Below are 72,089 nucleotides of genomic sequence, written 5' to 3'. Positions count from 1 at the left end.
AGTTTTCAGCTCTGCCTTGCTGGAAGGCAGCATGAAAGCCTAACACTTAATAAAGCACATCCTTGTCTGCTTCTAGCAAAATACATCTCTGCTACAACAATTTTTTTTTTTAGGCCCTTTCTACCACAGGTTGGGCCTGCTTCAAGCTGAAGCTGAGTTCCAAGGGAGCTGGTAAGCAACTTCAAAGCTAGGCAGATAGTAACTTGAAAGCAAGATGGAAGACAAGAAAGTGAAACAGGTGAAGGGTGGGAAATGTACATTACAATTAAATAACAACTAGCATCAGCCAAAGCAAATATGTGGCTGTCTTTATGTTGATTGGTTTTTAAGCATTCAGTGTCAGCTACCAAGTTCAATACATGTTGCTGTGGATTCGCTTGCTTTGACAGAAGCTGCAAGAACTTTGATAACTGGCTGAAAAATAATGTTTCCAGTACAAGTTGTGCTTTGCCTTATCATGAATTGTCAACACAACAATTTTCTTCAGACCTGCTGTATGTCAGATAGGAGGCTGAACATAAAGGCCAAATCCAAATCCTGCTACATGTTAAAAGAAGCAGAAGCCTACATTATGTCTTGACTATTATATTTGGCCTAAACTAGGACTTCTGGATTCCCATTTTGCAATTTTCTTAAGAACAGATTATTCCCCATAACCTCTGTGTTCTTTTCCTAGGTGAGCTCAAAGATTTACCTCCTGCTGAAAAATGTAAAATCTAACTTCAGAACGAAATACAAGCTTTACACAAAGACACAAAAACTCTTAAGGGAAACTACCACATGACAGGGCAATCAAATCCAAGTGCTTAATCTTAGCTTCATCCATATCAGAGTCAGAACACTGCTTCCTTCATCTCAGTTATTTTTCTAGGCAGCCCATAAAACAACTCTCTCTCTCCTCTTTTATTCACGGAAGTGATGTTTTCAGCAAAGCTTTTGCCAGTGTAGATGAAAGCACTGGGCTGGTTTTGCACTGCTACCAAGGATTTTCATCCCAAGGATGGCAGCAGGCTGTTAGTATTAGCAAATCCAAAGTTCAAACAACAGTCTCCATAGCATTATAGTTCTCCACAGATTCCTTGTTGTTCTTGAAATCAAACAAGCTAACCAAAACAAAGTCTCTAGCCACTCAATACATTGAAGAACTCTCAATTTTCTCCGCATTTTACTTATTGTAAGGATTGTCATCTAAGGAAAATACTTTAGTATTTAATCTCTCTTATTGGCCATGGCTCCATAAAACGAGTTTGCTTTGTTTTAAAAATTTTAAGTTTACCCACTGCTTTCCATAAAAAAAACATTATCTTGCATAAAAAGCAAACAATGCAAGAATCATTTGCCAAGAATAAATAAACCACTGAAAGAAAGTGAAATACTCAATGCTCATGAACAAAAAACCCAAGCAATAACACAATGTCTTGGGATTCAAGCTTTCTGACTTTCCATCCATCTGCTACTTGACATTTTCTCTCTCCCTGCTTGTGTTACAGAGGTAACCAGAGGCTACTGAACTTCAGCCAAGCTAGCCTCTTCGTTGTCACGTGTTCTGTCAATTCTGTCACTTAGAAATGACTACAGACTATAAAGGTTCAGGATTCTCAGCAGAGGTAGAACTTGCAGAGAAAAACTGCCCTATACAAAAGCGATGCAGAGCAGACAGCACATAACAAATGTGCTGTGATGTCATGGCAGTGACTGTGTGCAGCTAGGAGAGGGGAAACTGGCATGAGTAGAGAAAAAAAAAACCTGGAAGAACAAATCAATCATTTATCAATCTTATGCTGAAAAACCTACCAAATCTGGTACCTTCTGCTCTGAATTAATACAGGGCTAAACTGTAACTACTCTGCCTGTCCAGCAGAACAGCACAGCCATTGTCCCCATGTTGCTGTGCACTCTTCCTCCGAAGCGAGGAAGTAACTGACAAGCGTGGGGACAGTCTCCAACCACACACCCATCCTCTGCTCCCTTCCAGCTCAAAGGCTGCCCATGGAGAATGGCTGGTGAGTCATAGGATGGCCCCACTCAGCACCCAAGTGAGAGAACAGAAAGGGAGGGGAAATGTCTTAGCTCATCTGTCTTATCATCTGGGAAATGCATGTTGTGTCCCTGTGTTTAACAGGATTAAAACATTTCTTAGGAAATCAGAACCTTTTAGCTGTACCTAAGACTTCTGGATTTTGCTGACAACAGAAGTAGTTTTTCACATTCTTAATTCTTCAAAGTACATCTCAACTAATGATACAGGACAAATCCTCCTCTCCCTTGGCATTCATATCCATTAGAGACTTCTTGGCAGTGTATTTACATTTATTTACATTCAGTGCTACACTACAACTTACTTAGCTTTTCACTATTCCTTACTATCATGTAAGAATTATAAAAAGAATATCTGCTTTTAGATTTAAATTTCCAAATATCAGACTGGCAATTTTAATAGCACAATTGCAGGCTTTGTTCCGCTAGGTTTATATATATGATATATATTAAAAAAATATGACAAATTCAAGCATATTGCATGCAAATGCATGCCTGCAAAAACAAGTTTATCACAATCTAGTTTAAAAGCTAGTCTTGGATATTTTTATGAAAGGTTGAGAACATACCTTTAATGTTGATCAATGTACATGTCTGTGCCCATAGTATGTCTCATTCAAAATGCATATTTTACAGCAGTTCATGAAAAGGGTATCAAGTGATAGAAAGAAACATAGAAAGTGGCTGCCTTTGCTCTGAACCTTCAGGAATAACTCACCAAGCCTTCCTCAAAAGCATCTATGCAGTTATGGCTTTGGAGTCAACAGCTGTGTTTGAATCACTTTCTTAAACCTTGCTAATAAGAAAAAGTTTACCAATAGGAACATTTTAAAAAGGAAAATGGGAAAAATATCCTATGAACTGAGCTGTACTCTTCCAATACAACCACGCATTTGCAATATACAAGTATCTACATCCATTACAGACAATAATTTAAGTAAATTAATATTACAATAAAAACAAAAGTTCATGCAGTTATTGAAAAGTAACAGTAGGGAGCAGCCACTTCACAGTTTCACTGCAGTTTCCTCCACAGTCTGGACTGTGACTAGCATAGAGTTAAAACAAGGAGTGTAGACAGAGCTCCAAGCACTAGAAAGCCAGCCTGCACTGTTAATTCATTTGGGGACTCTGCAGGAACAGTTCCATCTTTTGCTATAATATGTTAACAGAAATGGATGTGTCAGACATTAAACATAATCTGCGTACTTGCTGTAGGCAGTTCCACTAGCCAGGCTCTAACAGAAATGTTATTACAATGCAACTCCATTTGCTCCAGACCTTGCCACTGTCACTGACTAGACACAGGACCAAGAAACTCTTGCTTTGCATACTTGGTGTGAGTTTGGAGGAACGGACAGACAGGAAGAGAAGAAACATCTGTGCAGAGATAGGAAGGCTTTTATTGGCTTAGCACTTACATAAACGCAGCCTGTTGCTTTGCTCCTGCCAGGAGGCTGGAACAAGAGCTTTTCCCAGCCTCTCTACAATCAGCAAGTTTCCACAGTCAAGCAGAATGAAAATGCTTTTCTTCCTCCAGGAGGAATGTGAGAGCACCATGAGAACAGGAGTGGTGCAGAGTCCAAAGGGCTCCAGCAGACAAATAGCCACTGGTACTGATGAGAGCAACATACCTAGATAAGCTGAAAACGACATTGAAAGGAATAGGATTTTGCTTATCAAGGCAAATATGAGAAAGGGAACTGTTGTCAATTTATAACTGCTCCAGTTCCAGGTCACGGAAGCACTCAGCACTGAACCACTTTTTTGAATCCAGCTGGTTTTATCTGAGAGTAAATGCCAAGGAAGGAGGACAGGCAGTGTCAGACCTGCGCTTAGTTAGCTGTCCCACTTCTCCCTGAATTTTCTGTAAATTTAGAACCTCCTAAAATCTGTCCTTCTCCTCTTGTATACGGTTTAGTAACTTCTTTGCTCTTCTGTATGGCAAAACTGAAAGTCAGCTGGTTTGACTCCCTGCATAACATACAATCCTCAGTACCATGGTCTCATTTTTTTTGTTACAGCTTCTGAATGGTATGAAATGGTTGTGGCAGCCACTGCAGTCTGTCTTGAACCAGCTATAGCTTTTTAATTTCCTGTATTGTAGTTCCTGTAGGAGCAAGAAGCTTTCAGCAACACCAGACACATAGCCTCATCCAGCAGAGCTGGTCATGTGTTGGATGGCTTAGCTGACCTGCACTATGGCATGAGGAGTATTTCACATACTTTGTCAAATGTGTATTTCATATACAAATATCAAATGCTTTTTTTGTTGATAATTTAATTGTAGCCAAGGTTACCACTCATTTTCTTCTGAAGTTCATCTTAAATATTTGACAGCATTAGCAGTATCATTCCAACCTGTTAGTCCAAAGCACTGCTAGTGAAAAGCAAACTTTACCTCTGTAGGCATTCCCTGATGCCCACAATGAACTGCTACCAAAGTATTGTAAAAAGGCTGTTTTGCCCTTGTTTCTTGAACACACACACTCCCCCCAGTAACTGAAGACTAATAACTGGGCATTCTGGTGGTGATTTGAAAGCCTCTCATCAGCCCTGAATACTTCACCCCTAATGGTGTTACTGACTTGTCTAATCATGGTGAATGCCATCACACTTAACTGATGACACTCCTGCTTTTAAAGATCCTGGGGTTAAGCTGCTGAGCAAGATTTTTGTGGCAATGCCAACATCAGATGGTTTAGCATCTGATCAACATGCGTTAGGACAGGCAGCAAGGTGGCTGAAGTTCAGCTCAGTCAAGATGAAGGCACATTGTTCGGTATAGTGAAAGCTCTAACATGAGTCACAGTGGTGTTCCCTCAGCTACTACTAAATGGTAGTAACTATCCGCAGTGCCTGTTTTCCCCATATGTAACACAAAGACTGCAAGGGCTTGTTTCTGTTCTGGGCCTTGCTCTAGTTATCTGCGATAAAACACTGAAGAGCTGCTTCACATTGTATGTGGATTCATAGTGCATATATTGGAAAGTGTGGGTGGCAACAAACTAAGCAGCCAGTCTACGGAGAGGTGTTATGCAATAGCATGCTGTATGGCATTACTGTCATCCTCCACTGCCAGTGTCTGCACACTCGCAAAAGGACAGAGTAATTTCCCAAGGAAAGAGCTAGTTGCTCCCACGGCCCCTATGAAGTTTGATCACTTAGTTGGCCTTCAGAGTATAGTTCTGTCAAACATACTTTTGATGAAGCATTCAAAGAGTACTGCAGATGACATAACTGCTGACTGCAAATCTCCAAGTTTCTTGAATTAAACTATTTGCTTAAGCACAATTAAAAGCTCCCATGACATTATGGCAAATCTATTGCAATACATTTAGGCTGAAATATATTTCTTGGTATTTTGAAGATGTTTCTTACTCTCCATGTAGTAGCTCTGGTTACTCTGTCTTTCCCATTCTCCTGGGCAGGTTCCAAGCACGGGGACTTGCTACTGGTGTAACAGCTACTCACCTTGGCTACCAAAAAGGCCAAGTGGGAACAAATATGACAGGTCTTCTAGCACTTCCTATCACCACAGGACCACACCAGTGACAAAATGGAAGCCCAAAGGGTAGAAAGCAAGAACAGAGTCAGGTACCAAAATATCAGGTGTTCAGCCCCCTATTTTTCTGTTACAGGTTGGAGTAAAGGCAATCATGTCTTTTGGGTAAGTAGCTTTCTACCACCTCTTCCTCACGTAGTCAGAAATTCTTCTATCTGTAGAACTTGTAGTAAAGTGTCTATCTAATGTCAGACAATTTAAACAGTGCTTGATGTATGATGACCAGAAATCAAGTGAGCTAATCTACCAGAGGGTTATGCAGCATTATATCTGGTCTTTTATTCTCAGAAGTAGTTAATAAATCATGTTACAGGATAGAGTGAAAAAAAACAAACCCACTGGCTGGTTCTCTAGGACCATACTGCAGGAGAAAGGACCCCTACACCTCCTAAATTATTTACTAGACCCAGTGTGTAATATCATGTAGCAGTTCCTAGCTGTACGCACTCTGGCAGCTCAGCTCTCCACCGCACTGTTCTAATTTTATGCTAGCATAATAGGCTGTTAACAAGGCTGAAACATGGCCAAACCTTTTTTCATCCCATTGTCTCCAAAAAGGCAAAAGATTAAAGGAGGATGTTATGTCAGAGAATAAAAAAACTGAACACTTAAAAAAAAGTCTGCTTTTCTATCTAACTCGCGCTGAAGACAGCACTTTTACACACGCTGGGTACGAGATGGCATGCAGTCAAGCTGTCCTGGGTTATACCGGCACTCCCTGATCTGCCCGCTTATAGCCCTGCCAGTGCCAAAGGGTACTGCTGACTGGAGTCAGAGTACTGTTGAAAAAACTTTCTTCCCTGTACTTGAGGCTACAGCAAGCAAGAAGGAGCCTGGCTGCTGGCTGTTCTGTTTTCCAGCCTCTGCAGCTCTCCTGTGCTCTGATTGATCTAGGGGAGTAAAGCGGGCCCCACAAACAAACAATGAATTCATCCTCACATTCAGCAGCTCCTGAAGGCTCAGCACAGCAGCAGCTCAAATCTCATTTTGCAGAGCTTTTCAGTACTGCAGCAAGAGAGAAAAAGAACATGACCTCTCTTTTCAGACTTTTCTAGGTGGTGGTGGTGGCAAGGTGCCATTGGTTTTGGGGAGAAGGACTGTGGAACAGCCACCAGCAGTTTGGGAAAGAGACCACATACACAAGTCATAAAATTCTTGAACTCAAACTGTTAAGTGGAATAACGTCCAAGTACTTTGTTGCTATTTATTGCTTTATAGACATCAATGCAACAAAAAATCCTATTATAGTAAAAAAGTTAACACAAAAACAACCAATCACTCATAAAATTCAAGTGAATTTATCTACAAATCCAGACATCTCTGTGTGAATAACCTTTGGTATCATTCACTCAGCTTTATTCCTGACTGTAGCTCTGTACACAAAGCTCCCCTTGGGTATCGAAACATGTGTTGCTCCATCTGTCTCACAGCTGGCTATGCCTTCTTGCATAATAATTGTGCAGTATCTAAAACAATGTAAGAAATCACCATCAACTACCAAAGAGTGTTGCATTTTGGCTCAATTTTCTAATAAGGTGCCTGTAAATTTTCTGAGATATAGCCATATGACCACATCTGTTGTGGAGCAGAACACAACCCCATAAAGCCCCTCATGTACTTCTCTCTTCACAAGCCCTTAGAATCAGAGCAGCTAACCTATTTTTTAGTGTCGAGGACAAACTCCCTGCCAAACCAATTCTCAGCAGATGTTCTGATTCAGCACATACCTTACCTGTTAAACAACAGACTCAGCGATGGGACCTCTGACTACTGGAGAATATCATTGTTTGGGGCCTATAAAACAAGGCTGGGAATAAAAATATCCCCTTTGCCCTGAAAAAGGATACACACAACAAAACCACTTGTGAGGAAGATGAATCCATGTTATCTACCAAGTTTACTAGATTACAAGGCAGTGGTGGAAAGCAGGATATTTACATGAAACAGCCTGGATAATAAAGGTCAGTGGATAAATAGTCATTTCACCCCACAAGAAATTATCATTGTTGACAAAGACCATTAGGAGACAGCGCACTTAGGTTCCATTTAGAGCTGGACGAACTAGAAGTAGCACATTGTTTGAGGTTTGCTCAATTTTATTCAAATTGAAGTATTTCCTTCACACATACGTGCATCACAACCAGTTTTCATTATGAATGTTGAAGTCACACTGATATGATTAGAACAAACACTGGAAAGTGAATGAGGTTTAAAAAACCACTGCTTCCTGTAAAGCAGGTTTGAATATTGATGTTTTCACTCGACATCCACACTCTGTTTTCTATAAAGCAAGCTTGAATACTGAAGTTTTCACTGGTGATGTCTGCGATACATTGGATATAAACATAACGAATGATTTGGCAGCATGTGCTAAAGCTAAATTCATATTCCCATTTAAGAAAGGAAAAGGCTATCGCACTGGAAGAAAAGCCTGATGTTTATCCTGCTTTTAATTGATGTCTCTATTATGTGGCCTCTCAAAGACTACTAAAGCAAACATCACAGTACATGTTTCTGACTTGCCTAATCTCTCCCTGTCCAGGCTGATTTATTAATTTCAGTTGAAGATTAGCCAACACTGAACTGTAACAGATTACGTTCAGCGTGAATTAGGTTCCATGTAGAGTCTGACGTACTGGAAGCATCATATTGTTTAAGGATCGCTCAGTTTTATTAGGATGAAGTATTTCCTGCACACACACATGCATCACCTCCAATTCAGTGCGAGAAGTCACTTGGTATATCCAGAATCTGTGGTGTTCAGTGCCTGGCCAAAGATCATGAAAGTCAATTACTTCAAGCCTCTATTGAGATTGCAACCCAAATTTCAACTATTGAAGTTCTTGGAAACTGTAGTCAAAATAGTGGATATGCTTATCTGACCTGGGGAAACATAAGCCTGTCTTCTGATCACCTAATAGGCTGGGGGGGTTGTTTGGTTTTTTTGTTGATTTGGTGTTTTTATTTTTACAGACTGCTGCCTAATTACATGTTGTTGACATCATGGTGTGTACTCCTTTACAGCATTATACACCAATGTTTTTTAAATGTATATGAGCAACATACTGCTTAAGCAATAATTCTGTTTACTCTAAGCAGCAACAAAAATAAGAAATATAGAACCCTTTTTTTTTCCCCAAGTGATTCTTCTATCTATTTCTTTCCAGAACTAGGCTGAGATTGAAAATTAACTTCCACAATAATCCATTCTGATATCACAAGCAAAACTAAGTATGTTTCTGAAATTATATTGGCAGCTGGCAGTGCTGGAAAATTCTTCATATAGAAAGGTTTCAGGATATATTTGTAATCTGATTTTGAAAACACAGTTCCTTCTTTTAGAAAATCTCGCTAATAGCTGCAAGCAGGAGAATGCAAAAAGTGCAGAAGAGAACAGTTTTCCATAAGTATATGTTAATGTTTGCCACAATGTATCAACAACACTTGTTAGTTCCTCTATATGCTGTCTTTTAAAAGAAACAGAAATAGTCTATCATCTTCATTCACTGGCAATTCAGCAGTTTTCATGATTTATTATCTATAGTTTTTCTCTGTGTTTATAGAAGAAAGCTGTACATGTATAGCACAATTTATTTGCTGTTCTATTAAATTCTTGAAGAGAAAATTATCAGCATATCCTCAGATATCCAGTCCTTTCTAGTATGTGATGAAGTCACAGAAAAAAAAAAAAGTGACTCGCTCTAGGATAGAATTCTTAAAGGCAACTCACAGAATTTGGAAACAAAAATCCCATCTGTTCACACTAAATATGAGTTAGATGAGATTGAAAGTCTCACTTCTAACATTTAACGTATGTTCAGATCTCAAGATTCCCATCCTCCACCCCCCTAAACAATTTATATCACTGCAACTGGTTTCAGTAACTCTCTTGCATAATATGGAATGACTGTTTCCTGTAAATGCTGCATACCCTTTTTTTTTCATGTAATGCTCACCAGTGTATTTTTAACTGCTTTTCATACATATATTTCAAAGGTAGTTTGGACATATTCTTTATAAGGGTTAAATCAATAGCTCTTTTGTAGTGTCTCAGCCTGATGACTGGAGAGCAGTTGGATTATAAACAAGAGACTTTGTTTCATTGTTTGTTTTTTTTTTTAAATGACAGGCAATCAGTGTTCTTACTGTGATAAATCCTTGTTACTTGCCAAGCTCTGAGAATAATATATTCTTAAACCGAGAGAATGTTTACCTTAAGGAAGCAGCAGATATCGTAATTTCAGATCCAACTCACCATCATTGTACTGTTGTGGAAATAATTGTTGCAGAATGGACAGTAGCTTTTCCTTTAAACACTATGAACTCAGTTTTGTAATGAGAAAGCCAACTACTCGAGTACTGTCGTTCAGTGCTTGTTACTTCAAAAAAATCGTAAAGCCATTCAAACAAGATCTTTACACATTGCTAAAATACAAACTGCCATTTTATTACGACCATTTATCTCAGAACAAAGTCAAAATGAGAATCCACTGTTAATGTCTCCACCACCATCCAACAGATGCGTGGTCTACATATAGACGCTACAGTTACTTGAACAAAGTTGTATACTTCCCTCCTCCATTCTCCTTTACATATCAGAATGGACCATATCCATTTCTGAGGGTGAATCGAACATCTGGAATGATGACTTCCATCATTTAAGTATTATTATTGACACCATAAAAAAAAAATCAGTAAAAGACTATGAAGAACAGTGGGATGGAGCAGTAAGAGCTGAGCTGCTCCCTAAGGGAAGGCTATGGGGGAGCTGAGGATGGCCACAATACTGGCTGGGCAGTGAGCTCACCCACAGGGCACAGTCCCACAGCGCCCAAGGTGGGTGATGACAACAGGTCCTGCCAATGGTCCAATGACCATCAGGCAAAAGCAAGGTAACAAGTCAGATACAAGACCAAACTGGGAAATACAAACAATAATTTGTGAACAGGACTTGGAACAGCTACAACAACTGTGATATAGCTCAACCCAGGACTGAAGGCCCAGGTCTACTGTTAAATAAGGCTTTTGGACCCATGGGTAGGTGGTGGATGTGCCCTATAGCTGGATCCATACCATCTCTTCTAGGACGTACTGCTGAAAACTCAAACTCATTCTGCGTTCTCCAAACTTCAGCCTTTTCTCTCTGACATTCTTTCCCACCTCTCAAGAAAATGAAGTGGCAATATAGAGGCTCCTCTCATCCACTTTCTTTATTAAGTCTGTACCATTATTACATTATTACCACTATTACTTTCTTTGCAGTGACAGGTGGTGGTTAGTAACTAGAGTTTGATTTACAGTAACTGTTAGTAACTTCTAAAAAAAGTAATTCAAAATTTTTACTCTAACAGTAGAAAGACATAAGCCTCAAGTTACACAGCAAACCTCCCATCAGACTCCTTTTCATGTAAAAATGTGGCCAACTATGTCAGAACTTCAATCTTGTGCTCTAGTCTGGAAAAAACACAGTAACAGACAAGGAACAAAACTTCTACTGATCTATCCTCAGAACCTGAGTGACAATGTGAAACAAATTCAGTACTGTACTACACAGCCAGATTTAGGAACATTGGAATTCTGTTTGGAGATACTTCAAGCACACTTGTATTGCATAAGCACACACAGACTTGGCTTTGTGAACATGTAATAGACGGCTGCTTTGCTCACATGGCAAACTAAGATAAGATTCAGATATAACTGAAAGAACATTGTGGGAAAGTATATTCTTAGCCAGAAAGTCATGTCTTTTGAGAGATGGAAATTGAAAAGATTTTTTTGTTTTATGCTTCAGTTTGTGCCCATTGCCCCTTGTCCTGTCACTGGGCACCACTGAAAAGACTCTGGCCCCATCCTCCTGACACCGACTCTTCAGATATTTATAAGTATTTATTAGGTCCCCTCGCAGCATTCTCTTCTTCAGGCTGAACAAGCCCAGCTCCCTCAGCCTTTCCTCGTAGGAGAGATGCTCCAGTCCCCTCATCATCCTTGTAGCCCTCCGCTGGACTCTCTCCACTAGCTCATCATCTTTCTTGAACTGGGGAGCCCAGAACTGGACACAGTACTCCAGATGGGGCCTCACCAGGGCAGAGTAGAGGGGAAGGAGAACCTCCCTCAACCTGCTGGTCACACTCCTCCTAATGCATCCCTGGATCCCATTAGCTTTCTTGGCTGCCCGGGCACACTGCTGGCTCATGGTCCACCTGTTGTCCACCAGCACTTCCAGGTCCCTCTCCACAGAGCTGCAATCCAGCAGGTCAGACCCAAGCCTGTACTGGTGCATGAGGTTGTTCCTCCCCAGGGTCAGGACCCTGCAATTGCCCTTGTTGAACTTCATCAGGATCCTCTCTACCCAACTTTCCAGCCTGTCCAGGTCATGCTGAATGGCAGCGCAGACTTCCGGTGTATCCACCACTCCTCCCAGTTTTGTGTCAACAGCAAACTTGCTGAGGGTACACTCTAACTCTTCATCCAGGTTGTTGATGAAGAAGTTAAACAAGACTGGGCCCAGTACTGACCCCTGGGGGACACCACTAGTTACAGGCCTCCAACTAGACTCAGCGCCACTGGTGACAACCCTCTGAGTTCTGCTATTCAGCCAGTTCTCTATCCACCTCACTGAACACTCATCCAGCCCGTACTTCCTGAGCTTCCCTAGGAGGATGTTATGGGAGACAGTGTTGAAAGCCTTGCTGAAGTCGAGGTAGACAACATCCACGGCTCTCCCTTCATCTACCCAGCCGGTCATGCCACCATAGAAAGCTATCACATTGGTCAGGCATGATTTCCCCTTGGTGAATCCATGCTGACTACTCCCGATAACCTTCTTTTCCTCCACTTGCTTGATGATGACCTCCAGGATAAGCTGCTCCATCACCTTTCCTGGGATGGAGGTGAGGCTGACCAGCCTGTAGCTTCCTGGGTCCTCCTTCTTGCCCTTTTTGAAGATTGGTGTGACATCATTGGCCTTTCTCCAGTCCTCGGGCACCTCTCCTGTCCTCCAGGACCTTTCAAAGATGATGGAGAGTAGCTCAGTAATGACATCTGCCAGCTCCCTTAGCACTTGTGGGTGCATTTCATCAGGGCCCATGGATTTGTGGGCATCCAGTTTGCTCAAGCGATCACTCATGCAGTCCTCCTCGACCAAGGGAAAGTCATCCTCTCTGTAGGCTTCTTCTCTTACCTCTGGGTCAATTGCATAATATCCAGGGTACAATCCCAGAAACAAAAACTATACTGTACAGCTACATACCAAAACTTCAAATGCATTATCTTTTGAAAAAAGCAAAGCCTCCTTGCAATACTTCCTTAATTGGTTCATTCACAGTAATGAAGCTTACCTCCCTAATGTACACCTAAGTCAGCAAATTCCTTGCCCAGGCTTAGACAAGCTAGAGAAGTAAAATCTCCTCCAGCTGGAAATTAATTATTAGGCTACAGTTATCAAGTGAGAGCAGCAAGGTGGCTGACTCCCTAGACAACTGCTAGTGGCCTGGAAACACTTCCGTAGTCTTCATGCACATCAAAGATGGTTAGATATGCATAGTTGTCGAAATCAGGCTGCTTACTTTAAACCTTAAAGGCCAACACACCACAGAGACTAACATCTGCTGCTATGATCCCTTCTCTCCACTTATACCGAGCCTCTTCCAACAAACACAACAGTGAGGTGCAGTTACTAACCATGCTATTACTAAGTTCCCTGGTTTTGCTTACTCCAGCTGTGCAAAACCTATGCAGTCACACATTCACCTTTTTTAAATGAGCTGCTCTTCTTCTTTCTGCCTTTTGATGACAAACTGCAGAGGTTCTGCTTCATTCTATTTAGTGAGTAGATTTCTTAAATCTTTGAAAATTTTCACATCAGGAAACTCCTTTACAATCCATGGGACATCATTTATGTACCACTTTCAAAGTAAGCTGAGGACAGAAGCCTGCGCTTTAAAGATAGGCTGAAACAGAATTGCATGATGGATTTCCATCTTTCAAAAGAGAAGATGCCTTAACAGGGTAACCTACCCATCTTCTCACAGTCTGAGACTCATCTCAGCTTAGGGTGCATACAGTACTTTAAATCTTCCATTCTAGTCTCCAGGTGCTATGGAAAGCCACATCATGGACTCTCACTTCTCTTTCTCAGCCTGAATTTGTTCATAACCACTGGTAACTCTGCTAGTATTGACCTTTACCTTATATACTGTTTTACTTTTCTGGTCCCTGTAGTTTATTCCCTTGACATATTCATAGGCAGCAATCATATCTTGCAGCAGCCTTTACTTACCCAATCTAAACAAATCAAATCTTTTAAGTGTTCTCTGATATGATAAGCTACCCATTTTCCAGATAACTGGAATGACTCTTCAGTACACCTGATTCAGTTTGAATGTACATGTCTTGAATATTGACAGCCTAAGTCACGCAAAGTATTCTCCACAGCTCTCACAAGGGCCAAGTACAAGAAAATCATCTACTTCCTTGTCTGTTTGGTAAGTATGTGGATGTTTCCAATTCTAAAATCCAGTTTTCAACACATGGGGCTTACACCCTCCCTAACAAGCACCTCCAGGTATTGATATGACCTATCCTGTCTTCACTCTTTCTTTGCAAATCATCCTGCCTGCTGTTCTTTCTCAGTCTTACATATACCAGTCTCCCAGTCCTCATTTCCATGGTATTGAAAACCTCACCCATTTTTTGAAGATCAGCTGCTCCTCTCTTCTTCTTTCCCTACTTTTTCTCCTTTTTCCCTGTCGTCTTCTGCTTTATCTTCTGGATATTTCCGAAGAAATTCTGTAAGCTACAAACTTCAGATAAGCCATGAGCAATAGGCATACAAACGTACAAGTCCTCAAGGAACAGAGGCGGTTCTATTCTCAACAAAAAGAAGGCTTACACAAAGTAGAGAGGAAGTTTACCACAGTCTCACTACTGCCTTTCTTGGTTGAAAGGTTATTTCTACATCCATCAGTGATCTGTCCAATGGTTTCCATTAAACATCTGACTTCTCACATTCTGCTTCATTATTTGTGAAATGGAGTTAAAAATATATTCGTGTAAAGACTGATAGAAGAGTATTAATAAAAATCACAGCATTTTTTAAATTTCTTAGAGTTAAGTGGTCAGCTTTTGCTAGGATGGCATAGAGGTTCTCCAGCTATTGTACTTCACACCATTACAGCAATTCATTTCTATCCTTTCAAAAGAGAAGTACAAACACACTCATTTTATTTACTTTCAGAATCAGTACACTGTATGAGCTAAAACCATTCCTTGTAATGTCTTGCTACGATACCAGACCTGCAACTTAAAAATATGCCCAACTCCTGGCAACAAAAAACCTAATCCCATTATTCATGCTGATGGTATTTAACACTCAAGTCTGAGTAGCACAAGTCAGAAAATGAGTTATTAATAGGACAGTCTTAAGAGTTTTGGGTTCATGTCTAAAGATCTTTTCATTAAAAGGCTCTCTGGACATATTAGCAGAGAGAAAAGGAATACTGTATGTGAAAGCACAACCATCATCTCCCTCAATTTTGAACAGTTTATGGAAGCAAACTAGATAAACCATCAGGAAAATGGTATTTAAAAGAAAAAAACAACTGTCTTGATCTTATATACCACATCCTAAAGAAACTCATCCAGTTTTGTCCCAGAGGTTTAGTTTACATCTAAATTTAACCCTTCTGCCAGGTCTCCATTAGCAGTAATGAAGCAGTTCAATTTCTCAGTGTCATTAATAAACACTAGGTCAAGGCTCATTTCTCAGCCAGACTTGTAGGGAAATTAATGCTGGCTGTTTAACAAGCAGTACTTCATCCCCTCACAAACGTTGAATCAAATGAGTTTTAAAAATGGACTTCATAGAACACAGAAAGGAATACGAAAACAGGAAGCCTTAGTCACCCACTATTCCTTTTCCAAAGCACAAAGGTTGTAATTAAAAGTCTACCTTCTGACTTCCTTGTGAGAGCAGCTCACTGTTTTGCCCCTTGGAGTAACATCCCACTTCCACCTTGTTGCTGCCAAGTCCCAAGGCAGCGTACTTGTAATAAGTACGTTGTCACTTAGCGTACTTGTAACAAGGTCTCACCTGAGCTGCAGCTGACCCTGCAGTACCAGCTACCTTTAGCCATTTTTGTTCCTCCTACCAGTTCCCTCATTTTGTTCTCAAGTAACTTCTACTGTTCAGCATTTTACCACACAGAACCCTCTACAGTCTCTGCCACCTTACTGGCTTAACTGTCTCCTGCACCTCCCTTTTCTCTTTGATCTAGGACTTTTGCACTCTAAGGCTCCAAGTTTACACTTAGCTTAGGGTACACCCTTCCTCCACAAAGGAGCTACTCAATTTTTAAGCTCTGACACAAAGCTGATAAATCCTTTGCAAAAGTTGATCAAACCATGCTCAAACAGACCTCAATGGAAAACTCTTGAACATAATTCCTGTCTTTCATCTTCTCCTTATAATTAATCTATTTTGTAATCCTTACCACATGCTTTGCAATTCTTCACCTTACAGCTGACTACTACAGACTTTAAATGAATTGACACTAAAGCAGGAAGGCAGCTGTCAAACATGCAGGTGATAAACATGAAGGGACCCTATCAGCTCCAGGGACAACTGGAAACTGACTGGATAGAAAAATCCATCCCTAACTTGCACAAAGACTGTGCAAGGAAACAAGTTTTCTGTTATTTTCACCAAAAAGATAGTGAAAATGGACTTGAATGTGTATAAACCTTCGAGCCCATCTTAATTCTCAACACTACATGCTTTCATCCTACAAGACAGAGGCATTTTGCTTTGCCTAGCAGATTTAAGAGGTAGTTAGAGGAGGCAAGTAGCCAAGTAAGGCGCTGAGGAATGCCTTTTAGACATACCTGCTCTGTGCTATGTCTGTTACAGCGAAAGGAAGGAGAGTAACTCTGGGCCCAGAAATGCTATACATGATTGACTGAAATTAAAATCTGTTGCATTCAGATGAAGAATAAATACATCATAAGTAACATTCCTAGTAATATTACTGCTGAAAGCAGTGAAAATTCAGTCATAGCCTCCTTCTGTAATGATATTCATGAGAGGGGAACATTACAAAAGCTCTAATCTGAGGATTCTGTCATGGAATATCTTCCCAATACTTGATCCGCTGGAAACTCAAACCCAACATCTGTGAAAACTCTTCAGGCATAGACACCTTGTAACTCTGTACTAACTCTGGCCCTGCAACAGAGTAACTCCATGTGCAAGCCCTGGAAAACTCTGTTTTTCAGCAGGTGTATACCTCCTCTACTCCCACCTCACTCCATGTGCCGTGCAGGATATACTCAATCCTTCTGAAAGAAATAAAGGAGAACCTCATACCTCCTCAGGACAGCCCACACCAAATGCAATTACACAAAATATTAGTTTGTGAAATTTAAATAAAATATGTTGTATTCTACCAAATGAAAAGTGCTCTGACAATTTCTCAAAACACATGGATTGAGCTTCTAGAAATGAAAAATACTTAAAAAGGAGAACATTAAGTTAGTGACCACAATTTTGTGAATAGTCTATATTCATTCATTCTTCTGCACACTCTTGAAATACTAGGAAGACTAAAGGAAGTGAATAAAAACTTAACTTCATAGGCTTGAATTCTGTGTATTCATTATTTTTAATTCTACACATCTAATCATTCCTGATTACATGCATTTAAATGGAATACCTTAAGATATCTTCTCTAGCTTTTCATGATGATTGGAGAGAAACAGAACACAGTCGATGGGATCGTCATTTGAAGAAGGCATAAAAGATTAGGAAACGGTAGTTCCTGGGAAGAAGAAACACAGCATACCACAACTGTGCCTCTTACTGTGTTTTGAGCAACTTCTGTAGATTGCCTTGATCAAGGGAAGTTGGTTTCTTCCATCCCACTACTCTGCATCTCAGGGCTGGCCAGTTGATAACACACATCATGCTTCATGAGGGCTTGAAAGTGTGGCTGGCCTCTGCCTCCAGCTCCCAGGAGCAGCACAGGCCGTACACAGCACGACTTAGTCACTTGAGATTCCCTCAGTCAGGGCCTCAGGTGAGCTCTGTGTCATTGTCTTCTGCTCCTCAACCTCAGTTCTCTATTCATCAACATGCAAGATGTTTGGGGTTTTGATTGGGTTTTTTGTGTTTTTTTGTTGTCATTGTTCACACCAACTTGAGGAATTTCTCAGAGATTGAAGGATCCTACCCCTCTGAGTCCCCTGGGGATATGCATTTCCCTCTCTCGACACGAGGATGTAATACATACATCCATTATAGCATGAAATCAATAAATAATTATATCCAACAGCAGAAAAATTTCATAGAAGGAGAAAGAAGTGGATTGAAAAGGTTCAGAATCAAGATTCCCAACTGAATAAACCTTGTTTTCATATTTCTTGAACGGAAAAAATATATTTCTGTGAGCTTGGTCAGGAAAGGGAATAATGTATCAGTTACATACATAGAGCATCTAAGAAGGTTAAATGCTTTAAAGTAGGTTGTTTAGTACAAATATTATTTCACAGGGGAATTGTTTTCTATTGTTTTATGAGGGTTAACCTTAGCACTGGCAAAAGATTGCAAGTGCTTGTTTATAGAACACTAAAGGGCAGACAAAGCCATAAGTACACTAAATCTACATTTCAAATACAGAGTTGTGATCTCATTTCCTGTATATTTTAAACTTGTATAGTATGGTCATGTAAATATTAGAAAAATATAGGGTCATTGCAACCCTAATAAGAGCAAGAACCCAACACAGTAGTACAGAATAGAAGGACACGTGCAATTTTTAGAAACCTAACTGAAAAATAGCAGCAGAAATTCTGCTGCATGGGAAAAATGTATTATCCCACCTTAAGCTGGCATAAAAGAGCAGGAAAAAATAGTTGTAGTAGGAAAGGTAGGGAATTTTTTCTATTGCTCTTTTTTACACAGAAACCCATTGATGAAATTTAAGAAAAGGTATTTTCTGTTCAAAGACTATAGAGGAAAAGTGCAGCACATGCTATGTGGACGGTATTCTGAGAAAACTTCAGAGCTACAAAACACAGAAACAATGACTTGACCTTTTTGTCACACATTTTTCTGCTGATTACAACTCTATTGATTCCTATTATACACCTTAGTTACACCAAGCAGATAGGAAAAGTAGTCCAAAACCCAACAGAACGTATTTATTTATTATTATTTCTGAAGAATCAGAGATAAAAATGACAGAGTGTTCAGCAGGAGAGTTACTCAGGTTTTGTAATAAAATGATAGGGAAAAAAAAAATCTACAAAGACTCAGGTGGATAAGATCTTTTGAAAATGGGACATTATGCAATTTGGATGCTTTTATTTATGTTCTGGGCTCTCAAGTGTGATCCCATGTGGCACTTCCTCTCCACACTTACCTCTCCCTGACAGATGAAAGTGGAAATGCACTGTAAGAATCCACCTTACGGGATATGCAGTCCAGCCAGGAAGTCCAGCCTAGCAAGGAGAATAGAAGAAAAAGTAGTGTTAAAGACACCTCTCAAGAAATCCTGCAAAATCGTTTTGAATCGGAGTGCTTTGGATTCCTAATAAAATTGAAAATATTTCAGTTTGGGCCTTTTAAATGTGTCAATGGAATATCTAAAGTTTCTATAAAAGGCAGATTTTTTTTTTTAAATACAAAGCATCTAATAATGCAAATAAAATGTTTCAATAGCTCTACTTATTCTTACTATTTAATACTCTTTCATAAAAATCATTAAATTATAGTTTTTCATTTGTCACAGTGCAAGCCATAAGTGCCATATGAAGTTAATAGCTCCCAGATTAGGAGTTCACTCACACAGAGACAAAATAAAGCAGAGTCTTTGTCAGGTATTTAATCTTTTCAGTTTACTGGGACATGAGCACACTGAAAGGCATCACACGGCCTGCAGAAAACCCATCTTCTATTCCTGCTTAAACTACCGAGGAAACTGGAAAAAATTTGGACTTATGACCTCAAGCTAAGTATTTGGCATATGACCCTTCATGCAGCATTTAATAAAATCAGTGGTTGAGTTTTCTACTACTCCAAATAATTTCTCTGTTTTAATTAACCTGAACATATTTACTCTTTTGTGTGCAACATCTTGTGCCAAACTGCACATGATCCTTTCTCACTTTTTGAATGTTAAGTTTAATATGTCTCACTTATGCATACCACGGGCTTCTGAAAGTTTTGCCTGTCTTTCCATTTTGAAACAATTCTCACTCATTTGTTCCAATTTGAAACAATTCTCACTCCTTTGTTCACTGTATGGAACAGCAACACAGAATACCAACTGCAAAATCATTGTCCTACTTGTCTCATTTCAACGTAACTAGTTTTTCCCCCAGCATCTCCACATTTCCCATTTCTTGAAGCCTTCCACCACCCAACCTCCTCCTCCTCAACTCCCACGACTCTTGCAAAACTTCACATTACATTTCTAGCTTATTTGCATCTTCCACATCAGCTCACCTTCTCAGAGGAGGTTTTAAGAAATTACGTCTTCAAAATGGATGCTTGTTTTACTAATACAAACATTAAAATTCATTGTGTTATATTATGAAATAGCTCTTTACACTTTGGGAAAAATCTGTACTTATTATGTGAAGATTCATGAAGATTTAAGCTAGTCATTTATTTGTTGTTAAGGTGCTTGGATTGTCAAAGGGTTGAGCTGGACAATGATTTTACACGTAATGTTAAGAATTTTCCTGTGTAGCATTATTTATTTTCCCTTACCTATTTATTTTACCTTACCTTTTTGAAGAAAAGCAAAAGTCATCCGATGAGCCATGATACCCACTTCAGAACCCCTCCCAAGAAGCCAGTGTTTAGGTACCTCTGTGAGGAGGTACATTGCTTCAGCAGCTGAAGCAACCTACAATGCAAAAACAAGCAAAAAGAAAAGCTAAGGTCACTGCACGCCTTGCTAATTCCTCTGCTTTTGGCTGCTGAGGCCACAGGGGCCGTTTTCGTGTCCCTCTTCCCCACGTTGCTACACCCTACGGTTGATACACCAGAAGGACGGGATGCCATCCAGAGGGACCTGGACAAGCTGGAGAGGTGGGCCTGTGCGAACCTCATGAGGTTCAACAAGGCCAAGTGCAAGGTCCTACACCTGGGTCAGGGTAATCCCCAGTATCAATACAGGCTGGGGGATGAAAGGATCAAGAGCAGCTCTGCTGGGAGGGACTTGGGGGTACTGATAGACGAAAGGCTGGACATGAGCCGGCAATGTGCGCTGGCAGCCCAGAGGGCCAACTGTGTCCTGGGCTGCTTCAAGAGAAGCATGGCCAGCAGGTCGAGAGAGATGATTCTGCCCCTCTACTCTGCTCTGGTGAGACCTCACCTGGAGTCCTGCGTTCAGCTCTGGAGCCCTCAGCACAAGGACATGGAACTGTTGGAGCGGGTCCAAAGGAGGGCTACAAAAATGATCCGAGGGCTGGAGCACCTCTCCTATGAGGACAGGCTGAGAGAGTTGGGCTTGTTCAGCCTGGAGAAGAGAAGGCTGCGGGGAGACCTGATTGCAGCCTTTCAGTACTTAAAGGGAGCCTATAGGAAAGATGGGGACAATCTTTTTAGCAGAGACAGCAGTGACAGGACGAGGGGTAATGGTTTTAAACTAAAAGAGGGTAGGTTTAGGCTGGATTTAAGGAAGAAATTCTTTACAATGAGGGTGGTGAAACACTGGAACGGGTTGCCCAGAGAGGTAGTGGAGGCCCCATCCCTGGAAACATTCAAGACCAGGTTGGACAGGGCTCTGAGCAACCTGATCTAGTTAGCGGTGTCCCTGCTCGCTGCGGGGGGGTTGGACTAGATGACCTCTAGGGGTCCCTTCTGACCCAAAACTTTCTATGATTCTAAGTTTTCCACCGCTGCTGCGGGGGACCTTCCCCCCTCAGGGGCAGCGCGCGCCCCGGGAGCGGAGCCAGCAGCCGCGGCAGGCCGCGGGCACCGCAGAGCTGCACGAAGAGCCCCCGGGAAGGCAGCGGGAAAGGAAAGGCGGCTCTCAGGAGGAGCGCTCACAGCGGGGACCCCGGAGAAGCACCGCAGGCCCGAGCCCGCTGGAGGCGAGGCGCAGCACCTCACCAACACAACTCGCACCTCAGAACCATCAGCGACAGCCCCCTCGCCCAACTTATGAGGCGGAGGGCAGCGGTGACGTCGAACACCTCCAGCCAATGCTGGCCTCTGTTTACTACGGGGATGGGTCATTGCATATTCATGAGGAAGGCCTCCGCGCCCGGCAGCTGCCGCAGCGGCTTCGAGGCGAGAGGCGGAGCGAGGCCGCCCGCCCGCGCCTCGCCCATCCCCGCCGCCGCCGCCGCAGCCGGAGGAAGGCGCGCGGCCGCGGTGCGTATTTATGCTGAGCGCAGCGAGGAGCGGCTCGGCCGGGCGCGGGGCGGAAGCGCTCGGCACCGCTCTTTGCTGCCCGGGTGCAGGCGACGAGAATGAGCCAGAGAGACACCCTGGTGCATCTCTTCGCTGGCGGGTAGGTGAGGCCGCCGCCCGGCGGGGGAGCGGGCGCGGTGCCACCCCTAGCCCTTCTGCGCGGGCTGCAGCTCTTCTTTCCCCTCGGGCTCCGCCGCAGCAGTGGAGTGGGGCGCGCGGTGGGTGCCGCCCTGCAGCTCCCCTCTGTCCTTGTCGCTGTACCCCCGCAAATGGCTCCTGCGGGGTTTTCCCGTCCCCTCTTTCCGGGGCCGCGGGGGTCCTGCCCCGCCGCTGAGCCCGCCCGCTGCGGCCTGGTTTAGGTGGCGCGGGAGCCGGGGGTTCGGCCGCGGCCTGGAGCAGCTGCCCGGTGGCGTCGCGGGGGCCCCGCCGAGGCGGGAGGGCTGCCCGGGCGCCCCTGGAGCGTTGCGAGGGGCTGCTGCCCTCTCCTTCTGCCCGTGCCCGAGCGAGCATGGAGGGGGAGAGGGGGGTCCCGCGGGGCGGCGGGTGGCAGGCCGTGCTGAGGCGCTCCCGGCCCGCCGCTTCCCGCCCGGTGCCCTGAGGCCCTTCCGGCCCTGCCTCGGGCCGGGTGCGCGCGTTTGGGCCCAGCCCTGCCAGGAGCCCTGGCCAGGCCCGGCCCCGGGTGTTGCGTTTTGTCACGGGCACCGTGCGCTTGGTTCGTGGACCCTTGAGAGAAGCGGGGGTGAAGGCTACCCTTAAAAATAGGCCGTTCCCTTTAGCCGCCTTTCCAGGCGTTTGTCCCTCGGCCGGCGGTTCCGTGGAGAAACACGCTGAGCCCTCTGTGCCTGGGCTCCCCCACCGCGTCGGAGAGGCGGCCCAAGCACGCCTGGCTGCTCGGTGGGCTAGAAACAGCTCCTCGGTAATTCCTGGCGTCAAAGGGCCGCTGTGGTACTCGAATGCATTTCAGCACTCTGCTGTGTACCGCTTTTAGGTGTGGGGCTTGGCACAGTCATGCAGCTTTCTGCCCGCGAAGACATCGGAGGAAAGACTATAGCTAGAAGTAAAGATGTGGCCCCTTGTAGCCTTGGTTAGGTTTGAGGTAACTCTTATGCCTTTGGAGGTATTAGTCTGTCTTCATCTTTTTAAGCTTTGTAGTGCTCGGAATGTCTGCAATTACATAGCCTGTGGTCCCTCCAGGGATAAAGTGGGAAGAGCATCTAGCTTAAAAGAGAAAGCTGGGCATCCTGTTTGGCTTAATGATAAAGGATTATTTGGGCAGTGACCATGGCTGTGTGGAAGCATGAGAAGTGACAGACTGAGAATGTACTTTGCATCCCAAGAGAGAGTTTGAAGCTTGGGTTTCCATTTGTACTCACTGACTGCAGACTGGAGTGTCCAGGATGGGAGAATACAGTGTTTACTTGGAGCAGGTCTGGGTGAGTTGGATACACATGAGCACATTCTTTGCTTCTGGCATACTTCACAGGTTTTCACTGTTACACACCTGTTTTAGTGCTTATGTGGGTGCTTTTTCACCCCCCTCCCCCCACCCCCGATTTCTAGCACTCTGTTTGAGAGGGATTATACACCAGGAGGCCCAAGATGTGGTAGCGTGTACTTTTTTTCTTCAGAATTCATATCCTTGTAAACATTCAGAAAAGCAGTAGGAGTGCTGTCTTATTGTAGCACTTTAACTTGATAGCCCTGCAAACAGGAGATTACTAGGCAGAATTGTACATGATGGTAGAGACAGGTTATAAACCTGAAACCACATGAAGATTGCTGAGCTCAACTCATTCATTCCTATTCTTTGCAGAGAAGTCTGGTCGATGGTTAGCTGCTGGCCAGTTGGGTCAAGGGTTGTACTGTGAGGACAAGGCTGAATGCCATTTCCTCATGTGCCAGCCACATGTTTTCTGTAACGTTAATTCAGCAAAGCTAAGTGTGTATTTGGTCACATTTAGGAGTAGGAAAGTTATTCAGGGTCATCTCATTACTTCTTTGCAAGCGTGGTGGACTACAGATCACCTGAGTGATCTTTAATGTTCAGTGAAACTTGAAGAAAGCTTTGCCTTCCTTTAGGTTTCACTGGAGACTATATAGAAACAATGTGATTATCTCGATCTACTGGCCTTTTTTTGTAATGTCTTAAGTTCAGTCTTCAATTCCTGCTTTCTGTAATGAAACTATAATTGATCACACTGCTGTTTTAGTAATGTAGGTGGGGCCATCCTGGGATTTTTCTGTAGCTGCCTAGCTTGTTTCATGGCCAATTCAATAACAGCTGTCAAACTGCAATCCCTCTGGGCCATTACAAGTTTATGTTGGGAGTTAGTTTCATATTTCTAATATTCCCCCCCCCCCCATTCATTTTTTCCTGTCCCTTTCCAATAGGTTTGATAGGCTCTTAGCAGTGCTGGCCACTGAGGCAGTGATAGTGAAGGAATTACGCAGCAATTACTTGCTTTGTTTTTCTAAAATAATTTTTACTCAAGTAGTTTCATTTTTAAGAATGCCATTTCTGTTTCATAACTGCATGTTAATTGTAAATACAGCCAATATTTTGTGATAGAAATATTAATTCTAAATCTAAAAGGAAATAATTTAGTACTTTTTTTGGAATGGTTTTAATGTATTTTCTAGCACCATCATTGAATAGAAATGGTGCATTTTTTTTCTAGAAAAGAAAGTTCACCTAAATGATTTTGCTGGACTAGTTCATGCATTAGCTAATACATCAATGAAGTACTACTTCATTTACATGCAAACCCCCTCTGCAATATACTACTTGGACCTTCTTGATTTTTTTAAATAGGATATTGTCTGATGTTCAGTATGTAAAAATAACAGCAGTCCCATTCAGCAGTAGAAAATACATAGCATGAGAAGAGCATCACAGTTACAGGAAATAAGATGAGGTAGAAAAATAAAGAATTCCTTTTTCATAAAAAAAGTTACTAACTTTTAAGAACATGTTCCTTAAAGAAAAGCAGTTTTAACTAATAGAATTATAAGCAATTGGTTCCATGCAGTAACTTTGCTATTCCCTAAAGATACTTGTGCATGGTTTTCTAGGCTATATTCGAAACTGCCATTGTGCACACTATACTGAAGAGTAATTGCAGGGAGCATATCTGAATGGATTGATAGTGTACTTGGAGTTCGGTTTCATGCTGTGACACATTTGAAATCACTTAGCTCATATTTTGTTATGATGCCCCTATTTGTCAGGTTCTGTTTCTGCAAACCATGTAGTTCCACAGCTGCATTTGCTAATAGTATCTTGTCCTTGTGGGAGCAGGAACTAACTGGATGTCTGTAGTGTTGGATCATGATATGGAACTGTGCTTCAGGTGAAACTCTTTGATTTTTTTTTTTTTTTCTTTTTATTTCTTTTTGCTTCTGAGCTACTCAGTTGCATTGCTCAGAACTCTTCTGTTTCAGGAATCAAACTAGATTTTTTTGCATATCTTCTGTTTTTCCGTCTCCTAGTCCAATTGCAACTGTTGTCACTGTAGACAGCATGCTGGTGGTATAAACTCAGGTGCTTTTATTCCAAACCAAGAATTAAATTAATTTTCAAAGTCTTATGATTGAATGTAGGCTTTAGGTGAACACTTTAATTCAGTTATGTAAATTACACAGTTACATGCTTTCCTAGTTATTGGACTACTTAAAACAACAAAATAGCAGAAAGACCTTAATGTTTTGCTTTATAGGGAAGATTAATGTGTTTTGGACATACCTGCTTGCAATTATAATTGGTACATCAAATGAATATTCAGGTATTGATACAAAAATAATTTCCAGGTTTTTATGATTTTTCTTCATTTCCAGAAAGCTTCTGAGAATTCTGTATCATACAGACTTCCATCAGGGCATGGGAACTTGCCTGGGCTTTGTTTCCTCAGCAAAAGGCGGGACCACTTTTGGTTAGGAGGTGGACTGCTGCTTTTGAGTTCAGGGTTGCACACTGTCAGGTTTACTTCTTAATTCTTTCCTACCTCTTGATGTTTCTTGGAGAAAGTTGGTTGTTTTCAAATTTAATATGTGAGGGAGTATAGGGAGGAGCCTTTGTTTATTTGTCCTGATTATAGAACTGTCAAATGGATGTGTAATTAAATTACTCTTTGTCTGACAGAGGTTCTTAGCAAATCCTTGCAGTGGCTGAAATAGTTAAGATTCAGAAAATTTAAGATAAATGTTTGAATTTTTCAGAAAGATCAGACACTGTTGAAATTCGTGAAGTAAAGGTGAAAGACTGTTGAGTTTGTTTGACTTAAGAAGATGTTAGTAAATAAAGTAGCCGGTAGAGTGATGATAGGGACTTCTTTACTCCTTTTCAGAAAATAACTTGAGCCATAACTGAGTTGCCAAGCACTTGGACTCCCTTTTACCCTAAAATATGTTCCTGGTATAACCCTGGACATCTTTCAGAGCGAGTTCTTCCTGTTGTAAGGTATAGGAGAAGGTTAGTACCTTCCTGTCCAAACTTCAGGTTATTTTTGTGTTCAGATATTCTTCTGTGGGGAATAAGGCAGTGTTTGTTTAAAGCACTGAGTAGCTTGGGGTTTGCTCCATGAGGTTACCAAATTGCGTGAAAATTGCTGTCAGTACTTGAGAAACTGTGAAGCTGGTGTTTTGCATATTCCCTTCTAGATGACTGTTTTCAGCTGTTTTTACTTAATACAAATGTTGTTATAAATATTTATTTACCCTGGTTCCTAACAGAAGCTACACTGTACATGTTGATGTTTGTTTTGGATAATGGAACCCAGTGATGCTTGTTCCCCTTGTGGTGTTTTTCCTGTTTTCACTTGTAAGTTTCTAAATGTCAGCACATCAGGGGAATTTTGTTTTTATACTGTTTGTTAGAAATAGCAAATTTGATTAGTATTTTTAGTTCAAGGATGTTAGCTTAACTTGCGCTTCCAATGTTTCAGCAAATAAATGTGTTTGAATAAGGGGTTTAAGTGTTTCTGGCTGCCGGTACTCCTAGTGATCATATTAATACTGAAGATGGAAGGTGTGTAGTATACAGGTTTAGCAGTGTAATAACACGAAAAATCTGAAAATTGAGGATTAGTGAGCTATATTCTTACTGTTTTTGAAAGTTGTACTTGCTAAAGCCCTAAAATACCCTAAAAGAGGGATACTGTAAACTTAGTATCCAAACCTGCAACTGTATCTGTTGATGTGGAAGTTACTGATGTGGATGTGAAAGTTACTCATGTGTTGTAAGACAGATCTATGAAATTGCTAGTAGATTTGGTACCTGCATTTGCAGTAAGTGGTGAAGAGATTAGAAGGAGTTCTGTTGCAAGTGACTTGGGTTTTGTTTCTTTTGACAGAGTTTTGAGCTCCATTTTCTTGCTGTTTCTTTTGGCAGCCAGTATTTGCGTGGAACTTTTATTTTCGTACAGGAAAGAGAAACAGCTGGTAAAATACGTGAATGAATGTAGACCCAAGATAAGAGTCAAGGATTATCTTTGTGTCTTTGAGGCTGTGGCTACAAATACTGTGAAAGGTGAATCTGAGACTAGTACTATGCAGCCTTGTCTTTTATTTGTATAAAATACGTAATTATCTGAAGGAATAAAAGTCTTGCACTGACAGTTTCAATTTTAGGTCACGTAACACACTGGCATTGGAAATATTAACCTGCTTTGGAGCATTAATAAGACCCTCACCCACTTTGGAGCTGTCTCTTCTTTTACTTGCAGGGATGTAAGGTAACAGTAGGAGATACTACTCTGGACAAATGCAGTGATTCCTTAGCAGATACCTTCAGCTTGCAACAATAAAATAAGGTTTTCTTGTGCAGCCATCTCTGGAAGTAGAACTTGGGATTTGAATGCCAAACACGATTAGGTTTTTGAAGCATGTGCGAATTTCTTTCCTTGCAGTGTCTCCCCCAGATAAACCTGTATGATTTGTGAAATGGTTGTCAATACTGTATCTGTGTTGAATTGCTAGCAGAGTTTAAAGCCCAGGTTTGTTTCTGTTGAGCCAATGAGGTGATGGGCTTCTAACTGCACATTAGAGTTCAAATTAAATGTTTTGGGTTTTTTTTATGGGTGCTCACTGGCATAAGCTGCAGTTTAGGAGAGCATTGCCATCTTCGTAGATTCTTCTGTCCGACAGATGTCAAGTAGACAACTGTTCTCAGTTTTACTGTTGGAAAGTTTGTCCCAATCCTGCAGATTAAATAATAACTACACACTTCTGTATCTGTTTCACGGAGTGCAATGTCTGTTGTGCCTTCTTGTACAGTTTAAGCTGCAGATTAATTCTCTAACTTGACTGTGTTAATAGTAGTGGGATTTTAATCTTCTTTTTTTACCTGTGTGCTTATTTTTGTGGATTTACCTACTGATCTTTGCTCTTCTCTTCAAATTGTGACCTACAGGTGGATTCTCATACCCTTGTATGATCAGGTGTTTCTGATAAGTCAGCTTTGCAAATTTTTCTTCTGCTCACTTGGCAAAGCTGAAAAAGGCTTGTAGTAAACATTGATTAGAGGCAAATGTCAAGTTTAGGATAGGTAAGATGAGCAAGTGGTCTTCTGAACAGCATTCATTAGAAACTGCTGTAAAGATTCAGACAGAGGAGTGTCTTGGGTTTTGCCCTTCTCTTGAAGTTTATCCTCTGTCAGCAGGAGTGTATCTGCTTACCCACTCACTCTACCAGGTGAAACTCATCTAATCCTGGTGAAGAAGTTACAGGTCAGTAAGTATTCCCACAAGTCACAATTGTTGGGGCCTAGTACATGACTGCAGATGCTGAAACCCAGAGTGCTTTTAGGTAGGAGAAATTTCTTAAGTAGTTTACAAAATCTCACCTGTGTTATTGAGGAGAAGAAATTTAATAATTTTGTAACTCTTAAAAAATGTTTTCCAGACTGTACCACTCCCTAATTTGTGTTAAGCCACAAACTAAAAAAAACTCCTCTTAGTTTGAGCTGGTGAGGATGGTAGCAGGAATGATGGTGGCAGTCTGCTGGCAATTTATAGAACACTTGCAAAGCTGGAGCTGATGGCTGGCTGTTAATGGCCTGCCAGAACTTGGAGCACAAAGTAGCTGTCTCTTTCACAGTGTTTCTGGTAATGTGTTAAATAAGCAAGGCTGGAAATATATTTGTAAGTAAAATACACTGTCATTGATGCTGGTACATTCATGACAGAACAGCTGGCATGATTCTTCAAGTTGCTTATTTGTACAGAGTGCATAGTTATTGAATTGTCTCTTTGTTTACCTACAAGATGTTTACTGACAGTTTCTCAGAAACAGATTTTTGTCAAGCCTTGAAATGTTTATCTTAAAGTTCAAGTGAACTAAATAAATCAGTGTAGTTCCTGGTTATGCTTTCGTTTAGTGGTCCAGTTCAAACTCGGTAGGTCTTGTGACTATTCAGCAAGGTCTCACTCCTTGACATGTGGGGACATTTTTTCAATCCTTCAGTTTCAGATGCTTTCTCTATTATATGGGGCTTTTTGAGGGCTGGGAGAGTGAGGTATTATATTTTGACAGAAGTAGACATTGGGGATTTTGCAAAGACTTGTTTGTGAGCAATGCAGAACTGCATAGCGCTATAAAACTTCTCTGCTTTCTTTATTTGTAAGTAGCAATTTGAGATCTTGAAGGTGGGAGACAGAGGAGAATTTTAATCCAAACTATCAATAGTTAGTGGAAAACATACACAATATTCTCAGGTTTAGCTGAGACACTTTAAACTGTTTAAAGGAAAAAAAAAGAACCAAACAAACCACCTAACACCACCACAGTAAGGAACTGCCAAGTGTGCTCATTATTTGAAATGACTTGAATGGTAGAATGTGGTGCAGGTAAAGGTTGCCCAGCTCTTAAAGGCAGGCGGTTGGTCTGATGCTTCTTTATGATGTGTGTAAAAATAGTGCTGGCTGCTGTTACACCAGCTGGTTATCACTGAACCATGCTTGCTGTAGGCAGACTTAAAAAGAACAAGCATTGAGTAGCTGTATGTCTACCCTCTTCCCTAGTAATCTAGTAATCCATTGCTGAATGGTGTATTTCTAACCCATTCACAGTGAATGTCTGACAGAAGTGCTGTTGAAGTCAGGCATCCCTTGTGGGGATTTGGATGTGGTGCAGGGGAGCATGCAGGACACAAGTGTTAATCTTCAACTTGGGAAATTTTTTCCAGTGCAATGTAGCTACAGAGCTAATAGCATTAAAGGCTCCAAATTCTAAGCCCTGTTGAAGAATGCAGGCCAGGTTTTTTCCTCTTCCTTTCTTCTCCCTTCCATAGTATTTCTTGTTAATATAAAACATACCACATGCTTTCTCTTGCTATTACTGTGCTTGAAAACAAATCCTCATGTAACCTGTCCAGAATCAATGCAGAAAGATCTCAAAGGGAGTAGACTCAAGGAGATCAGAGAGAGAGGGGTTGCAAGAAAGGAAATAAACTCTAAAGCCAACTTCCTACATTGCCTGAACTGCACTCTCTTTCATCTTCCTGTGAGAACACTTTTTTCCACATTGATTTCTCAATTAAAATTAGGAAGAGAGTAGACTTCAGTCTAATGTTGAAGTTGGGGGTAGGACAAGATGCCTTTAGGCTTAGTAATAGGATACCTCTTAGTCACTAGGTTTAAATGGAGCATTAGGTGTACATCATCAAACATTATCCTACTTTGCAGCTGTTTGGTATTGTCAGTTCAATTCCTACAGATTAGTTTTTTAGGATGCAGTGCTGTGCTAACTACTACTCTTATTTCTGGTCTTCTCTGCAGTAGAAGAGAGTCAACAGACTAAAAAGTGTCTTGCTGTGAAAGTTTATAGGAGCTTTTGAGTCTTAGCTATCACTCTGAATTTGTACTGAACTCTCCTTTACATTTTGGAAGACATTATACTATTGAACAAGTATTTTTAAAGGTTTTGGGAGTGTTTGAGCCTTTCCTGTTACAACAGAATAGCTGGTAACTGTCTTGTCAGAATCAAACACCAGCTCTAGTTACTGTATCAGAAGTGAATGCTGGGCCCTTTGAATTTATTTAGTATGAATTGTATTTGTGTATTAGAGGATTTCCGACTAAGTTGTTAGTAGCATGAATTAATACCCTAATTTAATTCTGGGTTTGTTTTTTTGGGTGTGGGGGTTTGTTTTTGTTTTTTAAAGGGTGCATATAGTGCCCTGGTCATATTTTTAAGAAGGGTATTTGGCAAAGTTAAGAATACTGATCTCAGAAAAGGTTCAAGGGAAGTGCTTTTTTTGTAATGGTAATGTCAAGGAATTTGGGATTGTCTTTGGAATCAGAATTTGTGGATTTGATATTTTTCCCTGAGAGGCTGTATGTGATCATAGTTAAACAGATAGGAGTCTAGATATTAATAAATCAGTTATGAACAAGCACCAAAAGAGTCCTCTGAGCAGAGCTGATAGAAGGCAGCGTGTTCTTGGCTGTGTTCAGGTCTAGCGGAATGGGAGTAGCATCACTGTCAGCACAAGTCGTGCATGGCTTGCCTTGGCTTGCTCACAGAAATGAGGGGCAGACTGAAGCAAAATCTGCAAGTCTTTACCTGGTTTGCCACTTAAAACTCTTTTGTCTTCTCAGGTTCTACTCTACAATATTCTGTACTCGGAACCTAGTCTGTCTTGCTGTAATGGGCAGAACTCAGGGAAACAACCAGAATTGTTGCTTTCATGGTACAATACCCAGAATACAAATGGAGTTTTGAAGATGTGTTCATAAGTATTTTAATTTTATTAAATTGCCACACCAGTTTTTACATGTAGCCTTGTGTGCATAGTGCATACACCTTTTCTACCCTTGAAGATTTTTGGCACCTTGTTTGTGGTCAGGAGTGCACTAAACATTCAAAAAAAAGTTAAAATTTACCATACAAAGTTAAACATTTTGGATACTGAACTACTTTCCAGAACTGATTTGAACAGCATGTACTGAAGACTGCACCTTCACTACTTTGGGAAGCTTTATTTTTGTCTGTTTAAATTTTCACTCCATGTTGTGGGGTTAACAAACTGACTTAACAGTTTGCTTGCCTTCAAGGGCAAATAATTGCAGCATTGTCATGCGTGTTCCAGTTTTTTCTTCACCTTGTGCAATGTGATTGTGTGGAGTATAATGTTAATTACACAAGAAGGTATCCTTCAGTTTCTTTCCAATTAAGAATGTGATGATCCTATTTCTTTTTGCAGATGTGGAGGTACTGTTGGTGCAATTCTGACATGTCCACTGGAAGTTGTGAAAACACGATTGCAGTCCTCGTCTGTGACTCTCTACATCTCTGAAGTCCATCTCAACACTGTGAATGGTGCTAGCATCAATCGAGTAACAAGAGTTTCTCCTGGACCTCTCCATTGTTTGAAGTGAGTGTATATGTTACTAGACTTTTGGTTGATTTTGGGGAGCAAGGAGGAGAGGTGTGTTGGACAAATTGCTATGAAACGTTCAGACTCTTATGTCTGTCATGGTGCTACCATGAGATGGCTTTCCATATTTTGCCATTTAACTGTAATTGTTTCACACTCCACTTTTCTGAATGTCCTTTGTGCTTGAGTTTGTACCTTGAATTAGCCGGAGCATATATACCCTGTACAATACACAGCTTCAAACTATGTCCCCAAGACTCACTGCAAGTGCTGTAGTGCTTAAGTGCCAGACTGTATTTTCATCCTGAAAAAGTGTTAGTATAAGACTTTTTAAACTGTTTTGTGTCCAAATCCTAGGTGTTGCTGAATATATGGGGGCAAGAAGCCCTATGAAAATTAACTCAGCTCCTTAGTAATACTGTAAGTTGGCAAAACAAAGACTAAAACTTGTTTGGGAGTTTTAGAAAGCAAGCATTCTTTATTACAGCACCGAATGCAAAGGGGATATTTCCTCCTAGTGTGCATGCCACGCATTAAAGCAGACATTCCTTTATTCAATTTCTTATCAATAAGTTTCAGCCCATGGGGCAGTCCCATGCTGCTGATTGGTTACATCATATGCATAACACTCAGTCAGCATTTTTCACACTGTGCATGGTTAGTGAGGAAGGGTCTGGGGGTCTTTCCCACAGGGGGTGTGATTTTTAGTATTATAATGTATTATAATAAAGGACAGGTTACTTTCAGACACTATTTTTCAGCCAGAACCAGCCAAAACTAGCCAAGCACTAACAAGCAGTCTTCTTAGGGTGTTCTTGCCTACTTCAAGGACAGTTCCCTTGATTTAAAGGCTCCTTTTGTCCATCTACTTGGCAGCTTGAAGGCAAAGGTTTTGAACACATTGCTAAATAAGTAACCAAGTCCTGCTATTCTGACTATACTAAGGCCTTAATGATAACATTAGTCTCTCTGTGTTCACCACCCCATACTCTTCCTTGCCTACTCAGTGTTTTCTGGTGGATGTGTGACTAGTAACACTTTTAGAGCTAGTGAGAGATAGTTAAGGCTGGATTTTGCCATGATCTGGGACATTTTGATTGCATAGCAGCTCACTGAATGGGGACTACCTTTCCTCTTCTTGCCACCAATGCTTGTGAATTTCAGTAGCCAGCAGGAAAGTTGAAATGGCCACAGTTAAACTGTACAGACCACAGGCAGGGTTCAGTTCACTCTGGGGAACTCAAGCTAGCCAGTTATGGTGAGGTACCTTCAGTGTTTGGGTATGAGGGGAGTTTTCCTCCAGAAAGGATCTGCTACTACTTCTTGCATTAAAAAGAATTTGATAAGACTCGGACCAGTTATCTTCTATCCCCAATTAATCAGTGAGAAGTAGTTTGTAGAGAGCCCCTTCTGGCAGTTGCAATGCAGGATATGGGCTTAGTCTCATTAGAGAATAGGAGTGCCTTTAATGGAGGTTGTACCCAGATAGCTTCTTGGAAGGAAGATTGTTCTAATTGTGGAAGTTTTGATCCAGAGCCTTTTTACATATAAGAGTCTGATGGGTGAACATGTTGGGAACAGGTATGTGGGAAGCAAGGGCTCAGATTTTGACAAGGAACGAGAGCTCCATCTGAAATGCTTGCTTTATTGGCTTCCCTTGATGGAAGTTGAGCCCTTCAGCTTCTTCCTCGAATGTTTGGTTGTGAATTTATTTTTTGTTCAAAAATTTATCTGAATTAATAGCGGGATGAACAGATGTGTTTTATGTGCCCCCCTGCTAGAAGCCTGATGTGCTTTAAACCCATCCCTAAAACCTAAAATAACCTGGTCTTCCCAGGAAGCAAATTCAGGCTGAGATAGAGGTAGTCCATGATGAACTTCATTGGTAGGGCTTGTTTTTTTTTTAAATCTACTTCTTAGACATGTGGGTTTTTTATCTGTGACACAAGAATGTGTATCTTCTGCTGCTTTTGTTATTTGCTTAGATGTGTTTTCTTCCAGGTCAGTATCAAACAACTGAGATGCCAAGTAACTTTTGTGGGTTTCAAGTTCTTTAAATACAGTAAATATGAAAACATCCTGAATGACATGGCAATGGACTGTGACAATAAAAATATGTAGGCGCGGGACATAACTATTGTTGGTGTCTGCTTGTTAAGGGCTGTTTAGTGGGGAGATCAAACTGGATTCCTCTGTCATGCCTTTACTGTCACTTGGTATTTTATGACCCATAGGTGTCAGGGTTTGGTTGTCTCTTCTCATACCAAATTCAGTGCAGTACTCCTCGGCTTACAATACTCAGCCTGAAAGCAGGGGTGGATCAGGCAAATGATGTTAGAATTTCAGTTAAGTGACTGCTGTAGAATCACTTTTGCATCTTAACCATCAGCAGAGGTGACTTCAAAGGCATCTGTGTCAGGAAACAAACTCAGAACTAGTACAGGTGACTGCATTTTCTGGCAACAAAAGCAAATTCCCTTATTCTTAAATATGTGGTGTATAGCATGTTGCGGATGCCTCTCAATAATCAACCTTGTTGAGTTTAAACCTGAGGTCTTGATAATGGAAATCTGACCAGCCTCCCAGTGCAGACTTCCCCATGTGACATAAGCAGGTCAGCTGAGGCCATATGGAGCATTTGTGCTGATCTTCCAACCATGGATTTGCCATTTACTGCTTTCAATAAACAGTGCAGTCTTTGGAATCTGCTCTTTAATGCAAAAAGTTTGTGTCTTGTTTTCAGTGTAGGCTCTGGAACTCCTCCAGCTGGTGTCTGTGAATGCAGAAGAGTGTCAGTGTCAGTAATCACTACCATTATAAATCCTGTTGCAGCCTCTCTTTAACTCTTTGTTGCTCTGTGAAGTCCTGGGGCACTGTTGGTCTGGAAGAAGCAAATAGACCTGGTACACTTAACTTTGAAGTTTCTTTTAAGACATTGAGGTTCCTGCTGCTCTACATAAATGCATATGTTATATGTGCATATATACATGTGTAACACATGAAGTGATGGTGATAGTGATTTTTAAGGAGTGTTTTAAGTAGACACAGATCATGTTAATTGGGTTCAGCTTTGCTGTAATCTGATGCTGTGCCCATGCTGAGCTCTGGAATACACTAAGATTTTTTGAATAATTCCTCTGAAAGTGTTAGAAATACTTTGAGGATGACAGATGTCCAAATAATCTGTATTTCCAAAGTGCTTTTGAGTATGTGTTCAGTACTCCAATTACTGCTGTGGAGCAACACTACTCACATAGTGAAATCGTATCTAATTGTTATGGGCACAAAGCTGAGATGTTGCTGGACACATTATATGCCAGCATTCCTAAACAATGATGGTAACTATGCAGAACCACCATTTTATCTCTGCTTACTGGAAAAAAAAAAAAAAAATTTCAACTTTCAGTTTGATTTAGCAGCAGAACTGTGGTGAATCAGCTGCTGGAAAAGAGAATAGGTTTGGAATCTCCTTCAGTGCTATAGATGGTTTTCACCTGTATGTTCTGATAATAAATTCCAAATAAAATAGTCATTTATTATGACTGCCTGGTGGGACAACTCGCATGACTGGCATGCTGTCATGGATGGCTACAGACTCTTTAGGAAAGACAGGCCAACAAGGAGAGGTGGTGGAGTTGCTCTATATGTGAGGGAGCAACTGGAATGCATTGAGCTTGGCCTGGGGGCAAATGAGGAATGAGTTGAGAGCTTGTGGTTTATAACCAAGACAGGCTCACATGTGTGACATCACTGTGGGTGTGTACTACAGGCCACCTGACCAGGAGGAGGAAGTTCATGAGGCCTTCTACAGGCAGCTGCAAGCAGCCTCACAGTCACAGGCCCTGCTTCTCATGGGGGACTTCAACCAGCCTGACCCCCAGGGGTCAGTACTGGGCCCAGTCTTGTTTAACTTCTTCATCAATGACCTGGATGAAGAGTTAAAATGTACCCTCAGCAACTTTGCTGATGACACCAAACTGGGAGGAGTGGTGGATACACCAGAAGGCTGTGCTGCCATTGAGTGAGACCTGGACAGGCTGGAAAGTTGGGCAGAGAGGAATCTGATGAGGTTCAACAAAGGCAAGTGCAGGGTCCTGCCCCTGGGGAGGAACAACCCCATGCATCAGTACAGGCTTGGGGTGGACCTGGTGGAGAGCAGCTCTGCGGAGAGGGACCTGGGTGTCCTGGTGGACGACAGGTTGACCATGAGCCAGCAGTGTGCCCTTGTTGCCAAGAAGGCCAGTGGCATCCTGGGATGCATTAGGAAGAGTGTGACCAGTAGGTCAAGGGAGATTCTCCTTCCCCTCTACACTGCCTTAGTGAGGCCTCATCTGGAGTACTCTGTCCAGCTCAAGAAAGATGATGAGCTAGTGGAGAGAGTCCAGCGGAGGGCTACCAGGATGGTGAGGGGACTGGAGCATCTCTCCTACGAGGAGAGGCTGAGGGAGCTGGGCTTGTTTAGGCTGAAGAAGAGAAGGCTGAGAGGGGACCTTATAAATGCTTATAAATATCTCAAGGGTGGGTGTCAGGAGGATGGGGCCAGACTCTTTTCAGTGGTGCCCAGCGACAGGACAAGAGGCAATGGGCACAAACTGAAGCACAGGAAGTTCCGTCTGAACATGAGGAAGAACTTCTAAGGGTGATCGAGCCTTGGAACAGGCTGCCCAGGGAGGTTGTGGAGTCTCCTTCTCTGGAGATATTCAAGACCTGCCTGGACAAGGTTCTTTGCAGCCTGCTGTAGGTGACCCTGCTTTGGCAGGAGGGTTGGACTAGATGACCCACAGAGGTCCCTTCCACCCGTTACCATTCTGTGATTCTATGATCAGATGTGAAGACCATACAGCTAGGCATTCGCAGTCCAGGAGGTTCCTGCAGAGCATCGATGATAACTTTCTGATGCAAGTGGTACAGGAACCAACAAAGAAAGGCGCTCTGCTAGACCTTGTATTAACAAACAAGGAGGGATTGGTTGAGGATGTGAAGGCTGGAGGTAGACTCGTCTACAGGGACCATGAAATGGTGGAGTTCAGGATCCCACATGGAGGAAGCAGGGCGATAAGTAGGATCAAAACCTTGGACCTCAGGAGGGCTAACTTTGGCCTCTTCAAGGCACTACTGGGAGGAATCCCATGGCCCAGTGGTCTCGAAGGCAGGGGGTTCCAAGAGTGCTGGTCGCTGTTTAAACATCACTTCCTCCACGCTCAGGATCAGTGCATCCCCCTGAGAAAGAAATCTAGCAAAGGAGGCAGGAGACCTCCATGGTTGAACAAGGAGCCTTTAGCAGAGCTCAGGTGGAAGAGAAAGGTCTGTGGAAAGAGGGACAGGCTACTTGGGAAGAATATAGGAATGTGGTCAGAGCGTGCAGGGGTGCAACAAGGAAGGCCAAGGCCCACCTGGAATTGAATCTGGCAAGGAATGTCAAAAACAAGGGCTTCTTCAACTACATCAGTAGCAAACGGAAGACTAGGGACAATGTGGGGCCGCTGCTGAATGAGGTGGGTGTCCTGGTGACAGAGGATGCAGAGAAGGCAGAGCTACTGAATGCCTTCTTTGTTTCAGTCTTCAGTGCCAAGGTAGCCCCTCAGGAATCCCAGGCCCTGGAGGTAAGAGAGGAAGCCCACAGAGAGGATGACTTTCCCTGGGTCGAGGAGGACTGCGTGAGGGATCGCTTCAGCAAACTGGACGTCCACAAATCCATGGGCCCCGATGGAATGCACCCACGAGTGCTGAGAGAGCTGGTGGATGTCATTGCTGAGCCACTCTCCATGATCTTTGAGAGGTCCTGGAGGACAGGAGAGGTGCCCAAGGACTGGAGAAAGGCCAATGTCACCCCAATCTTCAAAAAGGGCAAGAAGGAGGACCCAGGAAACTACAGGCCGGTCAGCCTCACCTCCATCCCAGGAAAGGTGATGGAGCAGCTTATCCTGGAGGTCATCATCAAGCAAGTGGAGGAAAAGGAGGTTATCAGGTGTAGTCAGCATGGATTCACCAAGGGGAAATCATGCCTGACCAATGTGATAGCTTTCTATGATGGCATGGCTGGCTGGGTAGATGAAGGGAGAGCCATGGATGTTGTCTACCTCGACTTCAGCAAGGCTTTCAACACTGTCTCCCGTAACATCCTCCTAGGGAGGCTCAGGAAGTGTGGGCTGGATGAGTGGTCGGTGAGGTGGATTGAGAACTGGCTGAATGGCAGAACTCAGAGGGCTGTCGTGAGCGGCGCTGAGTCTGGTTGGAGGCCAGTAACTAGTGGTGTCCCCCAGGGGTCAGTACTGGGCCCAGCCTTGTTTAACTTCTTCATCAGTGACCTGGATGAAGAGTTAGAGTGTACCCTCAGCAAGTTTGCTGATGACCCCAAACTGGGAGGAGTGGTGGATACACCGGAAGGCTGTGCTGCTATTCAACAAGACCTGGACAGGCTGGAGAGTTGGGCAGAGAGGAACCTGATGAGGTTCAACAAGGGCAAGTGCAGGGTCCTGCACCTGGGGAGGAACAACCCCATGCACCAGTACAGGCTTGGGGCGGACCTGCTGGATTGCAGCTCTGTGGAGAGGGACCTGGGAGTGCTGGTGCATGACAGGTGGACCATGAGCCAGCAGTGTGCCCTGGCTGCCAAGAAAGCCAATAGGATTCTGGGATGCATTAGGAGGAGTGTGGCCAGCAGGTTGAGGGAGGTTCTCCTCCCCCTCTACTCTGCCCTGGTGAGGCCCCATCTGGAGTACTACATCCAGTTCCAGGCTCCCCACTTCAACAAAGATGATGAGCTAGTGTAGGGAGTCCAGCGGAGGGCTACGAGGATGATGAGGGGACTGGAGCATCTCTCCTACGAGGAGAGGTTGAGGGAGCTGGGCTTGTTTAGGCTGAAGAAGAGAAGGCTGAGAGGGGACCTTATAAATGCTTATGAATATCTGAAGGGTGGGTGTCAGGAGGATGGGGCCAGAGTCTTTTCAGTGGTGCCCAGTGACAGGACAAGCGGCAATGGGCACAAACTGAAGCACAGGAAGTTCCGGCTGAACATGAGGAAGAACTTCTTCCCTCTGAGGGTGATCGAGCCCTGGAACAGGCTGCCCAGGGAGGTTGTGGAGTCTCCTTCTCTGGAGATATTCAGGATCTGCCTGGGCGGGGTCCTGTGCAGCCTGCTGTAGGTGACCCTGCTTCGGCAGGAGGGTTGGACTAGATGACCCACAGAGGTCCCTTGCAACCCCTGAGAGTCTGTGTAAATCACACAGCCATGGAAGGTGACACCCCCTTGCCACCCAAGCAGTCTTTCTAGAGCCGTGTTTGTAGTGGATGTGGTCCCAAGAGATGTTAGGGCTGTACTGTGGTTCTTTGTGTGGATTACGGTCCTTTTTCAGTTAAGCTCAAACCTAAGTGAGTTACCTTGTATGAGGAGGTAAGGATTGTCTTTTCTGGAATGAGACGAAAAGGAAAAAAAGCTGGCTCCACAGCCCAACAACAGTGCTTAGGTAGGAGCACATAGGCATCAGTTCAGAACTGGTAGGTGGGAATCCCTGCTAACCTCAAGGAAGGGCTGCTTCTCACATTGGAAGTTTCCATTTCCTTTTACTGTGGTTAGAATAATCACAGAATCTTACAGAAAAAATAAAGCTAAGAATGGGTTTCTAGCTGAATGCTTAGTGGATTTAAATCATGGATGGGGATGGGGAAAGGCAGGACTTGGTATCTGAAAGGCTGTTTACCTTCTGACATGTAACTTAGTGTACTGCTAGGAGTCTTGTAGGATCAAACCAGAGTAGCGCATGCAAAACCATGCTGGGGGTTTGTGTCTTTTTGAGAAGAGCAGGTAATAGATTGTAAAAGATGTGCGTGGCTGGGCATGATAAGCACTTGAGCTGACATCTTCCTGAGCTGCTCTCGGAAGGTGTATGACTTGCTGTAACTGAACCTTCATAAGTCTTTCTCCTCTCTTGCCATTCACTCCCTGTCCCTCCCACCCAAAAAACATTGGGAGCTAAAAGGTGATGAAAAGAATGTAGAACAGAATTAAAAAATTTTTGTCTCAAACGCTCTAGAACCTACAGGAATATGAACAATTCCATGCTTAGTATTTTCTCTCTGATAAAAGGACACTTTCTTTAATTTCCTAATAACAGATAACTCCGCCTATGTGTGTGCTCCAGTCTTTGAGGTAAGTTTGTATTGACGTCATAAGGCTCTACTTCTGCACTTAGTTCCTGGATTTCTGACATGTCAAGCAACAATGGAATTAAATTTTATGCTGATTCTAGGAAATGACTAATCTTTTGTGGTCAGCATTGTCAGTTATTATGAAAGTTCTACACAGAGTAAAGCTTAAAATGATGTAGTCACAGTAGTCAGTGTCTTCCTTAATTTTGATGTGTATGTTAGTATTGTCACTTTTTTGTTTTCTAGGATGATCTTGCAAAAGGAAGGTCCTCGTTCTCTGTTTAGAGGGCTTGGTCCTAATTTAGTAGGCGTTGCTCCTTCCAGGTAAATTAAACACTTCTGATGAAATTTGGTTGCTGTATGTTATTTGCAGGATTTAAGATTTATTTAAAGTGAGTTTTTGCATCTGCAGCTGTAAATACTTAATAGCAAATAACCTTTGGTTCCTGGAGTAATTTCATTGTTTGAGAGACTGAGCCATGCTTGTGCTCCACAGCTTCAGTCCCACATCCCTGCACCAACTTTCTCAGTATTTACTATCCTATCTACTGTTAGAATAGTATTTACTGTTGTATACTGTCCCTTATGCAGTTTTGTCCAGTTAAGAAGGAAAAGGAGTTCCACATGTAAACAAGAAGTTTGCACCCAAAGGTAGATTTAGCTTTCAGTTAATCTGTCATCTTCAGGAAGCGATTGTGTGACTGTAGTCTTAAAACACTGGGTTTTTCTTACCAAATTCTGGTGAAGCACAGGCTACTGTCCTGCTGAAGTAGGAAGCCTGTTCTCAAACTTCAAAAAGGGCAAGACTGGCTAGGATGACACACTCACAGCTGTCCCAGAGGAAGCAGATCCAGCAGTGGGCTTGACTGAAGGGTACTGGAGCAGTGTAAGAGTGCAGCAGATGAGGGTGTAAATCTGGTCTAACTGGCAGTGGCTTTGCTGCTGTCAGTTGCTGTACATTGACACAAATGCTCTAGCTACTTGGCTGGTGCTGGCAGTCAGTGAGGTGCAGGTTATGCCTGAGTTTGAACTGATCTTCACATACAAGTGTTAGCCTAAGGTCAGTTCAAAAATAGGAGAATACCTAAGCAAGAGTATGGAAAAAAGCTGTGTAAAACTAATGTAACTACTTAATCATGGAAGAGGCTATAGTTATTTTTTGGCCCATTTTTATTCCATTTTTTCTGTTTCAGAAAAGTGTCTTTATGCAGAGGGAATATATTCACAAAGGTTTTATTCTTCCCCTAACTTAGTGCCCTGCTTTCTTTTTTTTTTTTTTTTTTTCATTTTGGTCTGAGCAGAAGGCATTCCTGTTCCTGTCTCCTCCAGGACACAGGACTCCCCTGCCCATGTGGGGAGTATCCTGACTTTTCTGGTTTAAGGTCTTTGGATGCTTCTGGAAGATTTTATTAAACTGGACTTTCCATTTAGCATTGATTTGTCTTAAATCTGGCAGATGAGGTGTTGCTCTGTATATCCTTGGCATGAATAAGAGAAAAACATAATTCAGGAATTGGAGTACTTTTATTTTAGCAGAATTTTTAAGTAATTAGGAATACTTGAGATTTTCTGATGACTAACTTAGCACTGATTTTTGGAGAAGCTGAAGTAATTCCAGTAGCTTTTTTGTTCTTGACACACGTAGGGTACTTCTTAAACTGAAGAGCCTGTACTTTTGGTAGTCTAGTCTAGATCTGAATGTTCAGTGCTGACTTATTTTTTTAACAGCAATTTTTATGCAGCAGTGAATTTCATTTTATAAGTGACTATCCTCAATGAGAAATATCCTCAAAAAACCTGTATTTCATTTCAGTAAATTCTGTTATATCTTCTAATTCCCTTCCCCCAGGTGAAATACTTAGCTTGTTTCTCCCAACCCTGTGTTCACACTAAAAATGTCAACTTGGTATAATGTGTGAGGTCTTATAAATAAGCATATCCTCATTCCCCTCCAGCTGACTCGATATTCGTCCAGTACTTCATTTCAATTAAGCATTAGCTAAGTGGGTTTAACAGCAGCTCTTTGTTTAAATAAGCATGTTTCATAATATATCCAATATACTTAACTGAGTTCAGATTCCATTTTAGAAATTGCACCCATGAAGCAAGCACTTTACCTTTTTCTAATAAAGAAAAACATGTTTGTACAGCTAATGAGGTTAATGTTCTGTTCATGTAAACTTACATGTTCAACTTTATCTCTTGCAGAGGTTATCTAAGTTTAAAAAAATTAGAATGTTAACTGCGAGTTTTAGATGTGCTTAAAATAAGTTTTTTAAGCTTTAATGATGAAAATATGCCTTTTTTCTAATATATTACATTATATGCTGACTTCTGTCTAGCTTTGTCTTGATACCAGCTCAGACTTGAACATAGTATGCATTTACAAATACTTTTCTTTGTAGTATATTCAGAGAAAAAAGCTATGTCTATTTAAATACAGAACTGAAGAAACAGTTGTTCTAGCATTTAAAATATACATTTGTATAACTGCCAGTTATTAATATTTACATTTGAAATGCTAGAGCAATATTATAAATATTAAGCATACTGTTTGGTTTTAAAAAGCTACATACTGCTAGTTCTCTTGTAGTGCTGTTGAATAGGGCTTATGGCCATTAATACAAATTTGATCCCTTATTAAAGACATACAGAATTTTGCAATTCCGCTTAGTTCAGCAGTGTTTAGCTTTCCTGGCTAAACTTCCTAGTGTCACAAAAATCACTGCCATATTTCTAATTACCTATCCTTCCCCTCACTAATTGTTAATTGGAGCTGTTGTGGAAGGAAAAGTTGTAAAGTATGCTCTCCCCCCGACTCCCACCCTCCCCAAATAGTCCCACTACTTTGCAAGTATTATTCCTTTAGTACTTTTCTAATTAGGAAATAAGGCTTGAACCAAGATTGTCTTGAGCTAGTGAAGTTGGGGGCACTGCTTGTAAGGGTGTCGACACAAAATGTAACTTGGATTTTTGTTCTGATTTTAGAGCGATATATTTTGCTGCTTACTCAAACTGCAAGGAAAAATTGAACAATATTTTCAATCCAGATTCTACCCAGGTACACATGATTTCAGCTGGTGTGGCAGGTAAGGATCTGTAACTTTTTAGCTTTGTTCTAGAGCGCTGTCTACAAATAAGAGGGGGCGATAAATGTGGAAAAAATAAAACAGAAAAAGTTCAGTGATTGATCTCTTTGTAGTGGTTACATTCTTTGGTCTCTCATTAAGCAAGCTATGTGGAGAATGTGTATGAAACATTGCACTTGGTGTTAATGAAGATCTGCGTGTGTGTGAATAGTCTTTGCTTGGAAAACTTGCATGCCTGTTTTCTCAATTGTAAATGTGTGAAATGTAAAATGAAAACCTTCAAAACAGTAATGTTTTGCTCTGCAAGCTATAAACAACATTGTTTGCACTGAACTCTTGCTTAATGCTTCTTAATCTGTTTATCATCTCTTTTTCTGTAACAGCTTTGTATATCTGACTTGCTTTTTTCTTCTGAAATACACCTACAGATATTTGTATAAATTATGTGTAACACCCCCTCTTCCTTTGCTCAAATACCAGTCTGTGTGAGATTTGCTCTACCACTGAAGTGACATAGAAGAACAGATTTCAGTAGTTTTGATGTATTTTCATCTCTGGAAATGAATTCCTGCTTTATATCTGCAGTGTAACTTTGGTATATTTTAGCAGCTACCAATATTTATTGTTTGATTTGTATGTTCTGTGCTTTGGGATCACTAACAAGAGGAGTTAAAGGCCACTGAGCTGAATTATGGTCACAGACTTGAGCTGGGGAAATCAAAACTTGGGCTGGCAGCACTTTGCCTATTGCTGATGTCTTTCCTACACAAAAACAAATTTTCAAAAGCTTTTTTCTGTATAAGCCATAGACACAGATGAGTTCTGACATTCTTGTGGTAGCCTGTTGAAGTTCCTAATTGTCAAATTCTACAACCAGTGTATATAATGTGAGTACTAGCAATCTGGAATGGACTGCCAAAGGTGATGTCAGAATGATGATTAGTTTTCTATTTAATACTTGCTAATAATCTGATACAAAGAAATCTTATATAGTAGAAAGTCACTGGCATTAGCTTTGTACGTTAACACACTAATGCTTGTCTGTAGCACTTGAGAAATGTGATGGCAGTTTTTAGTCTTCTGGCTTAAATATTTAAGGCGAGCAATTTTGTCTAATCTTCTGACTCAAGATACAAGGAGAGCCATTTTGTCTTAAATAGGCAAAATAAGGTGCTCAGATGATGCAATATATTTTTTTTTATCACCTGGAAATGTGTGTTTTGTAGGTGAACAGCATGGGGAATGACATGGGAGGAGATTTCATGAAAAGTTTATTCTAATCAGTTAATTGCTCCAGAAACCCTAATTATATACTAATTTTTCTTGTCTTCAGCTCTTTGTCAAGGGGATAAAACATGTCTTTATATTCGGGGAGGGGGGAAGTATGAGTAATAGAAATAGGTCTATCCTCAATTGAAGGCAACTTGTGTAACTCATGCAGTGCTGTAGACAAAGGTTCAGAATGTTCCTTGTCTTTGAAAATTATGCCCTCATTCCACAATGAAAATAACATTTATGGAGATGTGCTGTAGTGACTTTTCTGCAGCGCTTGCAGACAGACTGCAGTTTGTCAAGTAGTTCTGTATGTGCTTATTGACTTGCTGCCCTTCCAAAAGGCTGGTATAATGCATTTGTACTTACGACTCTAGGAGACTGGGGTAAACCTATCTGAGCCTTAATTGCTGTTTAACTTTTTTTTACATTTCTATACCAGCTTTATTACTGGACACTTCTGTGGCTGTTATCTTTCTTACATTTCCCTAGTTCTGCAGTTGTATTGCTGAACTAAATAGCCAATGAAACTGAATGTCCAGTGCAGGTTCACACTACAGGTCACAGTTTTATTTGTCTTGTAATGGCTTGGCACCGTATACTACAGACATTCTCTGGAAGACCTTTGAGAGAAGGTTTTTTGACAAATAATTTCTTGATACTCATTACTGATGGAATTTTGAATTATATGTAAAGGACTATCTAAAATTAACAGTGCTTTCTTGGGACCATGCTAACCATGTTTTTGTAATTCTAATATATTTCAGAAAATGCACTTAAACCAGCTATTAACAGTTTTACCTGCAAGGTTTGTATTGCTATGTGATGCAGATCAACTTAAGGAAATGGCAAAAGATCAAATGTGACCTCTTAATTGGTTGACTTAAACAGGTTAGTGTAGAAGGTCACCTTAATACTTGCTTTGGAACTCAAGATTTCAAAATTGGCAAGGTGGATAAACACTTCTAATTAGCCAAAAAAATAATCAGTATTGGTTTTTTCTTTTGCAGCTGCCAATGGTTTCAGTAAGGAATTGAGTAACTCAGTCTTAAATGAGGGGTTTTTTGTTTGGATATGACCTTTCTGTTACATAAAAGCTTTTAATATCTAATGAGCATGAAATGGCATTTGCACTTAGAAGGCTTTTCCTGTAGGTTGCAAAATACAATAATGATGCAAAAATACAATTTAAAAAAAAAGGAATTTACTGTTGTATGAAAATACTGTAAGTAGTAAATTTCAGTTGACTTCAAATACTGTTTACTTGTATCGTATGTTAATACATAAGTATCTCAGGCTAGACTGATGTCATTGTTAAACAAGGACTATTTTATGCACATAGCATTTTTGGGAGCAAGAATCTGAGGTATGGTGTTTTAAGCATTTTTGTTTTAGGCCTGATTATTTCTTCTCAAGATAAAACATATATTTTTTGATTTATTAAGGTTCATTTAGTAAGTTTGTTTTATCCCGAGGAGGATGAATTGTGCTGCGTATTAGTAACTGATGCCTTATGCAATTAGAAATTAATGTTTTTCTGTAGCTGTGTGCTAGCTTCCAGCATGTAATTTGCATCACCTTCATACCTAAAATACCTGTGTATTGACATGAAGAAATACTTCGCAATCTCTTTTGCTTACTACTTGGCACATCACATGGTTCTCTTTTTGCAGACTTGGACAGTGAATATATCTGAAGCATACTACAAGAATGAGGAAGCTTGCTTGTGTGAAGATAGGTTCAGTTAGGCAAAATTCTCAGATTTATTATAAACTCTGCCTACTTATTGCACTGACTCAATCTCTTTTGCCACAATGGAGAATAAAAACTTCAGTAGAGAACTGAATTAAAAACTTGATTCCTGTATGGCTTTCTGATTTGCTTTTTGAATTATTCATAGCCTTATTTAGATGACATGGTTGGAAATCTGTTGCAAAACTACTTTGCCTTGTATGCTATTGCCATTCTTTCTGGAACTCTACTGGCAAACCAGCCCAAGTGTAGATTATTTTTTTTATTAACAAAATTTGGGACCACTTTTACTTAAAGATACCATACTTTCGTAAGTTAAGTAGTTTGTACACAGTTACTTAATACCAAATAAAATGCATGTGCAGTCATTGATTACTGATATTAGAAAGTTTGGTTTCATAAGGCATCTATCTTTTTCAGTGCTAGACAAGGCTAGCTTTTCTGAATACTTGGGAGGGAGTGGGGAAGAAGGAGGGTTCACTTGTAAATTTGATATATAGGTAAGTATTGGGAGATAAAAAATTGAACTGCTGCAAATGAGCAGAAATTTCAGTACTCAGTGCATTTTACACAACTATTTTAATTATCTGTGGCCTGTTCTGATTATTTTTCTTTCTTTTTTTCCTAAACTTTTACCTGAAAACAGTTAGATCTCACAATAACTAATTCACAGATCCTTCCAATGGGATTCAATTTGTACACATGTGTCTGATGAGGTCACTGCTTGTTGTTATGATACAGAAAAGCCTGTGTCTATTTTAGGCATTTACTGTACATTTCTCCTGTGAAAAGAGTGAGATCGTGTCATCTCATGCTCCCCATCCGCAGGTCACTTCCTGCAGAAATATGGACTAACTTAAACCTCGTGAGTACTGAACTGAGCGTCTCTTGCAGCCTCTAGTGTAAGAACCACACATTTGGTTTGTAATATCTATTAAATAAACAAAATAAGGGGAACTCACTTTCTTTATCTTGAACTCAAATGGTGGGCATTGTGCAAAGACATCACTTCTTAACTCGATTAAGAGTTGTTTTTTTTTTTCTGTGCAGTTCAGGGAAAGGTGGAAAATACCTTTCACTGGTAGCTGGTACTTTACTTAACTCTGGCTAACTGAATGTCCCTACTGGGTTAAATAAGGCCTTCCCCCGTGCCCCCTGCAGTGTTCCAGAGCTGCCTTTAAAGTGCTGCAGCTGATATTCTGTGTTGTCACATTATTTCAAAGACCTCTTTTCTTTTTTAAATATGTATACGATCTCCTTTCTGTCTCTTTGTTTTCTCTTTTGGTTTCTTTTTATTTTAGTACTTTGGATTTTAATTCATCATTTCATATTCATGTGTCTGTATGAATTACATTGGCTTATAGATTAAAAAAAAAAAACCCTAACCTTTGAAATGTGATGCATAATAGGAATACCTGGGATCTTACCTGTCAGTAGCTGATATAGCTCAGAAAGTAGATTGAGATAATTCTTTCTGTGTGAAACTGGGATACAATTTCATAGATGAAAATAAAACAGAAGTACAGGAGTTTCTGGTATTGCCAAATTGATCTACACTTCTAATGAATCTGGAATCTTAATCTTTCTTGAGGATATATCACAGTGATAAACATGGCAAAGCATTATAAACTTCCCTGAGACTTCTAAAAAGAAAAAAAAAATAAGGAAAAAAAGAAAAAGGAAACAACTGATAGAGCTTCATAGTAGTTGTTGAAAGCACCCCACCTTTATTTTTTAACCAGTACTTTTGGTACAGATTTTCTGTATTTAAGAAGAAAAGCTTATATTATCAAAGAACCTAAAATTCTGGGTGTTTTGTGTTTTGGAGTGCTCTCCTTGGTTCAGCATAACTCAACTGTTAATTTATTTTTCTGCCACTAAGGGTATTTACTATATACTACCCGTAAGAATTGAGCTGTAGTTGTTTCATACTGAAACCTGAATTATTGAAGGCTGTTTGATTTGAAAGCTTTGGTTTGAACTGTCATGCTATTTAGGCTTACAACAGCTCTAGGGGAAAAAAAATTTGCTATACTGCTAAGTGTCTGATCCTACTGTTAGGTGTGCTGTACTTAAATAATGTCTGGAGCAACCCAGGGAGTGCAAGTTCAGACTGAGTAAGCTGTGTCCTTGCTGTGCAAACCACCCTTCACTGGCAATTTCCAGTATATTCTTTGCAGCCTGCCTAGAAGCATTGGGCTGCTGCTGTGGGCAGATACAGTCTACTGCCATTCAGACACTGCCTCTGGTCTCACCTATGTGTTTCCTGTTTCAGGTTTAGGATCTACAGAGGCTGTTTTTTGGGGGTTGAATAGGAAGGAGAAAGGGTTGAGCAGATAACGCTGTAACATGCAGTCTAGCAGTAACAAAATTCCAAAGCATCTAAGTTAGAGTGCAAAAGACTTTTTTGTATTGTTCACTTCTAATTAAGAAATAGGAGGGACTTAGGACTAACTTTGTTTTGGGGTTGGTTTTTTTTTTTCTGAAAGAAGTCTTTCATATGTTGGTATGGGAAGTTATTTTTCCCCACCTTACTGAACAGCCTTTGCAGTCCTGGCATTCCTAGTGCCCCTGACAGCACTATAGATGTGGAAAGATTCTGATTTGAAGTAAGAGAAAATTAAAGCTTTGTTAATGCCAGTATAAAGAAATAAAAAATGCAATAACAATGTTATCTTTCAGTTTAGTTCAACTCTGGGTCAAGTGCTGCTGGAATCAGTGGAGTTTATATGGCATTAAGTGACAGGTCAGAAGGGCTCTGGCTAGTTGAACTGCAAAAGGCTTTTTTGCAGGTGCGACGTGTTCTAAAAACATTCCATGCCTTGTTGTGGCAGAGTAGTCCCCTGATGCTTTGAGTTTTTACATAATTGTTTGCCTACATGAAATGCAGATAAAAAGCACTTTTGGCTTGTTAGCATTTCACTCCATTAGATGAAGGACATGTATGCACATTAAAAAAAGAGTAATATATCAGAAAAAGCCACATCCAAACCTTTATTTATCCAATGAATTCACAGGAAGCTATTTAGTTAAGAGGTTTGAGTCAATCTATTTAATCAAAAATATTTAACTGAAATACCTAATGGGGTTTTACTATCTTCGTACAGAAATACAGCTAATTCTTAGTAGCTGCTAAACCTCATAGTGTGTCTTTAGAACTGTACCTGAAAATCCCAATGACTCACATAAGATTTGGGGTGGGAGTTAGAACAAACTTTAAAACAGTTAAGATCCCCTGGCATTTCTCCGAGTATTGCAGTCATCTGTGTGCAATGTAAACCTAGATTGTGATTGAACAAAAGTAACATGTATGCAAGCAGTTCTGCTAAATATATATATGTAAGCTGTTAATGATCTCCATAAACAAGCTTATTGATAGCCCGTTCATTGTATAAGTATTGTGCACCAGATATGTGCTAACCAAGATAACTCTTTGTTGCTTTCTGACAACCCCAGTCCATCCCCTTGCAGGAGGGCAGCATGTCTTTGTAGTGATATACAAGTGATGTGTGTCACTTAGAAAGCAAGTGTCTAAATCTTTCATCTCTTGCCTGGCCACGTTCCAGCTCTTCCCTTTTCCTTTTCTCTCCTGCAGACATGTCACCTCATTAATGGTGCACGTGTGGTATTACAACTCTAGATGTTTGGTTTTTTTTTTTTTTTGGAGCTGCCTTTCACTCTGCTCTCTTTCTCTTCACGGTTGTGCAGAAGTAAGAGTGATTCTTACTTCTTCTCTTTATTTATTTTTTTTTTAATTTGTTTCCTTTTCTCTTTTCTTTTTCTTTAGTGGACTGAAAAGCAAAGCTTTAACCCTTAGGCCTTATGCAAGCCTGAATAGTTGCTGTCTGTCTGTATAGTTAGAAATCCTTCTAGTTACTTTAATAATTTAAACTCTCATGTCCTTGTAAAAGTATTCCTGGGCCAACCAACAATCTCTGCTTTGAACACTAAATAAAACACTAGTGCTCAAATTTAACTGCTCTTTATAATTCAGTATTAAAAGGTCTTTTAACTTACAGTAATACATGCCTTTTAACTGCATCAAAAGTAGTATTTATTCAGTCTGCATGCTTTTAAACTCTGATTGTATTTCACGTAGCAAATTAAATTGACACAATGTTTTATATCATCTCAAATTGCTATAGCTGTATCTGCAGTACGTTCTTATTGACGTTTCCCAAATTGGCTAATGTTAGTCTAGCTAGCTTTGCTGCCTTATGGTGTCAAAACAGGGTTGGTATGATTAGGTAGGTGAAGTGTACACAATTGGGCTTATTTTATGTGGGGCGTCTCTTGCTAAGAATCAAACTTACTCAATATTAATGTAAAACTAAAAAATAAGCTAAATATTTGTTGGCTGTATGGATTCATAAAGTATCAGTAAAGGGCTTCAATAGGTACTTTCTAAAAATCAGTATAGTCTGAGTTTTGCATCCACTGTACCTTACTGTGTGCATTTTGAACTTAGATGCAGTTGCTTTTATACTATCACATCTAACTTTTCTTTTTAAATATTTTAGGTTTTACTGCAATCACAACAACTAATCCAATTTGGCTAATAAAGACGCGGTTACAGCTTGATGCAAGGTAAGTATCGTCTTAATTAGAGAAACTGCTAGTGACAATGGGAAATCTCACTACTGTGAGAAGACTTCACTTTCAATGAAATGAGTCTGTAAATATCCAACATTTCAAACTAGAAAGTTGATGCTGATCTATCTACAAGTTATACTATCACTTTTCTCTATTTTAATAGTGTTCTGATTCATGCTTGAGCCACGATAATGGACTGGCCAGCAAATTTGGAATTAATTACAAGGTTATAGGCTCAAAATAATGTTCTACCAACCATATGCTTACATTTTCCTTCAGTAATTCTCTTTGGTTTTAGCTGTTGAGCTAAACATCTCTGAAATAAGGATTTAAGTATTTTAGCAAAAGTTTAGAAAAATGCCTGAAATCTTAGGGTTTTCATTTTTTACATACTGAGCTCTAGCCTACTGTAAAAAGGGAATACTGCTTTCATGGATCCAAACACAGAAACTGTCCTAATGCGGGACAGTCAGTAGAAGTTCTTTAGACATATTAGAGAATCAATTTCAGAAATAGTTTACTACAAAACTTCTAATGAAGTATTTTATGCAAATAAGGAGGAAGGAAGATCGTATTTCTATCTGTTTAAAACTGCAGGGAAAAACTGATATGATGCAAGTGTCTCAATTGCAGCTGTCTTGTTCATTTCATAGACTTTCTTACTGAAAACAGCATGCAATGTAAAACTCTTTCCTCAACCATCCTAAATACGTTAATGAGCCCCAGGGATGTGGGGATTGGGGTGCCCCTGGAGCTGGCAGCTGTAGGTCCAGCTGCTCATCTCACCAGTTGTTCTTTGACTCTTGTTTTGCCTGTCAGCAGATGAGCACCAGGACGGCTAGTCCTCTGCAGCATCTGCCACCTAGCTTCCTCAAGATCTGATTCACAGCTCTGTGCCCACTCTTTCTCTTAATTGTGCTTGGTACCTTGTTTCATTGCTGTCTGACATTGCAGGTTCAAACCATCAGGACTTCAATTCTGCCATCTAGTGATGCCTCATTCTGCTTGCATAATAGCTGCTGATCCTGTCTGTCTTGCTTTGACGGTATCAGTATCAGTTATCATAACTTCCTACAAGGCTATTTGCTGGTTTATTTTGTGTGACTTGTGCACAACTCAATTCAGTAAGCAAGCTAAAAATGGGAGTAAGATTTTATTTACCAAATATTGGTTGATGCAGTCATGTTTTATGAGCATTTTTGTTGATATCAGCAGTGGCTTAGTTGAATCAAATAAAAGCTACCTGTGTTGTATTAGTTGGTATGTTCCCTTTGGATATCTTAGTTGTTTGCTGGTAGCTGTGGTGTTGAGGCCTGCTATTCGAACTCTTAGCCGTTGCTTTCATGTTCACATGCCTTATAGCCATATAATTCTAAAGGTTGTACTGCAAGACCTGGGCTTCCAGAACAGGATGGGTAATTGCTATGCTATGGAGCTGTTAGAAGCAAAATTTAGGGGAAATCCACTCTCATTGTGCAGATGATGTTAATTTTTCATGAGTCGCTGACATTTACAGTTCGTTTAGGAGTCTGTTTTCAAGCAATTTAGTCTTTTATTCTGTAAGACTTGGGGAGGCCTAGAGGTGTTCAACTTGTGTACATGATACTTTTTCTTTAGTCAGCATGTGAAGTTTGGCTTGGATTCAGTGTAATGTTTTACCTTTGTTCAGTGCTAAAGGCCTTTGAGACTTTCACTTCAGGTTCTTTCTGTGCTTAAATCTGAGTTGGAGCCCCGCAGTATCGGTGTGAGGTATTTCCCAAGTCCTCTTGTCACTCAAATAAAACTGTTTAATTGTTTTCCAGTCTCAAGTTGCACCAACTTGATGTCTGTCTTGTGTTCTGCTTTTTAGGAATCGTGGAGAAAAGCGAATGAGTGCTTTTGAATGTGTCCAAAAAGTTTATCGATCAGATGGTATTAAAGGCTTTTACAGAGGAATGTCAGCATCCTACGCAGGCATATCTGAGACTGTTATTCATTTTGTTATTTATGAGAGTATTAAGAGAAAACTACTGGAGTATAAGACTGCTTCTGCCATGGACAATGAGGATGAATCGGCAAAAGAAGCTTCGGACTTTGTTGGAATGATGATGGCTGCTGCCACTTCTAAAACTTGTGCAACATCAATAGCATATCCCCATGGTAAGTGGGGCGTGTACATGCTGAATCGGTGATCAAAGGGAATCTTGTCAGTGATGTTTGTAGCAGACTTTGGCTCACTTGCTCAAGAACTATTTCTTAGTCTAAAGCTTCACGTCAGATTCAGCTAGTCAACATGAGTATGGTATTCAGAAATGGAAGTATTTTTAAGTGGGTATCTAGCGTGGCCTGTTTTTAGGCAGTGTTTATTTTTTCCAAAGAATTTGCCAGGATATGGCCTAAAGTACTTAAGGAAGAGGTCCCTTTTCACATGGAATCTCTCTATACACTCAGCAATTTCACACAATTTGCCAGCAAGTTCTTCTTCCTCTTCTAGAAAAACAGGCTGTCTAGTTTGGTTTTCAGTTGCGCTTAATTTTGCTGAAAAGTAGTTGTGTATACATTAAGTGTGTTAATGGATTGAGTATTTCATTAGTGGCAACATCTAAGCTAAAATGTGAGCCCGAACAACCATCCTCTCTTGGATTTTAACTAAGCAAATAAACTTTCCTTGCTTAGAAATATAATACTGTCAAAATTTTAATTTGGTTTCCTCTTACACATACTTGTTTTGCTTCTCTGTTTGCTGTCCTCCTCCTTTTTTTTTTTTACAAGTTCTTGTGAGGCTGAAAACTTGGGGAGGGGGAAAGGTTGCCTTTTAATGTGAAATCACTAATTGTTTTCTGGGAGAGATAATGAGAAGTGGTGAACATAACCACATGTGGTTTTCTTTGTACAGAGGTTGTACGAACCAGACTAAGAGAAGAGGGAACAAAATACAGATCTTTCTTCCAGACACTATCTTTGCTTGTGCGAGAAGAAGGGTATGGATCCCTCTACCGAGGTTTAACTACACATCTGGTCAGACAGATTCCAAACACAGCTATCATGATGTCAACCTATGAAGTGGTAGTCTACTTGCTCGATGGATAGCAGTGTGACAAGGCTTCCTAGAAGAAGGTGGAAGATTGAAAGACTGAAGTGGACTGCTGGTTATCAATGCCAATGTGGTGGGCAAAAGGAAAGTTGTATCAGTAGCATGCAGCTATGGACAAAACAGAAGGCTGATTGTAGGCAATTATGAATAATTTTGCTGCCTTATTGTATGCTCTCTTGATAATGTGACAAATGGGAACTGCCCCTTAGGGAATGCCTTTATACATCTCAAATCAAAGTTGTTACTTGCTTTTCATCTGTTAATCTAGACAAGGCCATTCAGTCATCTTCAGAGACCTGATGGGTGTGGGAGGGGGCATAAATTATATTCTTGGGCAGCCTTATCCACTTTTTAGTGATTGCTCTCAACTACATCCTTTGTGTCCTGTTTTGCTGCACAGTAACTTGTTGGAAGAATGGAGAAGACAGTACTTTCATACCTTTCCATACCTGCAACTTCCATTCAGTTGCACTGAAGATTCCTAGAGACTGAGGTAGTAGTCAGTGTGTAAAGCTTTCCATGTTGCTACCTCAAGACAAAATATGGCACAGGGACCCAGAACGGAGTTATTACTTCACTACAAAACGTGATACTTGTTTTTTCTTTAAAGTTTAAGCAGTGTTGTAGGTTTGTGAGAGAGGATCTGATTGCTGAACTCTTCATGTTATCAATCTCTTAATATTGGTGTATGTGGATTCCTAGTTCTGCTGTATAATCCTGTTTCTTTTCTGGAACTTTCCTTCCTTAAGCAAGAGAGACCTATGAAACATTACTATGTTATTAGTTTTTCTTGCCAACCTGTCAGGTCACTCACACTGCTAAGTAAGAACTTGCCAAGTGCTTCTTCGTAGCCTTTTTAAGGTTTCATCATGTGATGAGAAGTCTCAGATAGTCCAGCCTACCATTTGTCAAGACACGATTCACTCAAGTAGTTTCATGCTACCTAAGAACAATCTGTATTACCCTAAAAGATCTGGCAAAGCCTGACTTGGATTACCAGTATGTGTATGGGAGTACAGGAGGAGAACACATATCATGGTGGGTGAGGTGAACACAAAGCAGAAAACAGCTGAAGCTGTCATAGATCTTTTCAGTGCACACAGCATCTATGCAGAATGATGGAGAAAACTGTAACTGAGATTTTCTTGTAGCATTCTGCTTGATAGTTGCTGTATCACTTCTTCCAACTTGAGCCTGTGTACAGAACTGCAGCTGATAGTATAGCCATGTCCTCCAAATTGTCTGAATATTTAGGCATTGTTTTTTATTGTTCTGTAAGCCAATTGCAAACAATGTGGTGGCATTCAGCATTGCGGCTTCACTAGTTTGTTCTGTCATAATTTACAGGGTTTTCCATAACCATATAGTTGGAGTGTCAAAATCAGCTGTTTAATGTTACAAGAACTTGTACAGCTTTCCAAACAGAAATCTTTTATCTGCACCTTGAGTACTTCTCAGTCTGTATCCATGATCCTTATGAGGAAGATGATCATTATAAACTGGGGGCAATAGCTTTCTACATATAAATGCTGCTACACTGGTCTGGACAGAACTGTGCTATCAACTCTTCCAGTGTGATACTTCAGTACAACTTAACTGTGCATTGTGTGCAATGGCTTTTTTATGAACCTTATGCACTTTGTGGCCTTTCTAGGGCTTGTGACTTTTCTTCCTCTTACTGGTTATCTGTAGTCAAACCATGTTCAAAACATGCAGTTTGGTTTTAAACAAAGTGTGTGGTTTGATTTCCACGTAAGCTGTGCAGTATAGAACATTTTATGCTGTAGATCCTTAGCATCTCTGTTGCAGTAGTTCTGTAGGCAGTATGTAAAAACTTGAAACTTACAGAACAATCAGTCTGGGTATTTCTCATTTGCTCTCCTTTATGTTGGTCGTTGTCACGTTCTCCACATGTTGTCAAAGTATTTGAGTACTTCATGTAATTCCCTGTACTAATTGCCCATTCTTTTCCTTGGAAAAGTTTTTCTTACCTTTTTTAAAGACAGATAGCATGGTCTGTGTTGTGACCAAAGGTGAACTTGATTGTTTTAAAGTAGTGAGGGGGGAGTCCTTATAAGTGTGTTCTAAAGTGGGCTTTTTCTAGTGATGGCTCTAGGAAAAATCTGGAGTATTCATGACTCTGACCTAAGTCTTGCTGTGATGCCATTGCTCAGGTAAGTCAACGAAGTGCAGAAGTAGCTGCTTACTGTAACATTTGTTCTGTAGAAAGTGGATTACTCTTCAGGCTATCCAGATAATTCAGTTGTAGTCAAATTTAAATTGGCAAAGACAATATTCAGCTTTGGAGTTCATGAATACAGTTAACATTTAGATTAGCCTAGGCTTCATGAGAGTTACTCACCTCTGTTTATTGGATACATTCTCCCTTGATTACATGTTCGTGTTCCACTGAGTACTGTGTGTGTGCCTTGGCTGGGTGAGAACAGACCCCCTGGAGTTGCTAAGCAGAAAATGTTAACAAGGACAATTGAAATAGGAGACAAAGCTGAAAACAGACAATCAGCTTATTATTCCACCTTCTTAATGGGTGTTGAAGCAATGTTTTAAACTTCAGGGGTGACCTCCTTTTTGGCTTGCTTTATGTAACAAAGCATGGATCCAAAGTTTCTTGGGATTTTTTTGTCATTTTTAAAATACCAGTATGTACAGAGTTACCTCTGAAATATTTCCCAAAGATCCCTGTTTATATATTTTTCTTGATATTTGTTATAAAAACCGAAAAGGATTAAGAAGATGCTTCATTCAGTAATGTTGTTAACTACAGAGCTGAAAGGAGTGCATTTAAAATTTCCTATAACTTAGATGGTCATCTTGATTTATATTTGAATGTAGTGTATTTATGTTACACTTTTCTGTGCTAGAGGCAAAGGTCTTGGATGTCTGAAAAACTCTCAGTAATTAGTTTCCTCATTTTTTTTGCTTGCCTAGGTAAAACTTAAACGTTACTCGCAAGCTGTTCATTTTGACACGGCAACCAGTTTAGAGAACGCTGTGAGGCCGCAGTTTCCTGGACCAGTCAGGAGATGGCACCGGAGCACGCCTTCCTCAGAGGAAGAAGGGGCTCGGTGTGTTCCAGCGCGCTGGTGGTCACCCAGTGCCTGGGGCACACTGGGAGGACCTGGCAAGGGTGGCCCGAGTTTGGAAAACTATAAAAGAAAATAGATTTCAGTGAATGCAGTTACGTTTCACGGCCCCTCTATTACCCACTTGGTCCCTGTAGTGCTGTGCAGGAGAGTTGCGTGTTGCAGAGGGCTGAGCCCGGCCTTCAAATGGACTGATAGATCTGCCGTTTCTGTCTGAATTTCTGATCTGCTAGCCTATGTTTTAAGTAGGTTTACACTAGGGATTTATGAAGTTTTTTGGTTATTTTAATTAAGTGAAACATCAACCTGTGTTGTATATTGACATTGCACCTATCTAGTTCCCTGTTTACATAATACACTCCATATTTACTTTGAGAGGTTTGTTAATGACAGTTTCTGCTACTCTGTTTTCGTTCTTATGACATCTGTAATATTACTCAGACTCTAGCATTTTAAAGGAATGCTTCCAGAGACAAAAGATTGGAGAGACTTTAGAAATGTTGCTTCCTGTTCAAACTGTTTATATTCGGAAAACAAGCTGAACGCTGAAGTGTGCCTAGGTAAATACTACTTCTTTCGACTTTCTGTGTTAAGATTCAGTTATGTAAGCTTTTGGTTCTTCTGTCTAAGAGAATCTGCCTACCCTGCATATGTGAACATAATTATGCCCTCAGAGTCATAGCTAAACACTCACAAATGACAGTCTGGGAATACTTCAATGCTTGTGTGAGGCTTGCTATTATTCTTGCATACATGTAGTTGGCTGTAAAATATGTGCATTTATTCTGTATTTATATAGTTAACTCTTTTGTTTGGATTGCTTTAAACTTCAAAGCAAATTAAAATGATATGCTTCTATTCAAATGTTGCCATTGTACACTATTTTTAACTCTTTAATTTTTTTGTTATTGATGTATGCCAGTGCTTGGACAGTTATCATTACAAACCAGCAATTCATTAGGAGATCCCAGTGGAGCATTTTATCTTGTGCTATTTTGTAGTAGCTGAAAATACTGTATCTGTATTGTAGCTATAATAGGTTCTTTTTGAGGGGTTCATGGATGACTTACACTAGTTGGTTGTGTTCTTGCAGTTGAATTTGAATAATTCTGCAGAACTAAGTGTTGCTGTCTATCAACTGAGATGCAGTAACCCGTGATCAGAAAACTTGTGTCCATTTAAAGTGCTAGGTAGCACAAATCACTGCTGAAAAAAGTGAAGGGAAGTAATTCCTTAAAAAGTTCAGAATTAATGGCATGTGTAATTATAACCAAGTCCTTGGATCTGAAAGATTAGATATTGTTTCTCTTACCAAGTAGGTATTTGATCTGAAGTCTGTCTTCAGAACTTCCTCAGAAAACATTCTGGAAATGTGTATGTAGGCTTTGTTTGGTGGATGATTGTGCGCTGCATTTTTTGCCCTCAGTGTGTGTTCTGGAACTGAATGCTTTGCAGCCTTTAGTATGGAGTCAGGCTTGATGTCTCTGATTTAATTCTTTCAGTTATTCAGAACTATTTCAAAACTTGCATTAAAACAGCTCACCTATGATAACTTGTTTCTTTTCTTTCAGTAGATGCTCATGTGAATTGATGTATCTTAGAATCATAGAATCATAGAAAGTTTTGGGTCAGAAGGGACCCCTAGAGGTCATCTAGTCCCACCCCCCCGCAGCGAGCAGGGACACCGCTAACTAGATCAGCTTGCTCAGACCCCTGTCCAACCTGGTCTTGAATGTTTCCAGGGATGGGGCCTCCACTACCTCTCTGGGCAACCCGTTCCAGTGTTTCACCACCCTCATTGTAAAGAATTTCTTCCTTATATCCAGCCTAAACCTACCCTGTTTTAGTTTAAAACCATTACCCCTCGTCCTGTCACTGTTGTCTCTGCTAAAGAGATTGTCCCCATCTTTCCTATAGGCTCCCTTTAAGTACTGAAAGGCTGCAATCAGGTCTCCCCGCAGCCTTCTCTTCTCCAGGCTGAACAAGCCCAACTCTCTCAGCCTGTCCTCATAGGAGAGGTGCTCCAGCCCTTGGATCATTTTTGTAGCCCTCCTTTGGACCCGCTCCAACAGTTCCATGTCCTTGTGCTGAGGGCTCCAGAGCTGAACGCAGGACTCCAGGTGAGGTCTCACCAGAGCAGAGTAGAGGGGCAGAATCACCTCTCTCGACCTGCTGGCCATGCTTCTCCTGATGCAGCCCAGGATACGGTTGGCCCTCTGGGCTGCCAGCGCACATTGCCAGCTCATGTCCAGCCTTTCGTCTATCAGTACCCCCAAGTCCCTCTCAGCAGAGCTGCTCTCGATCCTTTCATCCCCCAGCCTGTATTGATACTGGGGATTACCCTGACCCAGGTGTAGGACCTTGCACTTGGCCTTGTTGAACCTCATGAGGTTCACACAGGCCCACCTCTCCAGCTTGCTCTGCTTCTAAGATTTTATAGCTTCCAGGTCAGCCAGGCTTTAGAGGTGATCGGTCTTCTGGAATTAGCACAGGCAACCACCATGCTTATCCCTGACACATCTGAAATTACGCCTCTAACTAGCATAATTGTAATTGTCTTTAACTTTCTGAGAGAGGCAGATTGGCAGGGCAGAGCTTAGGTTAAGTGTTTGGGGATGTCTTGACATTCGTGATGCTTTATAGCCCCTTCTGCTGGAGGGGTTGTATTAAGCTTGGCCTGGACAAAAAGCATGTGTGTAAAATGAAGGTATATTTAGAGTCCTAAATTGGGTTATGGCTTGGCATTAATGCATCAGGGTAGTCTGACATCGATGCAGCCTAAAAGCATGTGAGTTTTAGCAATGATCTGTTTCACAAAAGAAAGCCCTTGAATTTGATAATGCACTTAACACTAAAATAAAAAGGTACTTTGAAGACAAATGCTCCTCTTGTCTTCTATGCATTCTTGCCAGCCAGTGTGCTTTGTGCTGACTCAGAGCATCATTATCGTCTTGCACAGCTTCTGTCAAATGTAGGAGGTTCTAGGACAGGAATCTAGTTCTTGTGAGCAAATTGATGCAAACAAATGGTAACCGTGACACATATATCGGAGAGGAGGAGCTTCTATTTTTGTAGATGGCATATTTCAAGGGATGCTCTTAAGACTGGTTTCACTAATGCAGAGATGCTTGTTAATGGTAGAATTGTGGGAATTTAACTAGAAGCTTTCAAAGACAAGATCCAGATGGTGAAACTTACCGCTAATTCTGAGTAGATTTCTACCCAGGTGAGTTTCCTCTCTTAACTGTGGCTTCTTAGAAGTTAGGAGCTTTTCCTAATCCTGCTCTTGCAGCAGATACTTGGGATGGGACTAAGGATGTAAATATTGAAATTATTGTCTGGAGAGTCAACAAAATTCAAAACAGTCTCTTCTGTGGCTTGATCATCCATCCAGAATTCTGAGAACAAATATGCAATGTGCTAGTGGGGCAGAAAATATTTTAAGGATTCTGTTTAATTTAGGACTGTCATTATATTATTAGAGACTAGATAATATACTACCAGTATTTAAAATGGAAAATAAATAAGGAAACTGCAGGCTCATATATCTGTAGCAAGCAGAGCTCTTAAGTACATCCTTTTGCAAAGTGTGTTGCAGACATACAGGTAACTGGGCAGTAAGAAAGAACTGGTGATGCTAAAATATGTTGATAATTATTTGTGATTGTCTGTATTTTAGATGAAGTAAATGCAGGAGATCCAATCCACGTGTTTTTGTGGAACTATCTGATGTGAAGCCATAAAAGAAATCTCTAGATTATTCTAACATGGGTAAGATCTTAGCTAAAGAGAAAGTGTTTAGTAATGGGAAGTGTTGGATTGATGGTGAATGCTACAAGTACTTGATGATTTCTGAAGAAGACTTTTGCAAGAATTGATCTTGGTATTGTATTTGGTATGTCTGTCAATGGCAGAAAAACTTGGGCTGTGTTAGTGTGATTTGTGGAAGACCAATATGAAAAAATTTCCAGTACACTGTTTTGAATATGACTTTTTAAAAAAGATTGCTATGACCAGCAAAGTAAAATTAAATAACAGTGCAAAATGCATATTAAATCATTTACAAAATACTAAGGAGAATTTTTGCTATACACCATGAGTGTCACTTCCTCAGGTAGAAAGGAGAGAAGAAAAAGACTTCGGGTATAGTCTGTTCAACAGTGATCATTGTTACCTATTTTTTAAAAAATAGAGTTCTAAGATGCTGAAGGAAAGCATGCGCAGCACTGCATGTACAAATCTTTGGCTGACCCATGTTGGGGTACATGCACAGCTCTGGTTCATCACAGCTATAAAAAAGTGGTGGCTATAAAAAATGATCAGGGAAGGAAGTGTGCACATTCTGTCAGAGGATAAAACTGTAGCTACCTGATAGAATTTGAAAAGGGATATGGTGGTTTTACATAAGAAAAACCTCAGAAGGTTAAGTACTGTCAGAGAAAGTATTAAGTTACAAGACTTGCTACTGCAAAATGAAGAACTATTTGCTGGTTGTCATTATATCTAGCCTGAAGGTAAGAAAGGTTTTAATGATCAATGCAAAACAGTCTTGAATAATAGCAAGAGCAGGAAGGAAGGCAGGCAGGCACTTTGGAGTACCTGAACAGCATGTGAAAGAGATGCATGATCTGGTGACCTGCAGTAGCACAGAGCTAGATGATCCCTTCTGCGTGTTTAATAGGGATTAGGTGCTCTGTTTACAATGGAGTTAATCACCCTGTGTTTGTGGGGTGCATGTGGCTTTTCAGGAGGATTTATAGATGAACTAGGGCTCTTTTTTTTTTTTTTTTCTCCCTCTTCCCTTAGAATCAACCAATTCCAAGAACTTGTCTTTCCAACGTCCCCTTTTGTACATCTATCTTTAAGCAGTTTATCACTTGAAGTGAACAATATCATATATTTTCTTGCTAATCTGATTTTTTTCCAGGTCTTATACCACATGTTGTTCTTCTGAAAGTGTTACATTTTTGTCAGTCTGAGGAATGACACTGTTGTATTCCAAGATGTGAGGAAATAATACATTACTTTCTCAACAGAGCATGCAAGGAGACAAGAAGATTCCTGGTGTAAATCTACTTTGGTTAACCTAAACCAGGTCTGAAATTTGCCAATTTTTATACTGATGTGAATAATTTTATCCTTGCTTGTTACTTTGGTCCAGCTACATCTAGTTGTATTGGTTCCTGCTGCAGTTTCATGAGTTCATACAGTATTAGTTAAATACAAATCACCTAATTATCAGTTTGTCCAGTTTTCCATTTCTTTTAATATTATTGATTACTATTTTGACTTAGGATAAATGTTACAAGTAATGTCCTTCTGGGCTGGTTCAACTTAGTGCATTCCTGTTGCATGCAATTGTTTTCCTCTGGTAAAGAATTTTGTAGATTTAAAATGAATTGCAACGAAGAACATTCTGTATCCTCTTCAGAAACAGCCATCCCACATCCATAAAATCCAGCAAGACTGCCGTGAAATCATTCTGTGCTCACTCAGGTTAGGCTTTGGCTGAAGGTGAGATGAGTGTGTTGCAGCAGCAGGTACAGAAGGAAAATGCAGCATTTCCAAGGTGACCTCTAATTCAGCCTGTATGCAACCTGTATATGTAGTGAGGGCAAGTTTCTGCATTAAGCAAGGCTTTGGGAATATTGAATGGGGGGCGAGGGGGGCATTGTAAAGGTTTCAAAGGAACGTGTTGGTGAGAAGCTGTCTCTTCCAAGTTACAGGTTAAGAATTTCTCTGGAAACTATAAAAACCTGGAAGTTACTTTGATACAGCTGAGTTAGAGCAAGAGTAAGTAGTCATTGCCATAGCAAGAAGAAATGTGAAAATAAACCAGGAGGAATGAGAAGGCAATATGATTGGTTTTATTTTTACTCTTGTTTTTGTGATCTGAGGTTAGATGTATAACAGTATTTTTAAAATTGAGAAAGTTGGTCTCATTTGCCAGTAATTCCCACCTAGGAGAATAAAGCTCTCTGAGTACAGCTTTGCAGAATTTTTATCCCAATTTAGCTGTGCCAGATTCTTCTACTGAGAAGGTAATGGTATGAATACTATTCAGGGTTGCATCCAGCTTTTTGCTGTCTCTAGCTCCTCAATATCTCGAGGATAATGTCCAATGGAAATGTTTCTGTGGACTCAGCTTGCCCTCCCCTAAAGAGAAAAGACCAGTTCTCATAGGACTGCTCAGTATTCACTCGAGAGACTTTGGCTAAAATGAGTATCAGTGAGAGCCCTGTGGGTACAGACACTGAAGGGAGAGCACACCTTTTGAGAGAATTCTCCCCAGTTTCTATAGTTTGCTTTGGATAGAAAAAGGAAGTGAATGCTGAAGAAATAAAAACTGTTCTTACTAAGAAGCCCCAGTAAGTGTGAATCTCTTCCCAGAGGTGGGACATTCTCCAAGGAATTCTATGGGAAGTTACAATGGATTTTCCTAGGCATTCCTTGTTTTCAGCCATATCCAGAAGCAAGGCCTTCTGGGGAGGAAATCGGGGTTTTCTTCCTCGTCCTCTGGAAACAGCTAAAGACATGTATCCTGTTGTTACTCCTTTCATGGTCCATAAATACTGTTTCCTGCAGGAAATAATTCTTACTGATGTGCCAGTAACTTTTTTCCTCTGGCTGCTAAAGGCAGGCAAGCAGAATTTGTTTTGAAGCTGGTAGATTTTCATGATAGTTCTCAGGTGCTTTCATTCTGTCATTGCCTGAGATATTTGTTTCCCTTCCCTCTTCTGAGATGTAGCTATCAATTAAAGGTTACAGAGTTTATCTTGCTCTTCCACTACAAAGGCTTCCTGGCTTTCATGGTGATTGAATGACTTGCAAGTTTCTTTGGGGAGCTCCAGCTGGATTTGTGCTGGATGTGTTTAAAGACTTGGGAATATGGTTTGAATTACAAAAATGATCTATTATCATTCACACATTTTCCTAAGAGCCTAGTTGAGGGGAAAATACTGAAAAATTACAACCATGCAGCTATGCTTGTAGGGTGGTCCAATATTATTCCCCAGTTCATTCAGGCAATAGACAAAGATTTAAGGTGCTTTCTTTGTAATACTAAAAATCACAAAACCTGTATAAAAAATATTTACCTTTCCCCATTAGAGAGAAGAATATCTACCTTAGTCCCCAACTATTATAAACTGAGGGGACTATTGCCAAAACTTTATAGTTTGGATGTAAATGGAATATTACCTCCCAAGCAACAGCAGCTTAGAGCTGTTAAAACCACACACACTGAAATGCCTTAATCACACAGGGGCGAACCAGTTTCAGCTTGCAGTTCCCCATAGCTCAGTTCAACCAGAACTATACTTCCTTCCCATCGCCTTCTTTCCCAGGGTAAAAGATTGTTTCCTTATGGCAGGGCAGGCACACTGGAGTGGTTTTCAGACATGATGGGATATTTCTGTGGGACAGCATTCTGATAAATCTCAGCATCTGAGCTTTTTACTTGGACTGTCACTTATCTCACCTTTCTTTACTCTCTGAAAAGGTTTGCAGAATTAATTTGGGAGGGATGGGATCTTTAAAGATGACAGGCATGAAAAGATGCTGAAAGATAAGTAACAAAGTATGAGGGGTTTGGCTGACTGGAAAAGACCAAAGATACAACCCCCCTCCCCTTCCCAAATAGCTCAAGGAAGACAAATCTTTGAGAAACTTAGAGCTTTATTCCTCCCTAGCTGTGAAAAGACACCTCTCATTATTCAAATGGAGAGTTGGCAACATGCGGTGGCAGTATCTGCCAAGCTTCCTGTTCCTTCCTAAAGGTGAAGTAACATTGAGATTCAGTGCTGTAAATCCCTTCCTAAAGAAGGATACAGGCAAAGAGACAGTATCTGGAGAAAACAGGGAGTTGCTATTGTTTTGAACGGTTTATTTGAGTCCCTAGGATGAATGAGGCTCTGAACAGAAACCCGTATTCAGTGTTTCATACTATATGCATCTTACTCAATTATGTCCTTCTTTCTAGATTGCATGTTGTGGGGAGTCAGTAGAGGAACTCTTCTAATACCTGATTTCTCCTCAGCCTTGTGTCCAAATGCAACTTTGAAGGGAGATGGACTAAAGGTGCAGCAATTCCTAGGCCTGTTTGTGCAGTCAGTGTTGCCCCTCTTTGCTGAATCCAGATATAAAAGTAAGATGGAGAAGTGGGTGGGTTTAACCTGTCAATGATGAACAAAGAAACTGCCTAGCTCTCTCCTGCTGATTTGAGTTTGCATCTATTTACTAGATGCTTATTTCTGTGTTTGTGGTTGTACAGTTTTTCGTTTGAGTTGCAGACTTCTGGTGTTAAAAGGGGTAATGGATGGAGAAAGCAAGATTATCTAAGTACATCTGTCTTTCTACAGGAAAACTAAAGTCAGCACTGCAGAAAAACCTTTTAACAGTAACATCTACAAACATCCTGAGCTGATAGACTAAACAGCATTCTTGTGACTGAGCAAGAAGTCTGGTAGTCTGTGCTAAAGGCAGGGTAACAGCAGAATGTCAGCAGAGTCACCCTGAAAAATTGAGGTGGGCTATGTGTAAGAGAAGGCTGAATGTTTTTCATACCAAACCTGGCTAATTCACTCAAGTGAAATTAAGGCCAAGACAAAAGAAGGAAAAAAAAAGATGTTTCAGTCAATGAAGCTTTGCATAAGGAAAAATGAACTCTCAGCTGACTCCAGAGCAGGGAACTGTCGAACAGTAGTCTTCTCAAAATGGCTTATAGTATGCCTAAGTAGGTCTAAGGATCAAGTTGTGTGGTGTTTATTTGGAAGTCAGAGCAAATCTGCACTGAAATGAGAATATTGTTGTATGCAGTAGACTCTGTCATGTAGACCAAAGCTTTATCATGTGCAGTATGTCAATACTGGCTGTCTACTGGAGTATTTGGATGAAGGCATCACTGAATAGACGGGTTAATGTTGCAGTTTTTCTTGAGCTGTGATGGATGATTGCATTCAGGCTTCAGCACATGACAAACTTGTGGTATGTTATTACCAACTTGGTGATACTGCAGTATAACATGATGATACAGTATTAAGTCTTCATGGCACAGCACCTCTTTCCTGGAAGACTGCAAATGAGAACTTACTCGCATGCTTCTCCCCATTTTTGAAGTTGACTGTATTACAACAAAATGATAGATTAAAGCACAGCTTCTAATGGTTGATTTTAAAAGAAACCCTTATTCTTTGATTTCACATCAAAATGAAGAGATTCCCTTGTGTTTGATGGAAGAAGATGCAGAAGACAGAGAAGCCTTGCCTTGCTATTCTGATACCCTTGGAAAGAGCTTGTTTCTGAAAGGAGCATGTCAGCCTGAAGTAACTTGGAAGCTGGAGAGCTTCCTTTGTAGCATAAGCGCTGAAGGTGAGTAACTTCTTACTCCTTCAGTAATTTGCATTACAGACCAGAGAAGATAGTTATGCAAAAGCAGAAGCCCTTGTAGTTGATGGATTTCAGATATCTAAATGTCCAGTGCTGTAATCAAAGTTGAAACTTCACCGACAAACACCTTTGTGAAAAGTTTGATGTGCCCTACAAGTTGTTGCTATCAGCACATCATTCAATGTGAGTAGAAAGCACCACAACAGTGTAGTTGTGCAAAACCAGAGATACCTTCTTGTGATGCAGCACAGGTGTACAGTTAACCCATCTTCTAATTAATCTTAAAATTTAGGAAGAGGACCTATCTGGACATTTGATGTTACAGACTAAAAAGGACTTCGGTATGTAGTGAGACTTAGGCACTTACTTTTTGTCAAAGACCCCTTGCTGCTCAACGTGAAGGTAGATGAATTGCAGAAATCTCCAAGCATTTTATTTTGCCAAATATCTGGAGATTATTCTCTTCTGTCTCACTGAGGCATTTGTTGATAGGAACATGCAGCTCAGCCCTAAGCTCAGCTGAGATCCTGAAACTTAGCATTTCTTTTTTCAGGTTCCTTAAGGAGCTTGGCCTGGAAATAGGTATGAAATAAAATTGCAAGGAATGACTGCTGCTTTCCTTACTGATATGGCTGGTGTCATTCTACTTAAGTAGGGTATTTTTTGCTTTATAAAAATAAAATAAAGGCAAGAGTGCTGAGGGAAGACAGAGAAGACCCTGATTCAAATTCTTTCACTGTGTAGAAGATTGTTGCCTTACAAAAGCATTATGACAGGCTGTTCCTGATTCAGATGAACCTTTCCTGCTTCTCTTTCCAGCATGCATGATAGCTCTAAAGAATTCAGGAAACTTGGAGAAAAGAAAAGAGGAAGAGCCGGGTATAGTGCTGGCTGATTCTGGCCTTTTTTCTCAAGTCACTGACAAAAATGGAGAACAAAGAACAAAATCATGGCTTTGCTGTCAAAAAGTGATTTGTCTTTTGCCATGAAGTTTATTTTGCTTCTTACACACACTTTTTGACTTCCCTTCTCCAAAGATTTTTTTGATTTCTGCACAGTAACTCCATTTTAGCACTGGAATTGAGACTGCTTCTCCCAAGATAGATGAGTTTATATGCATCTGAATTTCCTCTAGTGAAGGAGAGACTTTGATTTGCTGTGCTGCTTCCCATGGCAGAAAGCAGTCTGCCTTACTTGGGGTTCTTTGAAAGAAAGTGCATCCAGTCTGCCAGGTGAGTTCTTGGCTGTGGTCTTGACTGGATGGATAGTGCTCTCTGTATCAATGGTCTCCTAAGGTTTGAAGGTTAAGGCCTTGCCTCAATATTTGCTCTTCCTTTGCTCTGTACAGATATATGTGAATATTCAGGTTTTAGTCCACATTAGGATTGTGAGAGAACTTGTACTGCCCATACCCATATGATGACTACACGGGCCCTCAGGAACTTCACTTCGAATTCACAGTCCTTCCTCCAGACAGGAAACCAGCAAAGCAGCAAACTACCTTAGCAGCACTTAAGTCCTTTACTGTGCCTGACAAAAGTTTTGTCCTTCTGTTAGCTTTGGTGAATAGTAATGCTCTGTCAAGCAGAGTTTAAGATCTCAATAGTGCTATGCTTTGTCTCGTTCCTTATACTGTGGTCTTTACTTTTGCAGGTATAGGATATGATAAACTTTAACTAGTATATGTGCAAACACCAACCATAGAGATAACACTATACTATGGTGGGAAAACACCAGCACTTAGTTTAGGTCTACTCTGCCAGAGCTCCCCGTCAGCATACATTAAGAATGTACTGAAGTGCATAAAGCTGGTATACAACAGAAGGAAACAAGTAGGGGCAGGGAGGATATAAGAATGCTACGTGGTTTTTTTTACATTATGCAAACCTTCATTTACTCTCTCCCTGGCATTATTGACTGATTTTGTAGGTAGAAATTGCTACAGCATGCAAGGGTGCAACAGCATCTCTATCAGCCTCTATAAAGACAGAATTACTTGCTATCCCCAAATCAAAAAGCCCCAAATTGCCACTGGTCAATAAACATTAGGATATTGCTGTAATTCAAGAACACAACTGTCAATCTAATAGTTAACACCTTCAGATGAGCACAAATCAAACTTATATTAAAAAAAAAAAATCCAACCCACTGAGGTATTTTGCAACCCATGAGAGCCTTACTGAGGAGGCCTGCTGGAGTGAATGTTGGTGGTTCAGCTCCATATTATTATTTTTTTTCTGTTCAGCTTCTGTAAAAAGGACTGAGATGACTATAACAGGAGATGATTTAAAAACTCACGAAGTCATCTAGAGTCTCTTATTGACTTGTGTTGAGGGAATTTGGATTATGATGAATATTATTATCCTAACATTAAGGAGTGTTAGTCATAGATTGGGACCTCTGTGTAAGCCACAGATGCACACCTTTTGACAGGAACGTCGGTTATACACAGGCCCCAATTAATGCAGAATATTTTAGGTTACTACTAACAGATGCAAATTTTCTGCAAACTAAGGTAAATGGTGTAGTCAGATTAATTCTTGATTTAGCTTTCTCTTTGTTTAGTTTTCAAAGATTTAGGAGTCTTAGTGCGAGGAAAAGCATTTCCACCTGTAATATCTGATTTTGTTTAACAGAGTTCTTAGCTTGTTAATTTGAAGTGTTACAAAATGGTGTATTGTGAAGAAGCAGTGTAACTCCAGGAGACCTAGAGGGACTAGGGAAAAGATGCCTATTTTTGAAAAAGGTCATTCTGAACTTTTGACTCTGAAGGTGGGGACTTGTTCTTGGCCTTGGGATTTCTGGTCCCTGGGCTGATGGTTGAAATATTGAAAACAGAGCTATGGAAAACTACCAATTTTCACTTAATATGAAAACTGATAGTTTTGCAAGTATGTGAAAATTTGATCCAGTGTACAGTTTGCTCTTTCTGTCAACTAACACTCCTATTCATGGTGTAAATGACTGAACTTCTCCCTCAGGGCAAAATGGTGAGTTTGTTCAGGCGCAAATATATCTTTTCATGACGAAATTTTATCCCCCTTCTATGAAAAGCAGCTTTTTATACAGAAATGTGGTTTTTCCACTGTTTTTCTAGTCATAAGAATTTCTATGCAGAAACAGTGGTATAGTCTTATCGGAATCACATACCAGCTAAAGCAATTCCAGTCATTGTTCTCTAATCAGTGTTTCCACCCCTCCATGCACCCCACTTAAATGTTTCCAGGTTAGTAGGAAGTCAGTAAGAATGAATCAATGGAGGTAAAATTACATGAATGCCTGAAAGATTAATTTACTCTGATTATTTCCTTGTTTACAGGCAATCAACTATCTCCTAACATGCATATAAGGTATATAAGAAGATGAAAAGCCAAAGACTGTCTAAGAAAGCACTTTGAAGGTGAAAGACAATGGTAATATCTTAGTCAAAATTATGTGCAACACAGATAGTCATCAAACAATAAATCACGAATGTGTCATAACTCTCACAGAAGTACCACATAAATTCATTCGTAAGTAAATCTTTTCTGTCCCACAAAACTGAAAGAAGTGTGTTTGAGATTTCCATCAGTATGTGAAATATTATGGAAATCATTTCTTATTTAGGGTGACTGAGCGTAAGGAGATGTACATATAAATCGGTAAATTCAATTTGTCAGGGTTGGATTTTAACTTTTTAGTGAGCTTTTTGTGATGGAGGGTTCATTCTGTATTTGTGGTTTCTGGTTGCTAGGTAGGTTGACATAATCAAAACAGCTTGCCCACACTACTTAAGAAAGCATTATAGGTATTTGGCACTAAACAGCAAGTTTTAGAATGAACAAATCAAGTGAACTATATAATCCCTGCTGAATTCATTTCAGAGCTATCTGTCTGAAATGTCCCTGCTCTCCAGAGATGAGGGCATAAGAGTCTAGAAAGAGATAAAGTTGTTTCATATCATTCAATATGCAAGTGTGATTCAGACTGGGAATTCTAACAAAAGGCAACAAAGCCAAGACCCAGGTCTCAGTGGAGATGAGGTATCAAAATAATATGGTATTATCCATTGTCTCGAACAGCCTGGATAGAGCTTGAATATATCAGAGTATAAAGATGTTAGCACTTTTTTTACATGACTGATAAATATTTGGAAGTAGATGTATGAGTTCAAAGAGAAAAATCCCTAGTAGGAACCTTGATATAGGTGCAAAAGAGAAGAATTTGCATTTTTTTGTCACACTTCATTAAAGTTTCATTGTTGATGTTTTGCTACAGGTTGATATTAAGGAGAATTTTTGTAGTTGGTAAACCTAGTAAATTCTAATAAGTCAGTAAGTTTCTTATGAGATGAAACCGTCTAACACCTTGTCATACTGTCCTATGGCACTGCTGTTTATATAGATCATAATAGGCTTCCCAAGGATTTAAAAAACTTCCAAAAATGAGACCTTAATGTGTAGGTGCAGTATTACTACCAAGAAACAGTATGATTTGCAGGCCTTTTGACATTTAAAAGTGGCCTGGGAATGGTGACAGCAGACTACCTAGTAAAAAAATTTAGAAAAGAATGCTGAAAGGCAAATTTGTGCAGTCCAGTGTGGAATTATTAGTAAAATTAAGGTTTTACATCTGAAAATTAAGGTTTATATGAAAACATAGCAGTGTTCACCCATTGAGGAAAAGCAAAAGAAGCTCTGAGGATGGGACACAGCTGCAGCAGGCCTGTGAGGAATCCAGTAACACAGCAACTCCCTGCAACATACCATAGAGGATGGAGCGGAGTGGGGACTCTGTGGCCCTGCTCCGTGATGATAAAGCAGGAAGAAATGGTCCTCTAGAACTGATAAGCAGCTCATCTGGCCCCCTGAGCCAACAGGTTTTCGAAACCTTGCCAAAGTGCTATCCTCTCGTGAACTTTGCTCGTTTTAATATCATTTTAATACCAAAACACACCTCCATCCCGAAGGCTACCCGCCTCCGAGGTGCGACCACCTCTCTTTGAGTCTGCGCTCTCGATTTTTCGTGAACTATACCTTTAAATGTGAAGCGAGAGAATTTTACACCAATCATGATTAAAGGTATGTGTGACTACAGTCACTCAAACTCCACCTTAAAGGTAGAAAGAATATAAAAATAGCCAGGGAAATGGGGGATTTTCGGAGAAGAAGATAACACTGTAGTGTAGGCCAAAATCTCTTTTAAAAAGGTTAAAACATAAAAAAAAGTTGTGGACAATTACAAAAATGTTGCTTAGCAGCAGCCAGCCTCTGACCAGTTCTTTCAGTAATGGCATTA

General features: G+C 40.6%; 1 protein-coding gene across 3 annotated transcripts; it reads left to right on the top strand.

The window, feature by feature from the left end:
* The first annotated feature begins 21,925 nt into the window (after positions 1-21,925).
* SLC25A36 (solute carrier family 25 member 36) lies at positions 21,926-59,188 on the top strand. Of its 3 annotated transcripts, none has more exons than XR_012763620.1 (8): positions 21,926-22,122; positions 32,221-32,391; positions 40,789-40,866; positions 43,531-43,631; positions 51,176-51,242; positions 53,098-53,387; positions 54,124-55,359; positions 57,271-59,188. XR_012763620.1 is itself a non-coding variant. In XM_075417837.1 (7 exons), exons 1-7 carry the CDS (start codon positions 22,082-22,084, stop codon positions 54,315-54,317), a joined length of 942 nt encoding a protein of 313 aa, XP_075273952.1. In that variant the 5' UTR covers positions 21,926-22,081; the 3' UTR covers positions 54,318-58,992. The 3 variants fall into 3 exon arrangements, 1 of the variants encoding a protein (XP_075273952.1); XR_012763619.1 differs by having other exon boundaries at positions 54,124-56,495; positions 57,271-58,994; XM_075417837.1 differs by having other exon boundaries at positions 54,124-58,992.
* Positions 59,189-72,089: the final 12,901 nt, after the last annotated feature.

This window comes from Opisthocomus hoazin, chromosome 4 (assembly GCF_030867145.1).
Source record: "Opisthocomus hoazin isolate bOpiHoa1 chromosome 4, bOpiHoa1.hap1, whole genome shotgun sequence".
Taxonomy (NCBI): domain Eukaryota; kingdom Metazoa; phylum Chordata; class Aves; order Opisthocomiformes; family Opisthocomidae; genus Opisthocomus; species Opisthocomus hoazin.
The sequence above is the reverse complement of the archived record's forward strand: the minus strand, read 5'-3'. Positions and strand labels throughout refer to the sequence as shown.

Bases quoted from the DNA above. Each gene is read 5' to 3' on its own strand.
- SLC25A36 (XM_075417837.1), top strand. From the start codon at position 22,082: ATGAGCCAGAGAGACACCCTGGTGCATCTCTTCGCTGGCGG. The intron at 22,123-32,220 runs GTAGGTGAGGCC...TTCTTTTTGCAG, and splicing joins GTGCATCTCTTCGCTGGCGG to ATGTGGAGGTACTGTTGGTG. The intron at 53,388-54,123 runs GTAAGTGGGGCG...TTCTTTGTACAG, and splicing joins ATCAATAGCATATCCCCATG to AGGTTGTACGAACCAGACTA.